Below are 72,089 nucleotides of genomic sequence, written 5' to 3' on the forward strand. Positions count from 1 at the left end.
TAAATTAACTGCATGAATATATGTTTGATCAACTATGCCAAAAATTTATAAATAATTTATAAGATACAATGGTCTAACATCGTGCTCTTCATGCTCATCAAGTGTTTGCTATTATTAACCATTGTAAGCTTGACTAGTCCTCTCATCGACATTCTCAGTTTTAGTGTGATGGGAAAGAGGAAGATGGAATACCACCAAGGCCTTCAATGTCGACTTCACAGTCGAATGTTGGTCTCATAAATATTACCCACCATTAATAAGGCCTTAACATACATATCGAAATCCAAACATCTACTATGTGGGTAACCAAATTCATATCTTTTATTTTTTAAATAAAGTTTATTTGACGTGCTTTTGAATCTAACAAATTGCATAATTGTAGCATCATTTTGAATTAAATATGCCATACCCTCTGTCGAGTAATTCGGAAGACTTGAGGCAAGTTGAAGATTCATTACAAGTATATTTGTTTTAATTTTTTTTAACCAATTTCCAAAAATTAACATGTTAATTTGTTTAAAGTTGTTCCATTTCTTTCTAATAACGTGCCTAGTTGTAGCATCTGCTAATGGTACCTTATATGTCCCACCCTCTATTGAGTAATCCAGAGGACTTGAGGCTAGTTGAAGAGCCATTCTAGGTATATTTACTTTAATTTTTTAACAAATTCTTTAGTATTACTATTTTTTTTTCTAACAATGTGCTTGAATGCAGCATCCTATGATGCCACCTTATATGTCATACTATCCATTGAGTAATCTAGAGGACTTGAGGCATGTTGAAACGACCCTCCAGGTATATTTAGAGTACTTGACGTTCAAAATCTTTTTGAACTATGTCCATTTTTTTCCTTATAAACTACTTGAATGCAGCATCCTATGATGACATCACCTTAACATGCCTTCTTACCCTTCATTGACTAATTCGGGGGACTTGAGGCGAGAAACGACCCTTGCATCAACTATGCCAACTAGTGCGAAATTTGAACAAAATGTTGGAATTCCATCACAAACGACTAATCAAAGTTTTCATGCTACTCGTGGTATTACAATTTTTAAAAAATTACTTTAATGATGCTAATACTGAATTGATGCTAATCCATCCATACCTTTTATTGCCCAGATGACTAACACAAGAGGGGGGGTGAGTTGAGTTATATTTAAAATAACAATTATAAATCAAATATACAATATAAAATATAAATAAAATACGAAACAGTAATAAATATAAAGAGTAAGGGTAAGAGAGAAGCAAACTCAGTATGTTAACGAGGTTCGGCCCCACTGCCTATGTCCTCGCCTCAAGTTACCCTTGAGGATCCCCAAATTCACTATTCAACCTCCTTCAGGTGGACATAGAAAGCTATTACACCTTTGAACAATACCGCTACAAAGGATCCGTGTAGAACACCTTCTACACTTGCAATCACCTTACACGTGGTGATTCAACTATTTCTCGTGTAGAACACTTTCTACATGCACAAGGGTTATACACACCCTTTTTCTGAAACAAGAACTGATAGTGGGTAGCTTATCAGAAAACACTCCTCAATGAGTGAAATAAGAACAATACAGCGCAAACTATATCTCTCAAAATGAACAAGGATTAAGGCTCAATACTTAGAGAAGAGAGAATGAAAGCTTTGAATGAATGTTGTATGCTCTGGATGTTGTGAATGTGAAGCTCTCAAATGATCTATTTATAGGCATATGAGACTTCATATTCAAATTTAAAAAGATTTACACGTCAAAGACAACATCATTCACTTTTTCAAAAAATTCAAATAAAAGGTTCTTCTTTTTCAATTGTCAAAGACAACATCATTCATTTTTCAAAAACTTCAAACCTAATCTTTTACTTTTTGCATATGACAAAAGGAGCACACTTTACTTTTAAAAAAAATTCAAACCTAATCTTTTACTTTTTGCATATGACAAAAGGATCACACTTTACTTTTTAAAAAATTCAAACCTAATCTTTTACTTTTTGCATATGACAAAAGGAGCATACTTTACTTTTCAAATATTTCAAACAAAATCATCTACCCTTTGCATAAGTAAAAAAAAGCATCAATCACTTTTGAAAATATTCAAATAAAACATGCACATGTGAAAGATGACAATCAATCATCTTTAATATTTTCAAAGTTCAACCCTTTAATCAAGGCATGCACATGTAAAAGATGACAATCAATCATCTTTCAAAATTTTCAAAAATATTCATGCACATGTGGAAAATGTATTTTAATGCTTTATGATAAAATATTAATTTTGAGCATTAATCCTAATTTCGAATTTTGAAGAGATTTACAACATTATTCTATAACTTTAATGTGAACTTGTTCCCTTCTTGCTTATGCTTGTTTCCTTGATGTGCTTGACTCCATTGTGTAGACAACTTGAGCTTGAGACTTCTTTATTCTTTGAATTCATTTGTTATCATCAAAATTCATGTGTAGATATATAATTACACAAAGTTTGAAACCTTGGGTTCAACAATCTCCCCCTTTTTGATGATGACAAATACTTGATAGAACCTGAAGCCTGTATTGATACTTAAGCTCCCCCTGAGAATGTGTGTTAGCTTTTCAAGCAAAAATATAAATATAATTCCAAGCATATATAATAAGTTTAGCAATTCAAACAATGTTAATGTTCTAATCTAACACTTCTCCCCCTTTTGGCATCATTAAAAAGGATCCGCAACAAATAAATGGATCTGAAGAAAATGGTGCGTTAGTAGACACTGTAGATAGTTGAAAATAAATAAATAAATAAATTTGATCCGTCCGTAACCCGACAAGTGCGGCTGGAGATTTGAAAAAATCGCCTGATATTGTTGACAAACGAGATTGAAGGCTCCGAGTTTCTAAAAAATGTCATTTTCACCTATTGGAAAAAAATCACATTGCTCTTTGACTTGGATGATAGCTTGTTTTGGTTCTTTATGCTATCTCTATAAAATCAGTCTTAAAGTTTATCCAATCCGCATCAAGTTTTCTTCTCATCTCTATAACTCATCTGCATTGCTTCAACATTCTCGTTTTAAGCCTTCTATTCTCTTCTCAATGACTCATTTTTCTAACATTTCTCTAGATCCATGCATGAGGCATTCTGCATCTCAACCTCCTGTCCTTTCTGCAGCTGCCATTGGTGCCATGTTGCAGCAAGAAAATAATAATCTGACTAATAAGTCAAATTCTGATGCTATCTATGACTTGGTGAGTCTTGGGACTCACTACTCTTCCTCTATTGTGCTTTTTCCCAACGGCTACAAGCCAGAAATCATGAAGTTGAAAAGCTCAAAGAACAAATTGTTGTACTTCAACGAATTGTTCAAGAGTCTCACACAAGGGAAGGAATCATTCGGCAGAAGAATAAACAGTTGAAATCTTTATTAGATTCTTCATTCCGCTTGCCGACTCCCATGAATAAGAATGACATGATATTGTATGAAGAGAATGAGCGTCTCAAACATGAGGCTAAGAATCTCAAGTTTATGTAAAAGTATTTAAAAAATCTATCTCTATTTTTATTGACTCTAGTATATCTTTTAAGAAATATTCAAAGTATGCATCATACATATTTCTCTTCTGATCATACATAATCTATCTTCTGGTAAAGGTTTTGTGAAAATATCTGCTAACTGATCGTGTGTGTTTGTGAACTCTAGTACTATATCGCCTTTTTGCACATGATCTCGAAAAAAATGATATCTTATTTCAATATGCTTAGTTCTAAAAAATGTATTGGGTTCTTTGAAAGATTTATAGCACTTGTATTATCACATTTGATTGGAATGTGATTATACATGAGTTTAAAATTATGAAGTTGTTGCTTCATGTAGAGAACTTGAGCACAACAACTACCCGCAGCAACATATTCTGCCTCAGCAGTAGATAGTGCAACAGAATTTTATTTTTTACTAAACCAGGAAACTAGTGCATGACCTAAGAAATGGCATGCTCCACTAGTGCTTTTTCGATCTATTTTACAGCCAGCATAATCTGCATCTGTGTAGCTGATTAGATCGAAAGATGTGCGCTTAGGGTACCATAACCCTAGGTTAATTGTACCACTAAGATATCTAAGAATGCGCTTAACTGCAATTAAATGTGATTCTTTTAGAAATGATTGAAAGCGTGCACATAAGCACACACTAAACATAATATCTGGTCTACTAGCTGTTAAATATAATAAGCTACCAATCATACCTCGATATATTTTCGAGTCAACTGGCTTACCGTATTCATCTTTATCAAGTTTAGTTGATGGGCTCATTGGTGTTCCAATTTCCTTAACATTTTCCATCCCAAACTTCTTCAGTAATTCCTTAATATATTTTGATTGATTGATGAATGTCCCACTTTTTGCTTGCTTAATTTGCAATCTGAGAAAGAATGTAAGTTCTTCCATCATGCTCATCTCAAATTCTTTCTGCATAGTCTTAGCAAAAACTTGACATATATTTTCATTAGTAGCACCGAATATTATATCATCAACATAAATCTGAATCAAAAGAATATCATCATTTTCATATTTAATGAAAAGAGTTGTGTCGATTTTTCCTCTTGAAAAACCTTTTTCAATCAAGAAACTACTGAGTCTCTCGTACCAAGCTCTAGGAGCTTGTTTAAGTCCATATAGTGCTTTTGTGAGTTTGAAAACATGATTTGGGGAAATATGATTTTCAAAACCTGGAGGTTGCTCAACATATATCTCTTCATTTATAAAACCATTTAAGAAAGCACTTTTAACATCCATTTGAAAATTTTTGAAATCTTTATAACAAGCATATGCAAGTAGCATTCGAATAGTTTCTAATCTTGCGATTGGTGCATATGTCTCATCATAATCAATTCCTTCTTCTTGATTAAAACCTTGGGTTACAAGTTGAGCCTTATTTCTAATAATGACTCCGGACTCATCTTTCTTGTTTCTAAAAACCCATTTTGTTCTAATAACAGTATGATTTTTGGGTCTAGGAACAAGTGTCCAAACATCATTTCTTTCAAATTGATTCAACTCTTCTTGCATAGCTCGAATCCAAGATTCATCAAGAAATGCATCATCAATATTTTTGGGTTCAATTTGAGATAGAAAAGCAGTATGATTGCAAATATTTCTAAGAGATGATCGAGTACTTACACCTCGTGAAAGTTCTCCCAAAATTTGTTCCACTGGATGATCTTTCACAAATTTCTACTATTTGGTTGTATCTTGTATTAAATTTTGATGATCTTTCTTGATAGCTCCATGTTGAACTTCCTTTATTATTTTCTCTTTGTTGAGATTGAGACTTTCTGTATTATTTATACTTCATGTTTCTTCATCAATAGATTTTTTAGAGAGTGGAGAATTAGATTCATCAAATACTACATGCATAGATTCTTGTACAGTCAAAGTCTTTATATTGAATACTCTATAAGCTTTACTATTAATAGAATACCTGAGAAAGATACATTCATCAGATTTTGCATCAAACTTGCCTAAATTATCCCTATCATTCAAAATAAAAAATTTGCATCCAAATATATGAAAGTAATCAATATTGGGCTTTTTCTCATTCCAAAGCTCATAAGGGATTTTATCTAACTTAGACCTTAGCATAACTCTATTTATAACATAATATGTAGTACTTACCGCTTCGGCCCAAAAATAACTAGGCAAGTTGTTCTCATTGAATATTGTTCTTGCCATGTCTTAAAGAGATCTATTTTTCCTCTCTACTACCCCATTTTGTTGAGGAGTTCGAGGAACAGAAAAATTATGTACAAAACCATTTTCATCACAAAATGTTTCAATATTTTTATTAACAAACTCTTTTCCCCTATCACTTCGGATATTTGAAATAGTATAGCCCTTTTCATTTTGAATTCTCTTGCATAACTTGGTAAAGGCATTATGTGCCTCATTTTTATGAGTAAGAAAGATGACCCAAGTATATCTAGAGAAATCATCAACAATAACAAATGCATAATATTTTCCTCCTAAACTTGCAACTCTATTTGGTTCAAAAAGATCCATATGTATCAGTTACAATGGTCTAGTAGTGGAAATATGTTTCTTGGTTTTAAAAGAAGTTTTTGTTTGTTTACCAAATTGGCATGCATAACAAATTTTATCTTTAAGAAAATTTGTTTTTGATAAACCTCTCACAAGATTATTTTTTGAAAGTTTGGAAATAGGTTCCATGTTGGCATGATCTAATCTTCTATGCCATAACCAACTAGTTTCATTTTGAGCTGAAAAGCAAATAGCATCTTGTGAGGTAATTTCTTCAAAATCGATTGTATAAACATTATTGCTTCTAAAAGCAATAAAACAAATATTACAATCATGATCATTCAAAATAATGCACTTATCTATTTTGAAAGTAACTGTAAATCCTTTATCACATAATTGACTTATATTCAAAAGATTATGTTTTAGACTTTCAACAAGTAAAACATCTTCAATTATGAGAGAAGATTCATTACCAATTTTACCTATTCCCACGATCTTCCCTTTCGAGTTGTCTCCAAATGTCACGTGTTATTCTTCTTTAAATCTAAGATCAAAGAACTTAGTCTTATCTCCCGTCATGTGTCTTGAACATCCACTATCTAAAAACCACTTGTTTTTGCTTGTAGATGACTTCATGCATACCTATAAAAATAATTAAAATGATTTTTATTGGTATTCAAATTCTTTGGGTCCTTTATTTATTAGTATTAGAAGAAACAAGATTTTTAGGTACCCATATGGCCCTAAGAGTCATTATATGATTTCTTCTAATAGGACAAGTATGATAATTATGACCATTTCTATTACAAAAATTGCAAATAGCATGTGACATATATGAAAAACTTGAATGATTATAATAATATCTTTTTTTGACAAAATTATTTTTATGAAAAGAATTTTGAATATTAGTCTTTGATGTAGAAGGATTATCAAAGAAATTTTTATAAGGTTTGTATTTTTGTTTTGGCATATATTCCAAATCTGCCTTGTCAAAAACACATCTTTGACTACCAAGAAGTTTTTCAAAATTTATTTTTCCATTCGTAAAGTTTTCAACAATATTTTCTAAATCGATTTTCTTCTTATTCAATTCAAGATTTTCATCTTTCAAAATGATACTTTCTTTTTTTAAAATATCAATTTCGTTTGTTAAGGAAGAATTTTTCTTTTTCAAAGCAATATACTTGATACCCAATTTTTCAAATTCCTCATATACCTCTTTTAAAATATTTTGCAATTCTTCAAATGAAGGATCTTCAATATTATCAAGATTTGTTACCTTAATGTCATCTTTAGCCATAAGACAAAGATTTGCTGATTCTCCATTGCTTGCTTCACTATCTGAACTACTTGAATCATCATCCCATATAGCTTTCATTGCTTTCTTGCCTTTGTTTCAATTTTTCTTTAGCAGAGGACAATCTGGTTTGATATGACCAGGCTTATTGCATTTATAACAAATTAAAGTGTCATTTTTACCTGAATCTTTTTTGGAAAACTTTTTGAAAGATTTCCTCGGAGGAGTTTTATTTTTCTTTAGGAACCTCTGAATTCTTCTTGTTATCATCGCAACTTCTTCATCTTTGTCTTCATTTTCCTTATCTTCATCACTTTCACTTTCATGAGGAACAGCTTTAAGTGCCAAGCTCTTCTTTGGCTTTCCTTCTTCTTCTCCTCTTTTCAATGTGTACTCATGAATGATAAGTGACCCGATGAGTTCATTCAATTCGAGCTTGGAATAAACTTTGCCAAGAGCTGTCAAGCTGTTTATGATGTTAGTAAAACGAGTGTGCATACTAGAAATAGATTCATCATCATTCATCTTAAACATTTCATATTCATGAATAAGAATATAAATTTTTGATTCCTTGACTTGCGAAGTTCCTTTATAAGTAACTTTCAAATTATCCCAAATTTCTTTTACTGTAGTACAAGTCATTATTCTATTAAACTCATTTCTATTGAGAGTATTAAATAATAAATTCATAGCAGTTACATTTAAAGTATAAAGTCTATCGTCTTCACGATCAAACTCTTCTTCTTCCTTTTTGACTTTTACTCCATCAACTACTTTTGTTAGAATATAATGTCCATTTACAATACATTTCCAGATTTCTCGACCTTGAGCCTGAATGAATATTCTCATTCTAACTTTCTAGAATGAGTAATTATCTCCACAAAAGAGTGGAGGCCGACTGCTAGATTGACCTTCACCAAATAAAACTACAATGTTAGCCATAAGATCTTAACTCAAAAGATAGTTAATCTTATAATAGAGCTCTTAGCTCTGATACCAATTGTTACCAAGATGACTAACACAAAAGGGGGGTTAATTGAGTTATATTTAAAATAACAATTATAAATCAAATATACCATAAAAAATATAAACAAAATACGAAACAGTAATAAATATAAAGAGTAAGGGTAAGAGAGAAGCAAACTCAGTATGTTAACGAGGTTCGGCCCCACTGCCTACGCCCTTGCCTTAAGCTACCCTTGAGGATCCCCAAATTCACTATTCAACCTCCTTCAAGTGGAGATAGAAAGCTATTACACCTTTGAACAATACCGCTACAAAGGATCCGTGTAGAACACCTTCTACACTAGCAATCACTTTACACATGGTGATTCAACTATTTCCCGTGTAGAACACTTTCTACATGCACAAGGGTTATACACACCCTTTTTCTAATACAAGAACTGATAGTGGGTAGCTTATCAGAAAACACTCCTCACTAAGAGAAATAAGAACAATACAGCGCAAACTATATCTCTCAAAATGAACAAGGATTAAGGCTCAATACTTAGAGAAGAGAGAATAAAAGCTTTGAATGAATGTTGTATGCTCTGGATGTTGTGAATGTGAAGCTCTCAAATGATCTATTTATAAGCATATGAGACTTCATATTCAAATTTAAAAAGATTTACATGTCAAAGACAACATCATTCACTTTTTCAAAAAATTCAAATAAAAGGTTCTTCTTTTTCAATTGTCAAAGACAACATCATTCATTTTTCAAAAATTTCAAACCTAATCTTCTACTTTTTGCATATGACAAAAGGAGCACACTTTACTTTTAAAAAAAATTCAAACCTAATCTTTTACTTTTTGCATATGATAAAAGGAGCACACTTTACTTTTTAAAAAATTCAAACCTAATCTTTTACTTTTTGCATATGACAAAAGGAGCATACTTTACTTTTCAAATATTTCAAACAAAATCATCTACCTTTTGCATAAGTCAAAAAAAGTATCAATCACTTTTGAAAATATTCAAATAAAACATGCACATGTGAAAGATGACAATCAATCATCTTTAATATTTTCAAAGTTCAACCCTTTAATCAAGGCATGCACATGTAAAAGATGACAATCAATCATCTGTCAAAATTTTCAAATTTAATTTTCAAAAATATTCATGCACATGTGGAAAATGTATTTAATGTTTTATGATAAAATATTAATTTTGAGCATTAATCCTAATTTCAAATTTTGAAGAGATTTAGAACATTACTCTATAACTTTAATGTGAATTTGTTCCCTTCTTGCTTATTCTTGTTTCCTTGATGTGCTTGACTCCATTGTGTAGACAACTTGAGATTGAAACTTCTTTATTCTTTGAATTCATTTGTTATCATCAAAATTCATGTGTAAATATATAATTACACGAAGTTTGAAACCTTGGGTTCAACACCTTTGCTTTTTTAGAAATTGTATCCAATGTAAATGAAGGGATGAGGCAGAGGGTACCACTGTTGTCCTAGATGATGATGTATGAGTTCAAGCACCAAGATCCAAAATGGAATTTGTGAGTGAGAAAGAGCTTACTGCCTATTATAAGTGATATGCAGAGCAAGAGTGTTTTGGTGTAAGGACACAGATAGTGAAGAAAGATGATGATGGGCGGGTTGTGTATGTGACAATTAGTTGTGCTAGTGGTAGCAAGTACCAACCTAGCCATAGTAATATCTTGAGGCCATGATTAATAACTAAAACGGATTGTAAGGCGAAGATAAATGCAATCTTGAACAAGAATGGCATATGGCTTTTGACCACTGTTGAAAATGCGCACAATCATGGTATTTTGAGCCCCAAGAAGTCCAGGCTTTTGAGATCTCAGAAGTGTAAGCCAAGAACTACCATTGACATAAATGAATGGCTTCTACAATAGGTCGAAGAGACCAGTTTAGGAATTGTTTGACTGGCAAATTTGAGGCAACATTGTTTTAGGGTGTAGGGTAGAAGATACCCAAGTAAAGAAACAGAGATTAAGCTGACCATATATTTAGTTATTGCATAACTGGAATTTGGTATATGGTTATGTTGCCTAGATGACTAACACAAGAGGGGGGGTGAATTGGGTTATATTTAAAAAATTAACAATTATAAATCAAATACACAATGTAAAATATAAATAAAATACAAAGCAGCAATAAATATAAAGATTAAGGGTAAGAGAGAAGTAAACTCAGTATGTTAACAAGGTTCAGCTCCATTGCCTATTCACTTTTAACTTCTTTCAGGTGGAGATAGAAATCTATTACACCTTTGAACAAGACTGCTACAAAGGATCTGTGTAGAACACCCTCTACATTTGCAATCACCTTATATGTGGTGATTCAACTATTCTCTATGTGGAACACTTTCTACACGCACAAGGGTTATACACATCCTTTTCCTGATACAAGAGCTGATAGTGGGTAGATTATCAGAAAACACTCATTATTGAGTGAAATAAGAACAATACAGTACAAACTATATCTCTCTCAAAATGAACAAAGTTTAGGGCTCAATGCTTAGAGAAGAGAGAATGAAATATTTGAATGAATTTTGTATGCTCTTAGTATTGTAAATTTGAAACTCTCAAATGATTTATTTATAGGCATATGAGACTTCATATTTAAATTTAAAAAGATTCACTTGTCAAAGATAACATTATTCACTTTTTAAAAATTTCAAATCTAATCTTTTTACTTTTGGCATATGATAAAAGGAGTACACTTTACTTTTCAAACAAAATCATCTACTTTTTGCATAAGTCAAAAAAGTATCAATCACTTTTGAAAATATTCAAATAAAGCATGCACATGTGAAAGATGACAATCAATCATCTTTAATATTTTCAAAATTCAAACCTTTAATCATGTCATGCACCTGTGAAATATGACAATCAATCATCTTTCAAAATTTTCAAATTTAATTTTTAAAATATTCATGCACATGTGGAAAATGTATTTTAATACTTTATGATAAAATATTAATTTTGAGCCTTAATCCCAATTTCAAATTTTTAAGTGATTTACAACATTACTTTATGAGTTTTAATGTGAACTTGTTCCCTTCTTACTCATACTTGGTTCCTTAATGTGCTTGACTCTATTGTGTAAACAACTTGAGATTCAGACTCCTTTATTTTTTGAATTCATTTGTTATCATCAAAATAAATGTATAGATATAATTACATGAAATTTGAAACCTTGGGTTTAACAATCTCCCATTTTTTGTTGATGACAAATACTTGGTAGATCCTAAAACCTTTATTAATACTTAAGCTCCCATTGAGAATGTGCATTAGTTTTTTTAAGGAAAAATATAAATATAATTCCAAGCATATATAACAAGTTTAGCAACTCAAACAATGTTAATGTTCTAGTCTAAAACTTCTCCCCCTTTTGCATCATTAAAAAGGATTCGCAGTAAGTAAATAGACTGAAAAAAACAGTGTGTTAGTAGAAACTGTAGATAGTTAAAAAATTGGAGTCACTTGTGACCTGACATGTGTGGCTGGAGATTTGAACAATCGCCTAATGTTGTTGATAAACAAGATTGAGGGTTATGAGTTTCTAAAAAAAAATGATCATTTTCACCCATCTGATACCCTATAAAATTAGTCATAAAGTTCATCCAATTTGCATCAAATCTTATTCTCATTTCTATAACTCATATGCATTCATTCAATATTCTCACTTTAAGTTTTCAATTCTTTTCTCAATGGCTCATTCTTCTAACATTTTTTTAGATCTATCCATGTGGTATTCTACACCTCAACCTCCTGTACTTTTTGCAGCTGCCATTGGTGCCATGTTGCAGCAACAAAATAATAATTTAACTTATAAGTCAGATTCCAATACTATCTACGACTTGGTGAGTCTCGGGACTCGTTACTCCTCCTCTATAATTGGTTTTTCTCAGCGGCTACAAGTAAAAAACCATGAGGTTGAAAATCTTAAAAAAATAAATGATTGTACTTCAACGAATTATTCAAGAGTCTCACACAAGGGAAGGAATCCTTCGGCAAAAGGATAAACAATTGAAATCTCTATTAGATTCTTCATTTTGCTTGCCAGTTCTCATGGATATTGATGCATGATATTGTATGAATAGAATGAGCGTCTCAAACATGAGACTAAGATTCTCAAGTTTATGTAAAAGTATTTAAAAAATCTCTCTCTATTTTTATGGACTTTGGTCTATCTTTTAAAATATATTCATAGTATGCATCATACATATTTCTCTTTCAATCATACATAATCTATCTTCTAGTAAAGGTTTTGTGAAAATATCTGCTAACTGATTGAGTATGTTTGTGAACTCTAATACTATATCACCTTTCTGCACATGATCTCGAAAAAAATGATATCTTATTTCAATATACTTAGTTCTTGAATGTTGTATTGGATTCTTTGAAAGATTTATAACACTTGTATTATCACATTTGATTGGAATGTGATTATACATGAGTTTAAAATTTTCAAGTTATTGCTTCATGTAAAGAACTTGAGCACAACAACTTTCCGCAGCAACATATTTTGTCTCAGCAGTAGATAATGTAATAAAATTTTACCTTTTACTAAACTAGGAAATTAGTGCATGACCTAAGAAATGACATACTCCACTAGTGTTTTTTCGATCAATTTTGCAACCAGCATAATTTGTATCTGTATAGCTGATTAGATCGAAAGATGTGTGCTTAGGGTACCATAACCCTAGGTCAATTGTACCACTAAGATATCTAAGAATGAGCTTAACTGCAATTAAATGAGATTCTTTTGGAGATAATTGAAAGCTTGTACATAAGCACACACTAAAAATAATATCTAGTCTACTGACTGTCAAATATAATAAGCTACCAATCATACCTCGATATACCTTCGAGTCAACTGGCTTACTTGTTTCATCTTTATCAAGTTTAGTGGATGAGCTCATTGGTGTTTCAATTTCCTTAGCACATTCCATCCCAAACTTATTGAGTAATTTCTTAATATATTTTGATTGATTGATGAATGTTCCACTTTTTGATTGCTTAATTTGCAATCCGAGAAAGAATATAAGTTCTCCCATCATGCTCTTTTCAAATTTTTCCTACATAGTCTTAGTAAAAACTTGGCACATATTTTCATTAGTAGTATCGAATATTATATTATCAACATAAATCTAAATCAAAAGAATATCATCATTTTTGTGTTTAATAAAAAGAGTTATGTCGATTTTTTCTCTTGAAAAATCTTTTTCAATCAAGAAACCACTGAGTCTCTCGTACCAAACTCTAGAAGATTGTTTGAGTCCATATAATGCTTTTGTGAGTTTGAAAATATGATTTGGAGAAATATGATTTTCAAAACCTGGAGGTTGCTCAACATATACCTCTTCATTTATAAAACCATTTAAGAAAGCACTTTTAACGTCCATTTGAAAAAGTTTGAAATCTTTATGACAGGCATATGCAAGTAGCATTTGAATAACTTCTAATCTTGTGACCGGTGCATATGTCTTATCATAATCGATTCCTTCTTCTTGATTGAAACCTTGGGTTACAAGTTGAGCCTTATTTCTAGTAATGACTCCAGACTCATCTTTTTTGTTTCTAAAAACCCATTTTGTTCCAATAATAGTATGATTTTTGGGTTTAGGAACAAGTGTTCAAACAACATTTCTTTCAAATTGATTCAACTCTTCTTGCATAGTTAGAATCCAAGATTCATCAAAAAGTACTTTATTAATATTTTTAGGTTCAATATGAGATAAAAAAGTAGTATGATTACAAATATTTCTAAGAGATGACCGAGTACTTACACTTGGTGAAGGTTCTCCCAAAATTTATTCCACTGGATGATCTTTTACAAATTTCCATTGTTTGGTTACATATTATATTAAATTTTGATGATCTTTCTGATGTCTTTATGTTGTACTTCCTCTATTGTGTTCTTTTTATTGAGATTGAGACTTTCCGTATTATTTATACATCATGTTTCTTCATCAACCGATTTCTTGGAGAATAGGGAATTAGATTCATCAAATATTACATGCATAGATTCTTGTACAGTTAAAATCTTTTTATTGAATACTCTATAAGTTTTACTATTAGTAGAATAACCGAAAAAGATACATTCATCAAATTTTGTACCAAACTTGTTTAAATTATTTCTGTCATTCAAAATAAAACATTTGCATCCAAATACATGAAAGTAACCAATGTTGGATTTTTTCTCATTCCAAAGCTCATAGGGGGTTTTATCTAATTTAGACCTTAGCATAACTATATTTATAACATAACACGAAATACTTACCATTTCGGCCCAAAAGTAACTAGGCAAGTTATTCTCATTGAGCATTGTTCTTGCCATCTCTTGAAAAGATCTATTTTTCCTCTTTACTAACCCATTTTGTTGAGGAGTTCGAGGAACAGAAAAATTATGTACAAAACCATTTTCAACACAAAAAATTTCAATATTTTTATTAACAAACTCTTTTCCCCTATCACTTCGGATACTTGAAATAGTATAACCCTTTTTATTTTGAATTTTCTTGCATAATTTGGTAAAGGCATTATGTGCATCATCTTTATGAGCAAGAAAGATGACTCAAACATATCTAGAGAAATTATCAACAATAACAAATGCCTAATATTTTCCTCCTAGACTTGCAACTCTATTTGGTCCAAAAAGATCTATATGTATCAGTTGCAGTGGTCTAGTAGTGAAAATATATTTTTTGATTTTAAAAGAAGTTTTTTTCTGTTTACCAAATTGACATGCATCACAAATTTTATTTTTAAGAAAATTTGCCTTTGGTATACCTCTCAAAAGATTATTTTTTGAAAATTTGAAAATAAGTTCCATGTTGGCATGACCTAGTCTTCTATGCTATAGCCAACTAATTTCATTTTGAGTTGAAAAACAAATAGCATCTTGTGACGTAATTTTTTCAAAATCGATTGTATAAACATTGTTGCTTCTAAAAGCAATAAAACAAGCATTGCAATCATGATCATTCAGAATACTGCAATTATCCATTTTGAAAGTAACTGTAAATCTTTTATCACATAATTGACTTATGCTCAAAAGATTATATTTTAGACTTTTAACAAGTAGAACATCTTCAATTATGAGAGAAGAATTATTACTAATTTTACTTATTCTCACAATCTTCCCTTTCAAGTTGTCTCCAAATGTCACGTGTCCTTCTTTTTTAGATCTAAGATTAAATAACTTAGTCTTGTCTCATGTCATGTGCCTTGAATATCCACTATCTAAAAACCATTTGTTTTTGCTTGTGGAGGACTTCATGCATACCTATAAAAACCATTAAATTTTTTTTTTTTGGTACCCAAGTTCTTTTGGTCCTTCATTTATTAGTATTAGAAGAAACAAGATTTTTAAGTACCCATATGACCCTAGTAGTCATTGTATACCTTATTCTAATAGGACAAGCATGCTAATTATGACCATTTTTATTACAAAAATTGCAAATAGCATGTGGTATATATTATGAACTTGAGTAATAATAATAGGATATTTCTTTGACAAAATTATTTTTATGAAAAGAATTTTGAATACTAGACTTTGATGTAGAAGAATTATCAAAGAAGTTTTTATAAGAGGTACTCTTGGTAAGCACTATGTTGCCACTTGGGAGAAGCGGTGGTTGTAGTGAGGCTTGTGGGACTACTCATGGTGGTGGTGCATGGATTCGTTGGGTGGTTTACAGAAAGAGAGTGACGAAGAGAGGGAGTGAGATTCAGGGAGAAGGAGAGAGTGAGATATGAGGGGTGAGGGTGAGGCTGTAATGGACGAGGGGCTAGTTGGCAGCGAAGGTGTGAGAGTGGATGTTCGAGGTTGTGTTGTCAGTGGTGGTAGTGACTGGTGTGCAGTGGGGCGAGGGAGAGAGAGAGAGAGGAGAGGAAAAGATTTGGGGGGGGGGGGGGGGGAATTAGGGTTTTAGAGTGTTAATCCTAACCCTACATCTTGGGATTCCTAACCTAGGTGGATATTAAACATGAACAAATAAACTAATTAAATAATAGGGAATGAAATAGAAATGGAATAGAACTAAACTTTAAAATCAGACTTTATTTTATTGATCTAAAATAATATTTTTCACCATAAAATGAAATAATTGAGTTTACTAAATATTTTTAGGAGAAATAAAATCATCTACTAAGCAGAGTTTTTAACATAAAATAAAATAATGAATATTAAATAGTACTCTAGGAACTAAAATTGTTTAAATGAAATGATTTTCTAAAATTGTATTATTTTTGGGGCTCCAAAAATATAAAGAGGCTTACTTTAAAAATTAGGATTGGTTTAATAATACTAAAAATACCCCATTTAAGTAATTTTGGACTTTTAAAATATTTTGTAAATTTTAAAACACTCAACTCACTTTAAAAATCATCCACTAAATTTAAAACACAAATTCAAGATTTAAAACGTAAAGTCAAGACTCGTGACCAATCAAGAGGAAAAGGAGCGGTTGGTCACATGATCAAAGACCAAAATATATAGTATTCGGTTTTAGAGTAAATGTGGAAAACCAATTGTGTTGGATGATATTTTGTGACTTTTGTGGTCTTTGAATTATTTTTTCAAGCATGGTAATCCTTAGGATTTATTTATAAACATGTTAAGAGTATGCTTATGAACTTTTGGAGTTATTGGAGTTGATTTGAAGAGTGTTAGACCAAGAGCATCAAGGAGTTGTTCTAATTGGTCAAAAACTTAATGTTTTGGCATGTTTATTGATATAAAGAGTTTATTGTTTTTATGGAATGTATATTTTGATATCTTAACATGATTTTATAACCTAAGATATGATTATTTATTTATTTTTTATTTTTTGAAAATTGGTAAAATCGATTTAAGCATGAAAGTGTATTTGAAGGTCAAGTATGCATCAAAGCATTGATTTTTGCCCTAGAGTGGTTCGACCATAGTGAAGTTCCTCTAGTCGTAAAATTTTTAAAATTCTTTCTGATTAGATATTTGTTTTTAGGACAAAATTTACATCAGAAGTGTAGATTTTAGTGATTTTTGGATTTAGAATGCAAAATCCTTAAGTTAGAGATAAAATGATTTTACCACATGAACATGGGTAAATTGGAAATTTTACATTGAGTCAGTACTTTTATATTTGTAAGTTTGTTAATGAGAAGTTTCTAACTCTTAGAAATATCTTCTTTTAGTTTACGTTATTTTGTGCTGGTTTACGTCACGCTTCAATCAATGTAAGTTAACCTCTAACTTACTATTAGGGTATTTGTGTATGTATGGTGATAAGAAACCATCATTTATGTTGGTTAGGTTTTATATATATACATGTTAAGTTATGTTATGTCATGTTTTATTTACAAGTAAAAAATTATCTTTTACATATTATGTTACATCATGCCATGCTTTATTTTCGAGTATGAAATTATCTGTTACATGTTATTTCATGCATGTCATGTTTTTCCATGTTTTTAGTCATACTTACATGTCATCTATCATTTTGTTTCACTCCATGTTATGTCATGGGTACGAAGTTTGTTACGAAAAATAGTATTTTCAAATCAGTTGAGTTTTTTTATTTATTTTTTATTTTTTATTTTTTATGTTTATCATGATCCAAATTGCTAGGATTGGGCAATATCCTAGTGAAAATCCGTTGTTCACATTGGAGTATTTAAACTAATCTAAAATTGGCTTCGAATAATGCCTGAGTAACTAGTCGCTAGAGCAAAATCAAGCACCAATGTTGATGGTGCCAACCATAGTTAAATTTTATGTTATGCACACTCAAGCAGGTGCAGATACCTATTACAAGATGTGTACATTACGTACTCACAACAGGTGTAGACACTTGTGGTGTGATGCATATGTTGACGTACTCATAGCTGGTGCACATATTTGTGATGTGATACGGTATCAACAGGGGTACATAGCTTAAGGGGACCTTTGTAGCATCCACAGTTTATGTTTAATTAATTAGTTTAATTGTTAAATAAGATTCCAAGTTCATGTTCAATTCATATTCAGTTTTGTACTATGATTAAGGAGTATACAATCTGCCTAGTATTACACTCAAGGCATACGTATTGTCGAGTACTATAGTGAATGAGTAGAATTTGCAGTAATACAAAAAGGATACTCTTCGTGAAGGTGTAGGACCTACCTAAGTACTCTCATTTCTTAATTAGAATGCATAATTTCAGTTACATGAGCTAACATTTTCAGTTCATGTTAAGTTCAAGTTCAAATTCAGTTCAAGTCATGTTTATTTCAAGTCTCAGTTTCATGTTCAATTTTCATGTCACATTATTTCACATATAGTCCATATTTATGTCATGCCAGTTTAGTTAACGTCAATTCTAGTTTATATCAGTTCATGTCATGTCACATTTACTCGTGTTCACGTTTGTTTTTATTGTCATACATGCATTTTTATGATTTCAGTCTAAGTTAATTTTTAATTTTTTGAAATTTGTAATCAAATCTCACTTGATAGTCCCAACTACCATTCTCTCAGAATGGTAGATCATATGCTAGGATCAAGAGATGTAATAGAGGGTCGACTGGAGGAGGTCATTGCTTCAATGCTCCATTTTATCGATAGGCTTTTGGCTTCCTTGGCTGAGTTACTCGAGCTGTTCGTTGGGCTAGCCTAATAGTTATATTAGTCTTTTCATGTGCTTAAGGAGTGTTGTTTCCAATACTCTAGATGTTACAAAACCTTTGGACATGCACTATAACTTTTGGACATTAGTTATTATTATATGTTATGAAGTCTACTTATGCTAAATGCGATATGTTATATCTGGTGCATAGTGTTGCTCGAGAAAAAAATTATCGGATACGAATATTATATATTGTTAGATGCATGCTAGGTGCATTGCATTTTTATCTATCATGAACTGAGGCAAATAACTTTGTGTTGCATGTCCTAATGCTTTAGAGTTTGCCAATTTCCAAGCAAAATTTGAGAGTGTTATAGAGAGTCCCTGTGATGATTGAAGTAGAACAAAATTATGTTGGCTTCACTTGATAGACGGGAAGAAGAGTACCTTAGGTGTATCATGTTGTGTGCCTTTGAGTTAGCTGGTTGGGTAGACGTTTTCCTGGTGCAACATGTATATCTTTGTGTGAGTATCGACTTGTGTGGGATAGCCAAGTCAGCTTGCAAGCTGGTTGAGTAGGAGTGACTCCCTGATTTCAAATGGTGAAGTTTCTTCCCTTGTCGCCATTTTAGGTGATGAATGTCTATGTGACGAAAAATTATGTGATGAATGCGATTTTTTTTTTTTACTTTCCTAAGAGGAGGGTGATTCCTTGCCTCAGCAACATATAATATATATATATATATATATAAGAGTACTAAGTTTTGCACAATGGGTAATTCCTTAGAGGATGATTCATTGTCATGCTTATATATTTGTGTTTTATTGAGAGGATGGTTCCTTGCCTTGTTTATAAATATACGTGTTCTTGCTTGTCTCTCCCTCTTAAATCAGTGATGTCCTCGTCGGGTTAGTCCATCATAGATGGCATGGCTCAAGTCTCACATTTCTAGTTGGGATAGGCTTTGATACCATTTGTCCAATCGAAAATCCAAACCATATGACCTATACTCCAAAAGGACTAATCAAGTATACAATTGGAGCCCCATTGGAACCTTATAAAGAGCAAGAGCTTCTCATTCTCAAATAGTGTGGGATCCCATACACCACCTACCCTTATCCTTATCATATAGGGTATCACAATGTTCTTGCTTGAGATGGTGATTCCTTGCCATGCACTAATATATATATATATATATATATGTTCCTTTATTTTGTTACATGAAATTGAACATTGCAAGAGCATTGTCTCTCATTAGTGTTTTTTTTATAGCTACCTAACCTACCTATGGTTTCAATATTGGAACTAGGGACTTTGATGCAGAAATAGATCTAGGAGTGATACCCAAGGAGGAAGCGCCAACCCCGTGTAGGAACCTACTTCGGTTGTAGAATTTGTTTACCTTTTTTTTTGGCAGTTGTATATATTTTTGAGTGAGGTGACTATATGTGTGGTCGATTTGCCTCATTTTGGGTGTATTTACCTAATATTTGGAGATGTGTATTTATTTGCGTAAATGAAGTAACTCATGAATATTGTTTGAAAATTATAATGGATAAGACTTCTGGTACTAGAATGTTTAGCCTTCAGATTTAACCTGTATTTCTTTTCTGCTATGATTCAATATCTAAGTCCTTGCATGTGCACTTCCATGTGAATGTTGCACACTTGACCCGATTCAAACCTCGAGTGTTGCCAATTGGCTGGCTCCCTTGGCATCAGCAATCCTCACCAGTGTTTTTTTTTTTTTTTTACAAGGAGTGGGGCATCACAACTTCACCATTTGACTTGGGGACTCACTCCCACCTGACCAACAGGCAAGCTGACTTGCCTATTTCAAATCATCCAATACACACCAATATATACTAGATTAGCTTGGGAACATTTTCTATCCAGTCAACCGACTCGAAGACACCACACATATCTTCAAGTAAGGCTAATATAAAAGCATTCCATCCCAATCATCACGAGGACCCTTACTTGTATGAAACTTGTGGCAATGTGTTGTAGAAATGACATGGGGACTTCTCGACCTGTCTATGATGATTGACACATGATAAGGCCCACGCACCTGAAAATCCACAACATCATCAATCTAAACTATTCAAACTCATCATTTCAAAATCACAGTGTAAACATAGTCCATAAACATATTGAAGAAAATGTATATTATTTTCATGAGGAGAAAGTGAAAAGTTACAGAATATGCAACGCTAAATCTTACAACATACCCATAACATTTACCCCACATTCACAGCACTATCTTAAAAGCTAACCTACCTTAATAATATTTATAATACTACGATAATGCTGAAGCTTCTTCCTCCATTGTTTTCTTTGAATCCACTTGCTTTCACCAAAGACTCTGGCTCCAAAGAAAACTCCAACTCTTACGATTTGAAAAGTGAGATTTTGTCATCTGTCCAATCCCTTTAATAGAGCAGGACTATCAGGTGTCCTTATGACGTACTATTGACTCCAAGCATACTTGAATAGAAGCCCTTCAGTCTCAGTCATCCATCTGAAGGATGACAGAGACATATTGATGGGATAAGGCACTTATGTGCCTATGGCTTGCCTTATGCCCAATCTGCAGCCCCTCCTAGAATAAGGGTCTCCCATGTGTCAATGGACCATACCCTTGGGTTCAAATGATATTGCCTGCAAAGTTGTAATCCTTTTTTTGCAAACTCACTCTACATGTGACCTTTAAGGTGGAGTATCGGCCTTTGCGTATGACACTACTAACTTTTGACATTTGTATTTTCCCAAAAAGTCCTTACGTCCATATGGGTCTTGTTCTTGATCGTTGCTTGCCTTAGGCTCGTAACTTACCGTCTGCACAAGCCTTTCTCTCTGTATGGTTGGCGCCTCTTCTTGCTTGACCTATTTTAGGAGACAAATCCATTGTTTTACCTTGTGTTGAGGTGTGTCAGCTTGGCCTTTCACATGGTGATGCTCGCCCTATTGGACTAGTTACTCTTTGTAGGCTACTGCTACCTCGTCTTCTATATTTCCAAGCTAAGGATCTCTTATTTGCCTTCCACTTGTCCTTGGAAAGTTGTATGTCCCGTTGCAATGGCTCTATCCTCACATCATCCCTTCCTTATTAGGAACTTTGCCCTCAAAATTTGGTGAGGACTATCCCTCAATATGACCGTTCAAGCAATGTTCACGAGCTGGGGTGTCCTTCAATGTTCTTTGTCAACAACACTTGAGGTGAAGACCTACCCCTATCTTTATCCACAAACGAACCTTCATCGGCTACTTTTGGTGCACTCATTGGCACTCCTCTCTCTTATCCTAGCTTCTCCACTATATTAGGTATCACAGGAAATTGGTGAATCCCCACCATTTTCCTTTTCTTATTCATCACATTGCTAGACCGCTCGTTTCTTCCCCCACAATGTGCTACAATTGTGCCATCGTGGTCTAACATTTTCGTTATTAATCCCAAGCCTGATTGAGCTGAATTATTGCATTTTTAATGCTTTTGGAACCAATATATATTAATTCTTTCATTACTTTATCATTGGTTTTATATGGAAAAATGAATAAATCAAAGTTGTGATTTTAATTGATTAAAAGCATGAATTTCTGCTTTAATTTTATCAACTGTTGATTAATATGGTTTATGGTACATATCGCTCGAGCAGCGACTTCTGGCCGCTCGAGCGAAGTCAGGCAGATTCAAACGCTCGACTTCCGCTTGACAGTGGGCTCGAGCGAGATGCGGGAAAAGAGATCGCTCGAGTGGAGGCATTTGGCCGCTCGAGCGAATTCAGGCAGAGTCGAACGCTCAATGTTCGCTCGACAGGCCGCTCAAGTGAACTTAGGCAGAGTCGAACGCTCGATGTTCGCTCGACACTCCACTCGAGCGAATATCGCATTTTTACAGATCAGGGTTTATTCCGCCGTCAGAGTATATATATGTTTTTTTTACATCTTAGGACGACTTTTGGGCTGGAAAACTCAGTTTTGAGTAGAGAAACACTTAGAATTCATTTTTTTCTTTGATTTTCGTTCAGATTCGGAGAGGAGGATTCATTCAATCGATCATTCACGCAGCTACACAATTTTCACTGGATCATTCACTCACACTGCAGCAGATTGAAGAACTCCTTGAGGGGTCCAATTGCCACTGCAGCTCAGCCTTCTCCACCGCTTCGAATCTTCATCTCCATTCAACTGGCTTGATCTTTTCAATTCCCTACTTGCTATTTCATTTCACTTTTGAGTTTCTGAATTATTTTAGAGAATTTTGATTTAGACGTTTGAGTAATTTATTTGTTATTCATGTTATTTATTTTTATCGTTTCGTTAAGTTTTCATTTTAGTAGTGATTACAATTACGGTGGTTTAATTTGAGAATTTGTGATTTGAATATAATGATGAACCCTAGAACATTGAATTTGGGGCTTTTCAATTTTTAGTGCATGTTTTATCAATTACTTCCTAATTTAGTTTAATTCTTAATGTAGTTTTATTAATTTCTAAATTTAATCTATTAGTCCTATACATTCCAATCCGACAATCAAAATCTAAAAACATGAATCTAGTCCATGACTAGTACCCTTTTCCATCCATTGCACATACCATCATTTTATTTTCTCTTTGTTTCACCTTTTTCAACGAGTTTGATTTTTAAGTAACTTTTCCTGAGGAGACGATCTAGGAATTTATTCCTAATTATTACACGACATCCTCCTGCACTTGGAATAGCTTTAGTGCTACTAATTTTTGAGTGAGTCAAAGCCCTCTGAGAGCTTTCTTTGTCTCAACAACATTCCTCCTATGCTTGCTAGAGTTTGCTTCTTGCCTCGACACTTTGTGTTGTTCTCCTTTGAATCAATGAATTATTTCTAATGGTATGGTTGTCTTTCATGCTATCCTATTCTCTTGCACCATGATTATAGCTCGATAGCTCTAGATATTGTAGTCTACAAGGTCGCTCCTACCTTCGCATTGTCCAAGCTACCCTCGCTACATGCGTCACAACTTACTTATTGCATCTTGAATAAATATAGGAACCACTCCAGCATAACTTGTTTACCTTTCCATGTAAGCTCCTCATTTCTTGCATCGCACCTTTGCTAGTAGTTAGGTTTTGGACCATAGTCTATGTTGCTTCCCATCTATGACTCGTATAGGTCTTTCCTTATAAATGAGGTTTGGTTGCAATGAAACCAAACTTGGGTTAATCACTCAAGGTTGTTGGTTCCCAAAACACTTCCTCAAAAAGGAAACCTTGAAACACCTTATGGATTCTAGAGAGCACATAGTATCTGGAGAGGCCCAAGTGGACCTGGGCCATTAGCCAGGCTCGTGGCCCATCTCACTATACAAGCTCATATCAATTTTGGGGGCCCGACCCGTCTTCAGTACTAATCGGATAACCTTCTCAAAGTAATATTGGATAAAAACAGTTGTTGTTTGAATTAAATATAAGATGAGCCCCTCATCTTAAGGTTTTAAATTTCAAATAGCAGATGAGTTCGATATCACATAATAAATAGAAAATTTCATGAATCTATATAAAGGAAGAACCTAGGTATGTAATAGGTATCTGATTCATTGGTATTCAAGAGAGTTTATTCGATCACTAACTTAGGCATCAGATGCGTTCCCTAGAATCTCCTAAGCCGTTTTACTCTTTGATTGTAGGTGGTTGTGAGTTGGTGGTGGTGAAACACCTCTGAAACAGTTGGCGCCATCTGTGGGATATTCCTTTGTCATACAACCAGCGGGCTTTTTGCATGCTCACCACAACTCAATCACAGGCAACTAAAGATCAAGAAGTGTCGTCAATAAATATGGAGGGAAGAATGGCAGAAATGGATGAAGTAGTCAGAAAACTCACCGCAGAGTTGGGGGCATTGCAGAAGGAAAATGAAGTCCTGAAGGTGAAAAAAGGTCCATTAAGAAAGGACCAAGGGGAAAGAGTGGAGATAAAGGTGCATGGTACTGGTTTAGGGAAGACCCCCATAAAACGAAGAGACAAAGAAAATGATCGTGATTTGCGGAGCTTAATGGACAAGTACGAAGAAATGGCCAAGAATATAGTGACGTCTTCCATGGTCAACCAGCTAATATCTAGCACCAATCTATCGTTTTGGGTGGAGATTATGGCGATACCTTTGCCGTTGAGTTTAAAGTCCCCTCTATAGATCTATATGATGGTCTAAAAGATTCTGTTAAGCACTTGGAGGCTTTCAAAGCTCACATGATGCTTCATGGATTTCCCAAAGAGATTGCATGTAGGGTTTTTCCTCTAACCTTGAGAATTATATTGCGAGGAAGGTTTGGGACATTACAACCAGGATTCATAGATAGTTTCGATGAGTTGAGTCGACAATTTTTTATGCGAAGTCTGGCTTCATATTTTTTAACAGTAAAATGGTGAGAAGACGAAAGCTTGAAAGTGTATCTCACACGTTTTAATAAGGAGAGGATGACGGCAGATGACCAAGATGAGAAGATTATGCTATTCGTGTTACTTGGGTGTATATGGCCGAGAAGTCCTTTTATGGATGAACATGCAAGGAAATGTTACGAGAATTCATGGATAGGGCCGACGACTTTGTCAACGCATAAGATACACTTATTGCCCTAACTGCTCGATTAGAAAGGAAGGAAGAACATGTGTGAAATGGAAGTAAAAATAAAAAAAAAAAGATTGGGATGGAGGAAAAAATTCAGGAAGGGATCACCATGAAGCAAGGAAAGACAGGAACGTAAGGAGACACAATGGTGGTTACATACACTACTCTAGTGTGCATAATCGGGACAAAGCAAAAGAGGAAATGCAAGATGATGACAATAAATGACAAACTTGGAAATATTGTACCTACCATAAAATGAATGGGCATAGAACTTGGACTGCAACAAGGACAAAGATCGGTGACCAAGGACAAAGATGGACCAAGGAGACCCTTCCTTAGGGGAGATACATACAATTTCCAATGGATATGTTGGGGGTGATCCAACCTCCTTGAAAAGAAAGGCGTATGCAAGATAGGCAAGATATGAAGAAGTGAACAATGTGGAGAGACCTGTCAAATAGCCTTGGGTACAAGTATCTCCCACAATATCTTTTAGCGATGAGGATTGTTGAGGGGTTGCATACCCTCACGACGATGCATTGGTGTATCAATGTTGGTAGTGAATTACATCATGAGGAAGATATTGATTGATAACAAAAGTTCAGCGAACATCCTATTTTGGGATGCTTTCAACAAGATGGGAATTAATGCAAATCAGCTGCAGCCTACACCGACTACATTAAAGGGGTTCATTGGGGATGCGATTTAGCCTATGGGCTCCATCTTATTGTTGGTATCTGTGGGCATGGATCCCCATGTCGCCACTAGTATGGCAGAATTATTAGTTGTAAGAACTCGGTCAGCATACAATGCAATTATTAGTCGACCCACTTTGAATTCATTAAAGGAGGTCACTTCGACACATCATTTATAGATGAAATTCTCAATGAAGATAGGAGTACGTGAGGTGCGTGGTGAATAGGTCTTGGCCCAAGAATGAAATGTACAAGAACTCAAACAGAGAGAAAGAGAAGTAAATATAGTTGAGTCAGGAGAAGTGGCAGATGTGACCTTTCCACCACCACAAGTATTGATGATGGAAGCGCCTTGAAATGGGGAGAAGCAGATGAACCTCTGGAGCTTGTTCACTTTTGATTCGGCTCACCTAGAGAGTTATGTGAAAATAAGGACAAGGCTGACGAGAGAAGAAAGGCAACAATTGACCAACCTCCTCCTAGAGCATAGAGACATATTTGCATGGAGTCATAAGGATATGCCCAGAATAGGCGAGGAAATCATTGAGGATAGGTTGAGTGTTGACCCGAAAGTGCATCCAATTAGACAAAAGAAGAGGAACTTCAGAACTGAGAAGTGTGAAGCAATTACGGAGGAAGTAGATAGGTTGTTGGTGGCTGGGTTCATCAAAGAAGCACAATATCCGAAGTGGTTGTCAAATGTAGTATTAGTGAAGAAATCCAATGGAAAATGGTGAATGTGTGTAGATTTCATGGATCTCAACAAAGCCTACCCAAAGGACAATTTTCCACTCCCATAGATAGATTTGATAGTCGATGTGACAATAGGGCATAAAGTGCTAAGCTTTATGGACGCCTATTCAAGATACAACCAAATCACAATGAATGAAGTTAACTAGGAAAAGATTGCTTTCATAACAGACCGAGGGTTGTATTGCCACAAAGGGATGCCTTTTGGCTTAAAGAATGCTAGGGCGACATACTAGAGGTTAGTAAACAAGATGTTCAAAAATCAAATCGTGGGGAACATGGAAGTATACATCAATGATTTGTTGGTAAAAAGTACGAAGTTTATCTAGCATGTGGAAGATCTCAAGGAAGCCTTCCAAGTTCTGCAACGATATCAGATGAAACTCAACTCGACGAAGTGTGCTTTTAGAGTATAGTCAGGAAAGTTCCTTGGGTTGTTGGAGAGAGGTATTGAAGCCAATCTCGAGAAGCTGCAGGCAATTATCAAGAGGAAATTGTGCACAAATTTAAATGAGGTGTAAAAGTTACAGGGAAAAATAGCAGCCCTCAACAGGTTTGTGTCTTGGTTAACAAACAAGTGCCTCCCTTTCTTTCAAGTGCTTAAGAAAGCTTAGGACTGGGATATCAAGTGTGAAGAGGCATTTACATAGTTGAAGGAATACCTGACTCACCCACCATTACTCAACCAAACCAAACAATGAGAACCTCTGCCATCGAATCTGGCCGTGAGCCTAGACATTGTATCAGCGACATTAGTAAGGGAAGGAGGGAAGGAACAAAAGCTAGTATAATATGTAAGTAGGGCCCTGAGAGGAGCTGAGGCTAGATATCTGAAGATTGAGTTAACCTCCTTCACCATAGTAATAGCAACGAGGTGATTACAGCATTACTTTCAATTCCATCTGATAAGGGTGGTTAGCCTGTCCCCTCTACTGAAGAAACTGGAAAAGCTCGACACCTCATGATAACTAGTCAAGTGGTCTATTGAGCTAAGTGAGTATGACATCGGTTATGCACCTAAAAGTGCTGTGAAAAGGCAAGTACTGGCCGAATTCATAGCAAAATTTTCCAATTTTCTAGAAGAGGTCCCTAAGCCACCCGAGAAGAAACCATGGCAAGTATATGTGGAGAAGGTGTTCGCGTGTATATGGTGTCAAATGATGGGAAAGAATTGTACCATGCTGTACGATTAAGTTTTAAGGTGACTAACAATGTAGCCAAATATGAAGTGGTTCTTGCGGGTTAGCAATACCAAAGGCTTCTGGAGGCAAAGAGATAAAGATGAAAGCTGATTCACAGGTAGTAGTCGGGCAGATCATAGGGGAGTATTTGGTGAAAGGAGTTAAACTGATAAAATACCTTCATCAGGTTCAAGAAAGTCGCAAGTGCCTTAAATATTTTTTTTTTCAAATTGAGTGAATTTCTCGAAGAGATAATTTCAAGGCTGATCAGTTAGTCTTTTGAGACCCATACTGTAATCGTAAATGTTTATTTTGTTAAGTGTGCATAGATTATGTTTTAACTATTTGGGATATTATAAGTTTGGTGCATAGTATTGCTAAAAGAAAAAAAAAACTATCTACCGTGAATATTGCATAATGCTAGATGCATGTTAGCATCTTATATGTCATGAACGGGAGCAAGTAACCTTGTGTTGCATGTCCTGACGCTTCAGATGTTTGTCCGATACCAAGCAAAATTTGGGGGCTTCACATGCGTCTTCCGTCAAACCAACAGTAGCTTGCATCCAAAATGAAAACTCCTTCCAAGACCTCTTGCATTGCCAACTTCAATTCTTGTTCAGCGACTCTGTGTCGTGCATCTTCCGTAAAACCAAAAGGCCTTGGCTTGCGCTTAGCACCCATAAACTACTAAGTGTTGTGTCTTGCATGAAAGCTGCATGTGGTTCCCTTGTTAGCTTATGCCAAATCCTCTCTAGCCTTGTTGCATGTCCCATGTCCAAAATGCATGCATGGACTTCTCTTTTATGGACTCAAGTATGTCCAGGCTGTCTCTTAGCGAATTTCAGACTTAAACTTCTTGGGATTTCCTTTTATATTTTTTTTTCTTGATCCAAATTACTCTCAAACCACATGAAAGTCCTCATTTGAATTTGACTGGATTTTGATTTGCTCTTTTATAGCCTCTAAAATTAAACATAAAAATATGCTTAGGATTATCCCAAAATAAATAGAAACTCAATTCAAGTATTCACATTAATTTCTATGATTTCTATTCATATTTTAGCATTTTAATCCAATAATGGGGTATTTAGAGTGTACTTTTGCACACTCATCAAAGCCTTGGCCAGGACATCCAAGTCCTCCAAACATGGATTTTCATCATCACAACTCTTATTCACATGCCTTTACACATTCATAGATAAAACAAGCATACATAGCACATATACATATCAAAACTGAAATCCTAATCATGGCATATTGGGAATACACTTTAACAAACCATCATCCAAACATGACATTCTATATTCATATCATAACCTAATATAGATCCAACAATATAACAAGATTCAATCAATGAAATATCAAACAAAAGTTCACAAGATATATACAAGTATTATACAAAGTAAGTTGAAAGTTTAGTTACAAAAGTCCAATGATAATAGTAGCAAAATCTGAAAATACTACTACGTAGCCTATTAGAAATCAATACACAAAAAACCTAGATTCCAAAAATGTGAGTGAACGTGAGTGTAGGGGTATTTTGAAATCCTTTTCTCAAAAAAAAAACTCTAGGGCCATAACTCCTTGAAAGTCCATAACCCTAGTTTTTCTTCCATGTAAAAACTAAAACATATAACCCTCTGAATCTTGTGTTTCTATGTCCAAATACCAAGAACACTTCGGGTTCCTTCTTCCTTGAAGAGAAAACCCTAGTTTATAGAGTGAAAGTATGTGATTGTGAGAAAAACCCAAAAACCGAAATGAAGATAATGGGTTCCTCCACTTTGTCGGTGCATGAACAACATGAAAGGGCTAAAGATCCTTACCTTCAAGTGATGAGCTCCTACTTAAAATATGGTGAGTGATTTCTTGGTGGTATGCAAAAATGATGGTGTTTGGCTAGTGAGAAAATATGAGAAAATGTAAGAACTTAGAGAGAAAATAGTGGTTGCCAAAAATCCTTAGAAAGATGGTTGAAACTTTGAACAAAAGACCTCTCCTCTTTTTGGCAATACCCTTTTATAGAGTCTCCACCCTTTCTTGAAATACCAAAGGCTTGTGCATGGATGCCACTTGGCATCTTAGACAAAGGGTGATTTCCTCTTCCCTAGGATGACTTTGGAAAACCAAAGGCCTTCTTCAAAAGTGGCATCCTCCAACCAAAACCCTCTCTTGCCTCACTTTCCCATTATGCCCTTCCTAACTTGTCTAGGTTCAATGTACTTAACCCAATCTTCTTTGGAACTCTTCCTCGTGCCATGTGGCAAGTGAGTGTGTGTGTTCCTTGTGTCAACCAAAACCCTAGATTTTCCCTAGGTAATCTTTGGTCTTCCCAAGGTAATCCCTTGGCCTTCCCAATACTTAGCCGTCACCCTCTTCACTCCTCTCTTGCTCTTCCAACTTTCTAGAACATGTCTTTTTGTCTTCCCAAGTAATATCTTCTTAGAACTCCAAAGGTCTCCCTCTCTCCATGCTTGACAAGTGTCAATTTCAGAAAAGGATCCTTGCATGTGGCATGTAAGCCCTAATCCTAATGACCTCATCTTCCACTTAGTCCTTCTAGAACTTCCAACATGTCAGACTTGCCAATTCCCTAGGTTACTTTCTAGAAAAGACTAAATGGCTCTTCTTATGCCGTGTGGGGCCTATACCTATCTTCAAAAATCACATTGGGCTTCCAAGCCCTATTGCTAACCTTGTTGGCTTAAATCCACATAGGCTGTATTGGGCTTCCTCTTCTCCTATCTCTTATGGCTATCTAAATTTAGAACTCTTTAGAGTCCAAAAATACATTATACCTTAAGGTTCTCCATCTTTCCATAACTAAAATAAATCAGTCAAATAAAAATAGGAATGGGAACTTGGCAAAGTCCAGGTTCTCACAAACAAACCTAACATGTGTTGCCAATTGGTGATACTAATCTATTGATGTCGTGTTTCACAGCCTGGGTAGTTCCAAGGGGCCCAACGTTGCAGCCTACATTTAAGAAGGAGAATAGGCTTCGGTGTGATCTGGGGTCCCTCCTGGGTGGAGTTTCTCTATTTATACTTGGCTTGGACTTGGCAGCTGAGGAAGATTGTGGTGTGTCAGATTGTGCATGGGTTAGACTTGCTACCACTCCTATGTCATGTCTGGGTGTCAAGCTGAGGTAGTGCCAACCTACAACACCTTAGATCACGAGCCATTGCATGTCTAGGCTCTTTAACATGCATTAAACACAGCCTGTCTTCTGGCTTAATGCACCCATGATCAGGCACACCCAATTGCCTGCTATTTGTGATGATTGTCTATTAAGTACTTTCTCGTAGGGACTGGATGTCCACCAAGGTCCCAAGCATCTGTGGCCCATGGTGGGTTCTTCAATTGGGCCCAACCTAGCACAAGGGCCCCTCTAGAGGAGAAGGCGGATCATGGGCTTGGTACATGTCCTTCGTTCAGATTCTTGGCCTACATAGATCCATGCCCAATGGGCATGGGGCTTTCTTGCTTCCAATGGCCAGATCCTATTGGGCTGGGCCCCTTTCCCATCATAGTACCTCACGAATTCTCATTACACCAAATCCTACCTCTCTAACAAGTGCGCCATGGCCAACTGACACTTGGGAGGAGAGGGCTTTTGGGATTTAGATGATTGGGGTCGGTCCTGATCCTTCACTTCTTCCCAGTCATGGATTGGTCCATGTCCTCCACATACTCCCCACTTTCTACGTTCCTACTTCTGCATTGTCACTTGTTGATTGAGTTCCTGAGGATACCTGTCTCCCATAATGAATGTGTCTCCCTAGCTCTCGTGGTTGTCCGACTTCCCAATGGTTGATTGAGCAAGTCAGTTGCCTCTCTTCCCATGCACTAGGGAGCTCATTGCTCTGTGCCTCCTACTCACCTTATATCACTGCTATCGCCCATGCCAGTTGCATCAATTGTGATCCGCGAGCCGTTTTGCTAGTGTCAACATCATTTCATTTCCTATGCTCCATCTTATCTGCCTTCACTATAAAAGGCTTCCTCCATCTTCCTTTTCCTCAATTTCGCCTGCCTCATATTTTTTTTTTTTTACTCCCCAAACTTCTTCCATTGTCATCTTCCTCCCTTCCTTCCTCGCGCTTTCCCTTTGCCATCTTTTTCTACCTTCCCATTGATTTCGTGGCCCTTAAAAAAGCTCCTTCTGAGTCCCTCTCTTTGTACTTTGCAAGGAAGTGCTGAAATTTGTGGGTCATTGATAACGACCATTGAATTCTCTAAAAAAGCTCCTTCTAAGGCAATTGCATGTTCCCTTAAAAAAGCTCCTTCTGAGTTCCCCGCTCCACTATCCTATAAATTCCCCAATCAAGGGAACATGCAATTGCCTCCAATGGAATGGTGTCCTGGGTGGCCCTTCACCCCCCGATGTTTACAAACGATCTACGCCTCCCATTTTTCCATCCTATTCATGAGGTTCTCAACTACCTGGGGTTGGCCCCATCTCAGCTCCACCCTAATGCCTGGCAACTTCTGTTATCCAGCTGCGTCTTCTTTTGGAAGGCCCTCATTGGAACAACCAAGGAGTATCCCGACCTGACTGGTTAGGAATTTCGCTGGTGTATCGCATCAATCGTTTATTAGTAAGCATATACAATTTCTAGGCTCAGACTACCGGTCGGAAGATGGCTACACTGGAGCAGTGCTATTCAAGAGTTAAGGACTACTCCCGAAAATTATTTTTCGTGACAGGCTTGGGTTAGGCAGTCCCCCAAGAATATCCCATCCAGGTAGTATAGGGGTTTCTCCCATCCTCATAAAGCCTAGACCTTAAGCAAAACATGAGAGAAGAGGCTTGGCTAGAAGTCGTGATGGCTTGGGCGAATGCTCATTCTGACGCACACATCAACCTGGCCCTCTCCAATGAAAATATTCGGGATTACCTATTTGCTCCCAACCTCTCATACATGATTGACTAGGACTTCTTGGGGGAGATCTCCTCACCCTGTGGTCTCAAGCGCTCATCAAGCTTCACCGACTATAATAGGAAGCCACTGAAGGTTCGTCAGGGCTCACTCTAAAAAACTTTGTGCAATGAGGTTGAGGGAGATAATAGCAAGAGAGAGGCTCCCCAAGGCAAAGCCAGCGACAATGGCCCCTCTTTTTTCCAGGGCAGGACCAAGGCATTTAGGGGCCGTGTTGAGGGACTCAGGGGGAAGAAGCTCGTGGACCAGGGCTGTAAGAATTTAGGGCTTCGACCCCTTCACCTTGGGGGATCACAACGTCGTTCTCGAGTGGGTCTTACTCCACAGTCGGGACTTCCTCTTTGGCAAGCCCCAGCACCATCTTTGTTGAGCTTTCATTCACCTTTCTGGAGGAAAAAGAGGGAGTAAATTTCCAGGCAGCTTTCTTTAGCTCCTTCGCACACTCTGCTCCTTGCAGGGCCGAGGAAGTCGAGCCTTTTGTGTCTTTTGAAGGCACTCTAAGGGAGGAGGCCTTCCACTGGATTTCAAAGACCACCTCAAAGACCAGGCATCTAGAAGGAGAGCAGGACGTCTCGACTGAGGCTTCCCTGACCATATACGAGGCCAGAAGCCAAATAGGAGAAAGAGAGGGAGAGGAAGGAGCAGAAGAGCAAGGGGGAACCTCACTTAATGCCTCCCTAACCATCACCAAGGTTAAAGCTCATGAGGAAGGGCAAGGGCTCCTCTTTGACCATTCCCCTCCCATTACTAAGGTCAAGCACTAGGGGAAAGTCACCAGGTCTGCCTCTCCCAACACTAGGGTTGATCCCCCTACTTCTTCCTTTGCTGAGCTGAGCAGCACAGTCTATAGAGATGGTCCCCAATAGTCTCATTTTGTCATGAAGCTGAGTGATAATGATGACTCTCGAGCCTCCAAGATGGGATCTTTCTATGCCTCCCATGGGTGGCCACCCCCACAGGTTTCATCGCTAGGCAGCCCCGGTCAGACTAGTGAGGTGCCTCTTAGGAAATGAAGGTGCATTCTTGAGGAGGGGGAGGCTGGAGTATGGGGATCAAACTTCTCCATATGGTTGGGAGCCATTGCATCTTCCTTTCTACCGAGGCTAGGGGAAGCCAAACCCCCAATAGGCCTAGGCCGTAGCCACTGAACGGGTGGCTTTGAGGCTATAACCCATTTTGCCCAGGTAGGATGTGAAGAAGCATAACCGGTGCATGGCAGCGAACATCGAGAGGCGCAAGCAGAAGAATAAGGTATTGAGGAACGTGTTACTAGAGGCTGAGGAAGACATGGACTAGTGGTCATCATAGTGCAAATGCCTCGAGGAAGCCCGTGTTGTTGCCGAGCAAGACCTAGCCACCCAAGAAGTAGAGCTAAAGTTGACCTAGAAGAAGCTATAGGAACTCTAATGGGATCGGATCTCAACCGCCAGGCAGCGATCGAGGTTGTTGTCCAAGCACTTCAAGGTTACCCAAGAGGCCTAAAATAACAGGGAACAGCTGCAGTAGGCCAAGACATGGGTCGGAAATCTTTCTTGCTTCAGGGTTAGGGGGTCGTGATCTTTAAACAAGGAATCATGAGCTGGTACTTGCCTTGGTCCCACAGTGAGTTTGGTCTACTTTGTCCAATGTGGGGTCGACAAGTGTAGGGACTTGGTTGTACCCTATAGTATATTTAGGGACTCGACTTCATTTTGAGACTAGGGACTCAGCTTTGTTGGGCAAAGGGTCGACGAGTCTAGGGACCTGGCCTTACCCCACAATGAATCTAGGGACAGGTCTTCATGGCTAGTCTAGGGACTTAGCTTTGTTGAGCGGGGGGTCGATGAGTTTAGGGACTTAAATTTGTTGAGTGTGGAGTTGGAAAGTTTAGGGACTTGGCCTTACCCCACAGTGAGTTTAGGGACTCCTCTTTGTTGCGAGTCTAGGGACTCCACTTTGTTGAGTGGGGGTCAGCGAGTCTAGGGACTTGGCCTTACCCCACAATGAGTCTAGGGACTCGGCCTTGTTGAGCTGGCAGTTGGCAAGTTTAGGCACTTAGCCTTACCCTAAAACGAGTCTAGGAACTCAACTTTGTAAAGCGGGGGTCAACAAGTCTAGCGACTTGACCTTACCCCACAGCAAGTCTAGGGACATGTCTTCATTATGAGTCTAAGGACTTGACTTTGTTGAGCCAGAGGTTGGTGAGTCTTGGGACTTGGCCTTACCCCGCAGCGAGTCTAGGGTTTCAGCTTTGTTGAATGGGGGGTCAGTGAGTCTAGGACTTGGCCTTAGGGGTGAGCAAAATTCCGAACTGTTCGATTCCGGTTCGATTCCGATTCCGACGGAATCGGAGGGTTCGGAAGTCGGAGTCGGAATCGGAGCAGTTCCGACTCCGTAACGGAAGTCGGAATCGGAATCGGTAAACCACAGGTTCCGAATTTTGAATTCCGATTCTGACTTTTTTTAAAAAAAAAAAAAAAAAAAAAAAAAAAAAAAAAAAAAAACCTGATGCAAAACGACGCCGTTTTTCATCAGGTTTTTGGCTACCTCCTAATTGGAACGGCGTCGTTCCATTTAAATAAGAACGACGCCGTTTGAATCATGGCTAAATGGCCTCCCCGAGTGCCATAAGCCATTCTTGCCTTCTTCGGAGTTCAGATTCTTCCTCTGTTCCTGAGTTCCTCACTCGAAGTCTGACCAGTCGACCACACGGCTCACGCCTCACTGTCCTCAGCTGCTCAGAGCCTCAGACTCATCTCACCGACGACGCCACAACTCAGAGGTTGCCGTTGCCGACTCGCTGCAGTGCCAAGTTTATTGTTGCAAGTTGCTGCTAACAGCCTAACATTACCCAATCGGTAAATTGAAATTTTACCGACTGTGTATTTACTCAAAATTTTTCTTCTGTATTTATTTATTAATTGGAAATTGGCCGTGAAATTGTGAATGCACTGTTTTGGACGTTGGCACTTGGCCGTGAATGTATTGAGGATGGTCTTTTTCACGCGTTGTGTGTTAGTTAGATGGACGTTGAAGGCTGCGGCCTACGTGTTTGTGGAAATGTCACAAAGAGTTGACATGATCATATAATCGGGGTTTCCATTTAAGCTCTTCTCAAGTTTTCAACATTAATTAAAGCAATATGTTTTGTTAATTGGCAACATATACAGATCATTTTTAAATTGTTCGGACATTTCTTTGTTGGTCTTATTTGACTGCAGCGTTGTTAATTAGCATAGGATTGGAGTAGAAGCCATACTGATCTTATTAATATTTACTTGGTGCATCGAAAGAGGTTTCGGAAACGTAGATAATCCAAGCATACTTACAAGAACTACTGCTTGAGCTGATAATTACTAGGATTTATGCACTGTGAAATTATCCAGCTTTCTGGACAAAGGTAATTATGGCTTTGGTGCTGGTTGGGAAGGAGATTCGCATGTTACTGGAAGCTTATCATGGCCTTTCTAGATTATTCACATGTCTTTTGAGAATTTGATAGTATTTGTATCTCCAAAGCAAGTTCACCATGATAATGTCTCATTCTTGTCTTGTCTAGCTTGCCAAAGATTACCCACTTTTGTAGAACCACCTGGATTCTCAGCCTCCTAGAATGCCCCATTATCTTCTTTTCTAGTCATAATATGTAGGGTGGCATGCCATAGTAGCATCATGATGCTGACCACCATAAATGACTTCCATCCGTTGTTTAGTCTTGAAATTGGACTTTGCTTGGTTGTTAAGGTTACATACTAGCATGTTTTCACTGTTTTATCTTCTCTTGCTTTCTCCCCTGCTTTTCTTTTTTATTTTAGGGACAAGTAAATCCAGTTTGGCTACTAAATAGCATGGTAGAAAAATGTCGCAAACAATCCTCTGTTTCTTTTCGGTCTTACTAAAGATTGTTTTTGCATGTGATTGGAGATTTTATCAGATTTATAAATCAAATTACAGGTAGTAATTACTCATTAGTCCTCTTCTCTTCACTCTTATGATATATGGTCAAGAGCTAAGAATTTTTTATCTGGATTCTAGAGTGTGAGTGAGATAAATACAAAAATTGAATTTTACAATATTTATTAAATATAATATTTAATATTACTCGAAAGATCTATGTGAACAATAATCAATGTTGAAGAACTTGGAGATTTCTTGAATTTTCTGCTCAAATTGTAGGCAATTTCGTAGGAGGCCCCCCATAATTAATATTTATTTTAAATTAATCATCATGTTTTCACAAACTCGATTATGTTTAACTACTCACTTGCATTGAATGTTTATGCCCATATCAATATCAAATACAAAAGATATATTGGAAGCTGTGATAGAGAAAAAAAGAAATTACTTCAGGTCACTTCAATATATATATATATATATATATACAGGAATTTTAGAAGAAGCAAGAACTCATAACTTTATTGTTTTGAAATAAATGCTACTGTTGGGTTTTATTGATGATGTTTCATAATATTTTGATAATGGAATCTTCTTATACTTGGCTTGTAGAATTGTTTATGTTAGTAGCATCCCTTAGCTTAGAGGAAATGGGTGTTATAATTTCTTTTTAAGTAGAGGGGTGTGTTATAACTTAACATATAGAAAGAAGAGAAAAGATCAATAATACAGTTAGAATCTAATACCATCATATTAAAAAAAAAAAAGTGTTTATAGATGACATAAAAATGAAAGAAATTAAGAAACTCATCAAAACTTGTATATAACTCTTTCATGAGCATCAATTTCAAGGAAGCTAACCTTTGCAAAAGTAGCAGCTAGATCATTTATACTTCCTAAGAGAGAAGTTGATGTTCACAGAGGTGAACAGGTCTTTTGTTTATTTAGTGGATTCATTTATACTTCCTGTGTACATGGATTACATCTCTTCTCATCATTAATTATAATAATCAAAGAAAATAACATACGTAATTACTTCTAACATGAGACTGGCCAAATGAATTCATTATGCATGTCTATAGCTTATTGTTTTATTGTTTATTGTTTTTTTAATAAATACTTTAATTTTTGCAACTAAATGTGTCAGATTTCAAACTATGGAGGAAGAACCATATGGGATCCCAGAACAAGATCAGGATGCCACAATTTCGTCCCCACCACCGAGATCCAGACCCACTTCCATAGCACAAACTTCATGTGCAAGTAGTCAATTCCCACTCCCGGTAAACATAGAAGATGAGGATACATTTAATGATGAGGAGGAGATGGGTATTGGGGATGAGCCAGATGTACCACCACCTTCATCCGCGAGGGCCAGACCACCACGTCCACGATCAAATAAAAAAGGTCGTGGACGTGGGAACATTTCACAAAGGTTGACGGTGATCCCTTGGAACCGCACGCAGCTTGCAACCATTGTGGCACAGAGGTTGAATGTCATTCAAAGAAACAAGGCACTGCTGGTTTAATATCACATCTAAATAGTTGCCAGAGGTATAAGATAGCGAAAGGATTGGCGGCCCGAGATCAGACAGCGCTAAGTTATGAAACTTCTACTGCAACTGATGGTACTCAATCCAAGAAAATGGTCATCCCTCAATATAGTGAGAAGATGTTGAGAGATGCGCTTGCCGAGATGATCATAAAAGATGAGATGTCGTTTACTACAGTTGAGAAAAGTAGGTTCCGATCGTTTATCAAGCTTATTGAGCCACGATTCCCAATGCCGTCACGGTATACAGTGATGCGAGATTGTATGAAAAGGCATTTGAAAGAGAAGGCTGAGATGAGACAAATGTTTGTGACGACCAGCCAGAGAGTCTCATTTATGACTGACACATGGACGTCTATACAAAATGTTTCATACATGTGTATTACAGCACACTACATAGATAGTTCATGGACTTTAAAAAAACGGATTATTGGATTCAAAGAAATAAATGATCATAAGGGTGCATCAATTGGGGCAGCGATGGATGATTGCTTGAAAGATTGGGGAATACAGAAGGTTTTATGCATTACAGTTGACAATGCCAGTGCTAATGATACTGCAATTGAATGGTTCAAGCGGAATACGAGAGTGAGGGCTGATGTCATCCGGGACCATGAGTGATTGAGCTGAAATATTGCATGTTTTAGCTATTTAAAACTAATGTATTTTAAATTCTTCGTGACACTATTATTGGTTTTAGATGAAAAAATGATTAATAAGCATAAATATGAGTTGTGATTTTTAATTGATTGATATCATGTTTATGCTTAATTTTATAATTATGATTTAATGAGACAATATTTCCTCACATATATATAGTCTGTTTTTGATAATTTATTTTCTTTGAGTGTTATTTCTTTCTTCTTATTTTCAGTTTAAATAAAATTCAAAAGAGATCCGGTTGGAACTTATGATAAAAAATGCATACTAAATGAGAGGAAGCTTGGCAGCTGAAAAAGAAGACACAAAATGAAGAATCAATGGTTATTTTCTTCCTTTGATTATTCAAGATGCATGTGATTCATGGTTGAACAAAACTCATGGAGGCTTGAAATTTTGGTGGTGCAACATTAAAGTCATACAAAGAGTTGACATGTGCTTAAAAAAAGGAAGGAAGTGAGGTGCCTTAGTGTTGTGCTGGAAAGTAAAGAGAGGGGTCGGTGGGTGTTTGTATTTTGTTGAAATATGAAGTCGGTTCATGAGGTGATATCATAGTCGGTTTGTGCATGGTTTGAAAGAAAAAAAAAAGTCGGTGGGATTAGAAGCTGAAAGTATAAGTGTTCTGATTTCATTGGATTTATTCTTTTGGATGTGAGAGAAGCAGCCGATCGGTGCATGAGTTTGGAGCTGGTGAGACGTGTAGAATGAGGGACCAGTTGGTGCAAGATTGTGTATATTCGGTGCATGATTTGCTGGAGTTATGCTGGAATGAGGGACCAACTGGTGGTGCAAAAGTTGAAAGAAAAAAAAAAAAAAAAAGAGCTGAACGGTGGAATAAAATGATAGGAGAGTGGATGAGTGTGTATGAATTTTCAACAAAGTTAGTGGAAGAGAAAGGGGATTAAAGGTGGAAATTCATTGAATAAAGAAAAGGGAGTATAAAGCAAAGGATGAAGGAGAGGGGAACGTGGAACCGAATTGAGGAAATTGATTCAATTAAATGATTCCTCAAGAGGCAGCTAGTGGAGTAGTTGGCTGGGATTAATTATTCATGATTAGAGAAGGACCAACCGGTGGGTGCAAGATTAAACAACCAATTAAATGATTCTTCAAGAGGCAAGTGGAGTTGTTCGGCTATTGATTTTTTCTATAAAAAGAGGTAAGTTCAGAAGAGTGAGGATAGAGAGATGGAGAGAAGTAAAGGGTAGCAATCGGTGGGTGTAGAGTGAAAGGGATAGGTGGGGAGTTGAGAGAATTGGAGAGAGGAGTCGGTGCAGAATTTTCAACCAAGTGAGACGGTGTGTGCTGGACGAAAAGAGATAGAGAGGAAGTTGAGGACGTGTGAAGAGAGGGAGAGAGAGACGTGTAGGTCGGTTGAAAGAGAGGGAGAAGAGACACGGATTGAGAGAGTTAAGGGGAGACGGCTGGAATTATTTCTTTCTTGAAGATGTGTAGGCCGGCTGGAGTAATCTAATTGGATGGGATTTATTTTGGTGGAGAAAGGAACATGATGAGATTGATGCTTGAGTTTAACGTGGAGTTGAAGTGGTTGGAGTTTTATTTTTTGCTTCTTCATGTTTTTCGTTTGGCATCTGGTGGGGCTGCAGCTTCTTCTTGATCAATATCTTTTAATTTCAATTTCTGTGTTATCGTGAGCTTTATTCCTCTGTATGAATTGGATTTCAGATTTTGTTGTTTCTAAATTATTGCTTAGTATTTCTTGTGTCAGTTATTTAATGGAGAATGCTTATGTGATTTCTATAGTATTTGTAATAAATATGTTTGGCTAAATTTTCATACTAAGGTTAGAGGTGAAGTTTAATGATTTAAATATTGTTTCCGAATCCACGTAAAATCTATTTTGCGAGCTTGATTGATTGAAAGATTTTATTTGGATATTTTGATTATCTATATACTCGTCTTGATTCATTGTGATTTTCGAATACAGTGAATGCTTGAGGAATCCCTGTGGTATTCAAATAGATTTGTAAATGTTTTAATCATCAATCGTTCACGCTCAATCATAAGCGTCTGTTTTTCTCGATCTTAAATGCTAAATCTACCAATTAAACGGAATCATTATTCTAGTTTAATTGAAGTAAATTGATTGAAAACAATATCATAAATTATTAGACGGATCCTCGAAACCTTAGTCTTTTTCCATTCATTTTATCATTTTAGTTTGATTCATTTTATCAATCTTCATTTGATTGCACGTTTCTTTTAGTAATTTCGTTTCATTGTCTGAATTTATTTTCTTTATCACAAAAGTCAATCCCTGTGGATTCGATCCTGTAAGATACTACAACACCTGTATACTTGCAGGTAAAACTGCACTAGATTCTTGATTCATTAATTTGAGTCAAAGTTTAGTCACAACAATGAGTTTATCCATATTCGTTGTTGTGCTCACATAATCAACCTGATTGTGACTGAGGGGTTAAAAGAGGTTGACTATTCCATTACAAAAGTCCGCAACATTGTGCGGTATGTGAGGGCTTCCTCGCAAAGGCTAAAAAAATTCAGGGCAATAGAGGAACAACTTGGGATAAAACATTCTCGGACGCTGTGCTTGGACGTTCCCACTCGATGGAACTCTACATACATGATGTTGGATGTGGCACAGAGGTACCAAAAAGTGTTTGAGCGGATGGAGGTGGAAGATGGGGGTCTGCGGTATGCTTTGCTGGAGCCTGCAGGAAATGGGCTCGGTCCGCTGGACACACATGATTGGACGAGTGTAGGATTCTTTGTCACATTTTTGCATATTTTTTATGATATTACAATGAAAATATCTGGATCCGCATACACGACTGCAAACTTGTGGTTCAGTCAGATCTCAACACTACACCACCACTTGGAAGATGGTTGCGATGACCCTAGCGGACTGTTATCTGGTATGGCTCAGAGGATGTTGTCCAAATATAATAAATATTGGGGGCAAATTGAGAAGATAAATAGATTACTCTTTGTAGCTGTGATCCTTGACCCCCGAATCAAGTTGGCCGTGATAGAATATTGGGCAAATTCCGTCCTCGGGGCAATGAAGGCTGCATCGTTTATTACAGCGCTGAAAACTGATCTCGATGACTTGTACAACCACTACAAAAATAGTGGACAACCTTCATCTTCAGCGGGTACCTCACACGTGACTCCGACACCTCCCTCTGATGACTTTAGCTGGACTGACACATTGCCTCGACGCCGTAGGAATTACGACATCATGAACGAGTATCATCAGCTCGTTGCATCGAAGAATATTATGGGGTGTACTTCAGAGGTTGAACGGTATTTTATGGAAGAGGTCGAGGCACCTAGTCCTGCATTTGAGATATGCATTTGGTGGAAGGCTAATTCCATCAAGTATCCAATCCTTTCCCGTATTGCCCGAGATGTGCTAGCCATTCCTATTACAACGATTGCATCTGAGTTGGTGTTTAGCACTGGAGGTCGAGTCTTGGATGCTTTCCAGAGTTCTTTGTCACCGTCAACCGTGGAGGCCCTCGTTTGCACACAGATGTAATTGTGAACCCCAGTATAGTTGCCGATGAATGATGGCGTATGGATAAAGATAAGTTGATATCAGAATTAAGGACGTCTTTATTGGTATTAATGGTAATTAAATTTTACTTTTATTGTGTTCAATTTTCTGTATCAATATTTAGTTATATTTATTGATTGAATACTTTTTTATCTTAATTTTAGGTACTTCAAAGTTCAAATGATCAAGTACGATGCTGTAAAGTGCAAATGATGTTTTTTATTTTGGTTGAATCAAAATGTTTATTCTTATGGACTGTTTAATCAAACTTTGAAATAGGTTGTTATTCCTATTATTAATTGTTTAGGACTTTCTGAATTATGTATAATAATTAATTATGCAGTCTAATGTGCTCAAACATATTTGACCTCTTGCATTGAAAATATTGTCCATAATACTCGTTATACCAGGAAAATTAATTAATTATACGCTTTAACGTGTTCAAGCTTTTATAATTTATATATTTCAAGAAAATTGAAAATAACAATAAAATCTATACAAAAATACCTCAATGGAACTATATAAAGTGAGAGTTTTTATGAAATAAGGATAAAATAAATTTAAAAAAAAATAAAAATAAAACGTATCAAGTTGGCCGAGTCGGAATTAAAGTCGGAAGTCGGAATTCCGGCCCCGATCGGAAATTCAACTACCGACAGAAATCAGAATTCCAAATTTCGAACAGAATTCGGAAGTCGGAATTCCGTTCGGAATTCAGAATTCAGAATTTCGATCGGAATCGGACTCCGAATCCTCTCGAAATCAGAATCGGACCTCGTTTTCGGAAGTCAAAATTCCGATTCCGACTCCGTTGGAATCAGAGCACAGCCCTGCTTGGCCTTACGCCACAGTGAGTTTAGGTTCTTGGCTTTGTTGAGTGGGGGGTCAGCAAGTCTAGAGACTTGGCCTTACCCCTCAACGAGTCTAGGGACTCATCTTCATGGCTAGTTTACGGACTCAACTTTGTCATAAGTCTAGGGCCTAGACTTTATTGAGTAGGGCATCAGCAAGTCTAGGGACTTGCCCTTACACCCCAGCTAGTCTAGGGACTCTGCTTTGTTGAGTAGGGAATCGTCAAGTCTAGGGACTTGGCCTCACCCCAAAAATAGTCTAGGGACTCATCTTCGTGGTGAATATAAGGACTCAGCTTTGTTGTGCGGGGGGTCAATGAGTTTAGGGATTCTGCCTTACCTTGCAGTGAGTCTAGGGACTCGACTTTGTCACAAGCCTAGGGACTCAACTTTTTTGAGCGGGGAGTCGACAAGTCTAGGAACTCGACTTCGGTGCAAGTTTAGGGGCTTTTTTGGTTTCCAATGTGGATCACAAAGAACTCTAGGCAAACATTCTTGCATAATCATTTATTAGTTTACAATCTACAAACGACATATCGCTCCCTACCCTTACACGAAGTATTTCTCTGGGCACTTGGTGTGCTGTGGGTGGGGGAGTTCGAGTTCCTAGCTATCTTTAGGGGCTATCGACGAGGGGTATCTTGCTATTGACGGGTTGTATCTGCTTCGTCCCCTTCAGCAAAGACAAGTGGTGAAGGCAATCTGAACGTTCTTTTGGCTTCTTCCACTACCATGACTACCTTGATCGCTACTTCAGCTCCTGAGCATAGCACTCCTCAGCTAAGACCTGTTCACTACAGACCTTTCCCACTCCCAAGTCTATAGGAAACTTCATTTTATGGTGGTAGGTAGAAGTCATTGCTCTCAAGTTGTTCAGGGTGGGACACCCCAATATGGCACTGTACAAGAAGCGGGCCTTGACCACCAAGATATTGGCCATAATTGCAAGAGTTCTAGGGGCCTTCCCAGACAAGATAGACATGGTAATGTTCCCCATTGGTTGTGCAATGTCGCCCATGAAGCCTTTGAGTGGCACTAGGGCCGAACGTAGCTAGTCTAGACTAATTCCCATTCTGAAGAATTCTTGCACGAACAGTATGTCTGCCGAGCTACCATTGTCGACAAGGATTCTTCGAGTCCTAAAGTTCGCAACCTGCATTGTTACTACCAACACGTCATCGTACGGGTGAAGGTTACATTTTTCTTCCTTTTCACCAAAGGTTATTGTCACTCCCCCAGCACTCTAATGGCCCCCGACCAAGGCTTTCCCGGTGGTGAACACTTCTTCAAAATGTACCCTCCAGCCATGTACTCTCTGAGCCGATGAAGTGGTCCCCTCTTGATGTGAACCCACGAAATGAAATCTTTTGAACCCACAATCAATTTGAAAACTCATCCAAAAAAACCAAAATCAATTCAATGGATGAAAGAGTCTAGACTCATTGAGGAACTCGTTTTGAAGAACCTAGATTATATTAAAATCTAGACTTGTTGAAGAACCTGTCTCAAAAACCCATATTACAAAGGAGGAATGTCATAAAACTTGTGATTTACCTTTGATAAGTTCAAACGTTCAATAAAGAACAAGAGAAGATAAACTCAACTCACAATGAATAAAATTCATCGAGTTTCATAAACTTTGATAAACTCATAAAATGAGGCTACAATAAATATTTAAACCAAACCCTCACAAAACCCTAGCTGAAAATTAAGTCCCCATCTTCCAAAAATACCCATTAGTGAATAGGGTCGTGCTATAGTAACTCGGCTATAGTAACCCCTCTTGAAACCCTAGTTTAATAAAATAAAATATTTGTGGGCCAAGCATCCTCAAGCCCAATTATTCTAGACTAATTTTTATAACTAATAAAATAATTCATTTTAATTAAATAAAATAGTCCAAGGCCTTTAATCACATATAGGCCATAATTTATGTTGTGCTCTTCCATTACTTGTATCACGTGGTATCACGTGGATAAGAACTGGATCTCCTTCTCTCAAGCCCATCTTGAATATTGGGCTCTTGCTAGACTTGTCTCAAATGGATTGCACCAATCCTTACATTGCTTCCTTGCTCTTCTTAACTCTCGATCTTGTAATTATCCCATTTGAAACTTGTAAGGGATCTTTAAGACTCGATCCACCTTGGAGCCCATCAGTCACCATCTTCTCAAAAGGATTTGAGCTCGAATCTCCACCTGCATCAAAGGGAAAAGATCAGTAACATTGAAAATAGCATAAACATGATACTTACCCTGAAGATTCACAAAATATGAAGTATCATTAATTTTCTCAATAATTTGGAAAGGTCTATCCAAGCTACTCTTGTCATCAACAAGCAAAAGTATCAAAGATAAATGAATAAGTGGATTAAAACCATAAATAATTTCAATAGGAGAATAAGAAATAGTAGTATGCATGAACCTATTATACACAAACTCTAATAATAGCAAATGATACACCTGCAAACATGCATGCAACAAGTCAATGAATGGCAAATGATACTCCCACAAATGTTCATGCAACACATAAAAAATCTTCTTTACACCAAAATGACCACCCCAATTATATGCAAGCTCAATGAATGGCAAGCAATACTCCCACAAATGTTCATGAAACACATCTAAAATTCTCTTTACACCAAAATGACCCAACAAACCACATCCATGCACAAGCAACTCAAGCATAAGACTAGTAGGCTCACAAAGTTTATTCTCTCTAAACAAATATCAATCTAGTCTATAGTATTTATCAAACGATATTGTCTCACATACTCCATACACACTAGCAAAGTCATCATCATTAGTATAAAATTTCTTATCATATTCAAATCTCTATAACTTTGCTTCAACCACAAAATTTTTCTTACCTTGTGTGTATTTGATTACATGAGGAAAAGTTTCAATACATTCCTCCCACTTGGTATGCAGTCTAGTCAACTTAACTTGTCCCTTCAAGAGTGTCAAGAACTCATGTTCTTCAAAGAAAGGTCGGGTAGGGATTGTCGTACCCAGCAAAAAATTATATTCCTGCAACAAAGAGATAACAATACTAGGTAAAGATTCGTTAAATTCATTAGTATTAAAATTCTCCTTAGCATAAAAACTTACTTCTCTCTTTACTTTTCTCTCACTTTCTTCACTCTCGCTTTTCTTTTCACTCTCTTTTTTTCTTGAGGTTTTAACCTCACCCTTATTTCTTTTCACTCTCATTTTTGGTCTCGCTATTTCTTTCTTTCTCAATCTTACTCCCACTCTTTCTTTTTCGCTCAACCTCACTTTTACTCTCTCTTTTGTTATCAATCTCAGTTTCTCTCTTTCTTTTTTGATCAACCTCACTTTTACTCTTTCTTTTTTGATCAAACTTACTTTTCAATTTCAGTTGGTCCTCATGGACTTGTTTTGTGGTTAAAGAAGCAAGTTTGATTGTTATGCCATCCTTTACAAAGTTGTATATGTTCTTAACGCCATCATCGATCACCCTCCTATCATATTGCCACAACCTTCCCAATAAAATATGGCCAGCATACATAGGCACTACATCACAAAGCATCTCATCCTTGTACTTCCCAATAGAAAAATAAACTAACACTTGTTTATTTACCCTAATCTCCCAACAATCATTCAACCATTGCAAATTGTATAGTCTAGGGTTTTTCAAGGTAGGTAAATTCAATTTCTCAACTAAAGTAGTGCTAGCTACATTAGTACAACTCCCTCCATCAATGATCATACTACATACCTTGTTGTTGTTGATGTGGCATCTAGTATGAAAAATGTTCTCTCTGCTGCTGCTCTATATCACACATCTTAATTTGTGTATTGAGAGCACCCCTGGCAATAAGAGACTAACCATACTCTTCATACTCATACCCATTCTCAATACTAGGCTCACATCTCCTCGTATCTTTCCCATTTTGTAGATTTCTAATCAGTGCAACTCGTTGATCCATCCTATCCCTCACTTCCCCCAACGCCAAATTCAACCTTTCAAACTTTTGTTGCATGGACTGTAACACAAATAATGAGTTATCTACCATCCCCTTTAGTGATGATTCATTTTTATGAGACATCGTATGCGTTGTACAAAAAGAATGTTAGTGGTAAAAACCTCACGCACTCTTTTACATGTTTACACTCGAATAATGGCACTCCACTCATGTGTCACTCTTAATTGGATTTTTCACGATAATGATCTCACATTCTCTTGCCTCTTACCTCAAGAGTTTTTCTACTCAAGTTCTTTAAGAACTAATTGAACTCAATCAAGATAATACAACCTTATTTTATTCCAACTAGTAATTAGGTCCAAGAAACAAGAACAGAGAAAAACAAAAGGAATAAAATGACATGAGACTCAAGGAATTGATACAAGGGAAAGACCAATTACAAAATAAAATACCAACTATAATGATATATTCAGCCCACTTTGATGATAAAGCACAATCAATTTTTTTTTTTTGAATTTTTCTTTTCCTTTCTTTTCTTTTCTCTTCTTTTTTTTTTTTCTCACTAATTCAATCTCAAACAATTCATTCAATTGTGAAAATCAAACAATCGAATTCAAATACATAAATTGTGAAAATCAATAGATTCAATTGTGAAACTCAACAAATCTAAAATGGCACTCCAATAAAACAAGAACCCTAAGATAGAGCAATTTCGGCAGCTTTAATCAAAGAACAAGGCAACCCTAATCAAAGAATAATGCAACTCTAATAAAAGAAATTTGGAAACCCTAGCAAAGGAATTCGGCAGCCTTTTATTTTTTTAAATTTTTTGCAACCCTAGAACAATGAAGCCCTACAATTAAATTTAAAGATGCAAGAATTAAAAGATAGAATTAGACCTGATTGAAAATTTGGTTTTGATATCAAATGAAGTGAACCTGTGGAATGGAATCTCTTAAACCCACAATCAATTTGAAAACTCACCCAAGAAAGTGAAAATCAAGTCAATGGATGGAAGAATCTAGACCCATTGAGGAACTTGTTTCAAGAACCTAGATTATTTAAAGTCTAGACCCGTTGAAGAACCTATTTCAACAACCAAGATTACAAAGGAGGAACGCCACAAAAGTTGTGATTTACCCTTGATAAATTCAAACGTTCAATGAAAAATAAGAGGAGATAAACTCAACTCACAATGAATAAAATTCATCAACTTTCATAAACTTTGATAAACTCAGAAAATGAGGCTACAAGAAGTATTTAAACCAAACCCTCAATAATCCTACCTGAAAATTAAGTCCCCATCCTCCAAAAATACCCCTTAGTGAACAGTGCCACGCTACAGTTCTGTAAATAGTGCCGCACTACAGTAACTCGGCGATAGTAACCCTCTTGAAACCCTAGTCCAATAAAATAAAATATTTGTAGGCAAGCATTTTCAAGCCCAATTTTTCTAGACTAATTCCCATAAATAATAAAATAAGCCATTTTAATGAAATAAACAAGTCCAAGGCCTTCAATCACATAAACATAATAATAGGTTATAATTTATGTTGCACTTTTCCATTGCTTGTATCACTTGGACGAGAATTGGATCTCCTTCTCTCAAGCCCATCTTGAATATTGGGCTCTTGCTAGACTCATATGAAGTGGATTACACCAATCTTTGCATTGCTACCTTGCTCTTCTTAGCTCTCGATCTTGTGATTGCCCCATTTGGAAGTTACAAGGGATCTTTAAGACTCGGTCCACCTTGGAGCCCATTACCACTCCTGCATATCTCCCGACAATCATGTGGATCTCCTGATTAGGCTTTTCCATCCTTGAAGGACTCCTCTAGCGTGCACTCCCTGCTAGGGGCCTAGTCACCCCCCTTTACGCTAGTCCTCTCAGTCCTCTAACCAACGCCTCTGGCCCTGTTAGTCTTCCTCCCTTCTTCTTTTAGGTCATAGCAATTTTTGGTGCTATAGCAGTTGGTCATGTGGTACTAGTAGTACTAGCGGCCCTTTCTGCCTTGACCCGTCTCCCTTCTTGGGCTCTGTTCATGATCTCCTTTCATTGCCAAGCTCGTGTGGTTGTGGAGCCCACCGCATGGCTAGGTAAAGGCTTCTCCCTTTTTCTTTACGTCTAGTGCTCCCCCTTTTCCCACTTCAAGATCGTGGCCTCCTCTTTTTCCAGCCGCCTTCCCATCCACTTGCTCCAACTTGGCCGTCGTGGGGCCGTCAGGGCCTCAAGGGTGTCTTTAGCAGTAATAAATACATCTGCCCAATCCATAAACTCCCTGAGTGTGGTGGAAGTTCTCTACTTTATTTCCACCATGAACAGGTTCCGGGGCTAGATCCCTCCCAGAAGGGCTGCCAAGGTGATCTTCTCATCTTGGTGATGTGGGAATTTAGTTCATACATTTTTTGAGTCCTAATTGTTTTGATTCAATGTTTTGTATATTTCTTATCTCATTTGCCTAGAATTTTAGGTCTATTCTACATTTATTTAATTCTTAAAAATTCTTGATACTTTGTAGGTGTTTAATTATTGAATTAGGTTGAAATTCTTGGAGCTGATTCGAGTTCAAGGTCAGCCTTCCCCTTGGTTCAACTGGATTTGGCACAACATTATCCCTAAGAAGATTTCAGTTTGTATGTGGAGAGCTCATTTCAATTGTTTGTTAGTGGATGTTAAAGTGCAAACTCAGGGCGTTACATTAACTTCTAGGTGTGATTGCTATGTTGCTTCACATGAGGAAACATTGGATCATATCTTTGCTTCAGGTGAGATTGCTACTAAGGAGTGGAGGTTTGCTTCAGTGGCGCTTGGTGTTTCATGTATGCATGCTCTAACGTGGTGGAACCATGTCTCTCTTTGCTTAGCTTGTGCGAAGAAGTCTTCCAAAAGAGGAATTCTGATTGGTATCCTTCCTAGTATTCATACTTGGAGGCTATGGCAAAGGAGATGTAAGGCAAGGATGGAAGGTGTTTTTGAGTCTGCAGAGAGTGTTTTGTTCATTTTTGGTTAGGAAGGTTGGTGAACGGGATGCCTGATAAAAAGGCATTGACGTCCTTTGATGCCAAGGTTCTTCATGAGTTGGACATCAATTTTTCATCTGGTTGAGTTGATAGAGTTATTCAAGTAGCTTGGTCTAAGCCTAGAATTGGATGGTGGAAACTTAATGTTGATGGAAGTTGTAAGGGAAACTTGGGTACTTGTGGGGGTGGTGGTGTCATTCGGAACCATGGTGGGGATGTTAAGGATGTTTTTTTGGATCATTTTTTGGGAAGGCACTAATAATAAGGCCGAGCTAAGGACGCTACTTCAAGGGGTCCATTTGTGTAAGGAGTTGGGCTGCCATTCAGTGATAATAGAATGCGACTTGAAAGAGGTGGTCGACTAGTTGCTTGGCAAGAGATGCAATATTTGGTATCTATGGGATTTATGGGAGGAGCTTATTGTAGTTTTGGAGGGATGTGTTGTGAAGTAGTGCATCAATTTCAAGAAGGAAATAGAGCAACAGACTTGCTTACACGTTGGGGTGAATTTGGTTTGGTTTGCAAGTGGGGCTCCGATGAGAGACTACCATGTTCTTTGTAAGGAATATTGAGTATGGATAAGTTGGGTCTACCCAGCTTTCGAAAATCATTGTGACTATGTATAGGTTTCAATGTGTTTTAGCCTTGCACCTCTGTTTTCCATTTTATGGTCTTTAGGCGTTGTTGTTGTTTTCGTATGGGGATGTTCTATTTGTTGGTTTTTTGTTTCATGGGTATTCCTCCACCTTAGTGAGGATTGATTAATAAAGAATTAGAGGTGCTGTCCTTTTTTTTTATTAAAAAAGAAAAAGAGCAGAAATCGGGCTAGTCATAGAGAGCAAATATATCCTAGTTGATCTGGACTACTCAAATCAGAATAATGTTCAGTTTTTTCAGTTCTAACTAGAGATAAATACCTCAGTTTCAGGTTTTGTTTAGCTTGTTGGAAAGCTAAGACATAGACCTAATACTTTTATGAAGAGCCCAAAACCTAGTTCTACCGTTTTGAAGTTCAAAACTTTGTAGAAATTGAGAAGTTAGAATCTGTTCGAAAGTTTACTGTAGCCCATAGCCTGTTTCAGTTTTCAACCTATATCTGAAGTTCTAGAAGTCATAATAAATCATGCCTAGGTGTGTTGGAAATCTGGGAACAAGTTCTAAAACTTTTATGAAGGGCATAACTCCAAACTGTGACGTTTTGATGCTCTAAATCTAGATTGAAGTTGGTTAGTTAAGAATTCTGAATTTTCAGCATTAGATATGGGGGAAATTTATTTTGAATTTTGAAAAGAGGAATTGAGGTCTTAGCCATTGGTATACATCTAAAATAAAAAATCAAAATTTTTTTGAAAGGATATACAAGAGTGTGGATCCCAGCCAAGATTTGCACGATCAAATTCTTAAGATCAGAAAAAGCTTAAATGGAAGGCGAAGCCATGTAGCAGCTGTTTTTCCCTTAACAAACGAAAAGAAAATTTCTAGAAGTTAGGCCTAGTTAGCTACTTTGCAGTAGGGCTCAGAAATAATTGCTCCTAATATCCCTGCACCTAGGTAGCCAGAATTAAAAAGCATGCCTTTAGAAGCAATTATCAGTTGAATTCACAAATATGAAGAGGAGAATGAAACCTATTGCCAAAGTCTCAATGAGAGAGATCTTCAACAATCTTGAATGCTTCATCAATCTATTCCAAGTAAAAAAGCTTTATTTCTCTTCTCTTTAATTCTCTTTTGATGTATTTCAATAAGAATATGGTTGATTTTAGATTTGTTATGAACAAATTTTATTATTCTAGTGCTAGGATGTAGTCATTGAATCTTTTATATGATTTGAATATGGTATGGTTGTATTGAATATCTTTGTTAATTGCAATTGGATGATTTCAGTTTTCATTCTTTCAATTCATTGGCCATGAATTGCATGTTTAAAATGTTGAATGAATTAATGAAAGCTGAAGTTTTATATTCGTTTGTGAATTCATCAAACCTTGGTAGTGTAGTTTAGAATAAATACACACATTTGTGACCTACATTCAAGAATTTCATATAGCATAATGAGGTTAGCATAATTTATGTGATCGCGACAATAGATATAGGATTAATATAGATATAAGTGTTATACTTTGAAAGAGGATATCACATAAAAAAGGAAGTTCGGTCATTGTAATTAGCAAAACATTAATGCAAGCAACCAGGTTTAAACTCATTGATGAAATTCAAGCTTTAGAAACCTTTCATATTTCATTTTTTTTTAGATAAAGAATTTACAGTTAGTCACAACAATTTGGGATAATCTAAATAATATAGGAAATTTTAACAATTGGTACTTGAATCTCCTCCTTGTGGAAACAATACTCGTTGTGCCCTGTTCTATTTGTCACGACCCATGTACTTGTGGTAGAGTCTAGGGACCATCACCTGGTCGTCTGTGATCATGCATTCCTGATTGAAGTAGGCGAGGTACGACTTCAAGTTCTTGCCATCCCATTGCTTTACGGTTAGGAGATATGCAATTAGTCGTCTCCTCGTCCAACTTGCCATGAACTACATCATGAAAAGGTGAGCTAGCTTATCAAAGCTCCCTATGGTCTCAAGCTAAGCTCACTTCCGAGTCAAATGGAAGGCTCCCTTCCTAGTCAAAGGGAAGGCTCAGCAAGCAATCTCTCATGGGAAGCCGTGCAAGGTCATGTGGGCCTTGAACATTTCTAGGTGCTCTAGCAAATCCTTGGACCCTTTGTACACTTCCATCTATGGAACTTTGAACTTGGGGAGAAGTGGCACTGCCATGGCTCCCACACTATATGATAGATCAGTACTGATGAGCAGTTGGTCCACGATGGATGGTGTGAGGCACATCCTGCATCTCCCAACATTGGCCGCAGCACCTGTTGGGACACGCCATGAGTCAACATGCTCGTTATTGCTAGGTTTGCCTCCTTCAACCAGGTTTGCGTTGGTCCTCCTCAATGCAACATTCTCCTATCGAAGCATTCCCAATTCCTTCATGAGCTTCTTTATCATCTCCTCCATCTCTATGAGTCTCACCTCCATTGTTTCATTCTGGTCCTCCCCTCTCCTCGTGGTTTGGGATCGTGTTGCTGCCACCATGCAAAGTACAAGCTTCTATGAAAAAGATCCCACAGATGGCGCCACTATTGTTGTCGTGTTTCATGACTTGGGTGATTCCACGAAGGCCCAACACAACAGCTTGCCACTAAGAAGGAGAATGGACTCCAATGTGATTTGGGGTCCCTTCGATACCAAAGTCAATGAGAATGTCTGAGTGAAAAAGAAGAGTTTAGAGAGCTTTCGACTGGGTGGAATTGCTCTGTTTATACCTGGCTTGGACTTGACAGCTGAGGGAGATCGTACATAGGTCAGACCTACCACCACCCCCTTGTATGTCAAGGTGTCAGGCTGTGGTCATACCAACCTACGACACCTCAGATCGTGAGCCATTGTGTGTCCAAGCTCTCTGACACGCATTAAATTCAGCATGTCTTCTGGCTAGTGCACCCACGATAGGGCACGCCCAGCTGCTTGCACTCTGCGATAATTCTCTGTTAAGTACTCTCTCATAGGGCTCAGATGTCCATTGAGGTCCCAAGCGTCCGTGGACCGTGGTGGGTTCTTTAATCTGGCCAGGCCTTGCGCAAGGGCCCCTATAAAGGAGAAGGCAAATCGTGGGCTCGGTACATGACCTTTGTTCAGATTCCTAGCCTACTTAGATTCATGCCCAATGGGCCTAGGGTTTTCTTGCTTTGAATGGTCTAATCCTATTGGGTCGAGCCCCTACCCCCTCACACAATCAATTCAATTTTGATGGTAGCTACTTGAGATACTAGATGACACCAAAATCCCAACATTAACATAACTTGAAATTTGAGTATTTTCATTACTAAGAGGTTCATAATCTTATTATTTGAAATTCTATCACCTCCTGGGTGATCTCAAGAATTAGACAACTTATGAGATATGCTGCTGCAAATATGTCATTTCTCATTAACAATTAGCATCATTTAATATTAGGAGAATGATAAGATAAAATGAGAAAATAGTTTCAAACGAAAATTATCATTTTCTCATTTTTCTTTACTACTATCATAAACCTAGAAGCCAATCAGCATTTTGTATAGATTTCTAAACTAACAAATAGATGCTCATTTAGGACTTTGGGAGCCTTTTTGGCTATAGTAGTTTAGTGTTGATAAATACTCTTACTACTTCTTAATTGCAGAATTTATAGGCATGCTACATTTAGGGTTTCATCAATCCAAGAAAAATTCACAAATCCATGAGAGTTAGAGATACACTGTGTGTGTGTGTGAGAGAGTGAGAGAGAGAGAGAGAGAGAAGTACTTACCTATGGCACAACTAGACGTGGTGTAGCAAGCTTCATTAGTAACAGTGATAGTACTGGAGAGGAGACAAATAGAGGGTTATATAGAGACAAAGAGACAAAAAGGGAAAGAGCCATAGAGAGAGAGAGAGAGAGAGAGAGAGAGAGAGATGAGTAGAAGCACATACCAGTGGCATAGTGCCCAACAACAACCTAGTGGCAATGGGTGAGTTGACAGGGAGAGGAGAGGCAAATGGACTGAAATACTTACCGATGGTGAGCGACGATAGAAATCGGGGTAGACAACATGGTCATGGTAGACAACCTAGTAAACGTAGCCATTATGACGAAGTGGCCCAACAAGAGAGAGAGAGAGAGAGAGAGAGAAGAAGAAGAAGAAGAAGAAGAAGAAGAAGAAGGGAAATTAGGAATTTGTCTTAAAAAAAATTAGTTTTGAGTCTTGGGTTTGTGAGGGTTGGGCTAGGCTTGCTTAGATTTGGGCCTTGCATTGGAAATACTTATATTTCATTGCAATTAACAACTTGTTATTTGCAAGGATTTAATTTTTGTTGGAAAAACTTGTTATTCACAACAAGTTTTAATCTGTTGAGAATGTGTATTCTTATTTGTAATGGTCTTTTTCTTTGGAAATATATGAAATATGGTTAATACTAATAAAATTTGCTATTGCAAATACTCATTATTAGTTGTGTAAAAGTTTTGTTGCAAATTCTGATTATTAATAGCAAAATTTCATCATTGCAAAAGTATACACTTATTCATTGATGATTTGCAATAACAAGATTCATTGGAAATATTCATATTTCATTGCAAGTACACACTTATTTGCAAGGATTTAATTCCCTTTGAAAAAACTTGTTATTCGCAACAAGTTTTGGTTCGTTGGGAAATTATTCTTATTTGCAATGTCCATCTTCATTGGAATTATAAAAAAAATATCATTGGGAAATCTATGTATTCTTACTTTCAACCAAATTACGGTCATTGAGGATGTATTCTTATTTGCAACGGCCATCTTTATTGGAACTGTTAAAAATATAATTGGAAAACCTTTTTTACTATTGTTTAGTCCACTATTTATGGAATGCCAACTAGGACTTGTCATTGCAAATGCAACTATTTCATACGAGATATTGTTAGCATTTAGTCAAATGATATATCATTAGCAACAAGAATAATGTTCGTTGAAAATTTTTCAATCTTCATTGCAAAAGCTATACTCTGTTGTAGTGCCAAATGCCAATGTGTTCTTGTTGATGAATTCATGAGATATTGTTGCCATATGATATGAGCTATTATTGTTATTTTCGTTGGCAAAATAAATTTGTTCAAACAATCAAGTCCTTTTTTGGTTTGAAGGGAACTTGTCATCATTGATTTATGAAAGAAACTTACATCTATGATCAAATACATTCAGGGATGTCCCCATATCAAACATGATATCATAAATTAAAATAACGCATTTGGAGCTCCACCAGTACATTATATCCTTTGACAGACATGCCATGTTCTATGAATGTATTGTCATTTCTTTTAGCTTATATTATTGTCATTTCATGGGTGTTGTGATTGGTGCTTATATTATACATAGCTTATGGTTTATGTGGTTTTTTAATCTTATCTTAATGCTCCCCAAATCAAAATTAGTGTCGTTGTCTCTATTTTGTCGTTGCTAATCACATGTGGAATATCATTTTTTGTCTTCTTTTTCAACCTAACAAGTTACTCATAAATACCTATTTCTTGTGAGTTCTCATTTTAGGCTTTAGGCAAGATTAATAGGGACGCGTGGCAAGGCAATATTTCTTTGCTAGGGTTGGCTTGATGCGATTGTTGGTATGGTTGTCGTCAGGGGTTATCCTGGCCCCTTGGCATCGACAATAAGAGATCGGTTGTTCAAGGAATTGTAGTCTCAATCCCCTCAAACTATTCCTAAGGTGGTTGTCCCATTTAGGCAGCCAAAAATTTTAGATGGAGAGGTTTTTGTTCAGTTTTCTAAGTAAGAAGTGGAGTGGTCTGCGGAGCCATTTTGATTTGCAATGGTGTTGAAACTCTTGTAGCAAAGGCCTTCTCTGGATTGGATCAGAAGCTTTATCCATGGGGGATGGGGTTTAGGTTCTCAGCATGTGGTTTTGGAGATGTTAAGGCCTCTGAATGTTTTCGTTTGTTGCTCGAATGAGGAGGATTTCATTAATGCTATAACTAGAGAGAGTTGTGATGTGGATGGAGTGATTTACATAATTTTTCCATGGTCTATTGAATTTACTTAAACATCTGAACTAATCATGGCCCCAGTTTGGATCACTCTTCCTGGTCTTCCACCAAACTATTATCACGAAGCATTTCTGAAAAGTATTACAACCCTTATTGAAACTAATTTGAAAAGGAACAATATCACGAGATGTGCGACACGAATAGACAGTGCTTGAGTATGTGTTTTGATGAATATTTCTATTGATTCAATTCAATATTTTCGGATTGGTACACCAAAAAATCCTAAGAGTATTTGTCAGGAGGTTGTTTATGAAACTTTGCCAGCCTTCTATAGTCATTGCAAAGTACAAGGAAACAATGAAGATAGATGTAAATAATATGTGGAAAAGGTTAGAAAACAGAAGAAGAAAGGAAATCAGGGACGTTTCTGGGTTAAAAACAATTCAGAGGCTCAAGCGACTATATAAATCCTTCAAGACTAAGGGAGGAATTTCAGAGGAAATGCCTGTTAAAAAAATTTTAAAACCTATTAGGCCTGTTCTGATGGTTGAGAATGCGTTTGTTCCACCTGAGGTTCAGGAAACTCAGCTTTTGCTTTCTATGAAGGATTTTGTGCAAAGGGAACCTAGTGATGTAAACAGCAGCACTGCTCCCCACCTGCACATGGATTGACCCCTGAGTAGTCAGGGGGAAGCCTTTGTTTCCCTTTCTCCCCTACCCTTTCTTTCTTACTCTTCTTTGTTCCTTCCTTTGCCCTTTTCCTATTTCTGTTTTAATTACTTGATCCTCTCGCATTCTTGCTTCCATGCCTCCCAATAAATTAGCTAGATCTTCCCATGCAGGAGGTTCCCTCCCTGATGCCACCCCACAAAAGGTCTTTCACTGCTAGAGGTTTTCGAAGGCAGCAGACATTCTTCCTCTACCACTTGGGAATATCATGACTCTGCAAAGGACTGCTATGGGCCCCTGACTTGGTGGAGTTGATCCTACCTAGACCCTCTGATACTATTATGAATCAACAAGGGGTTGTTGAATGAGTCGAGAGGTCCATAGGCATTGGCCTAGGTTCTCCCCAACGCCAAGAGGATTATGTTGTCCTACTATGTTGTTTGGCAACGAATCTTGGAGGCCAAGGGGGAGGAGAATCCAAACCTCACTTCTTGTGAGTTCTTTTATACACATAGCGCCTGGCGCCATGAAAGGAATCAGTGCAGCTTCATCTCACTATCAAGTTTCAGAGTCCCCTGGTTGGAGCCATGTTTCTCCCAAGTAAAGAGTTGGGACAGGAAATTCTTTCTCTTTTCTGGAATTGGTTAGGAGTTTTTGCTGGTGAATTTAATGGCCGAGAATTTGTCCTGAAGGTTTTTGGAGTACGTTCGCCTCTTCTTGGTGGCGCCTACCTATTGAAAGCAAGCTCGCATGGACACTATCTATGCAAGGATTGGGAAAACCATGGGGTTTTGGATTCCAAAAAGATTCTTATTGAGGAAAACATTAATCGATTCTTGGTGTCATAGAGTCACATACACGTGACAAGCAAGACGACGCTTAACTTAGGGAGCTTGAGAACTATCTGGGGAAAGAAAAGGCCAGCGCCTGCCACACGTAGGCCCAAAGGGAAGAAGCAGCTGGCATAGGAAGCTATTCTCCAAGGTTCTTGAGTGGCTTGGGGGGTAGGATGTCCTTATGGTGGTCCCTCTGGCTTAAGAGAGGATCTTGCATAACCACAGTCGACTCCAGCCTTCCATGATGGATCATGTTTCTTTATCCCCAATGTACTTGTGCATTTAGTAGATATTGTTTACCCTGTTGGGGAAGAGATGGACCTGGGGCTTGATATAGCCCTATTTGATAGTGCTCTAGTCCCAGCCCCAGACCCCTCAACCTAAGCCTCATTCGAAGGATTTGAAGTTTTTCCATCCTTTATGAACAAATCTGTTGAGGTCCTAGAGGTCTTTAGGGAGGGATTTATAAAGTTGGGCCCTTATGTCAAGTCAAAAGCTGGGCAGTCATCACTGGTTCTAGACGTTGCTCGGCTGAGTTCCACGAGGGAGGGGTGTCTCCCATTGTTGTGGCCCCAAACCATGGTCTCCCCGTGGTGGGGGATCTTGCTAATCCTGCACTCAACACCATTCATTAAACAGAGTTTCCTTTTACTGGTACAGTTCCAAGTAGCAGTGTCCCTACAGATGGGGCTCTGGATACTTTGGCTTCAACCGACGCTCCTCTTACAAGCTTTGATCCCAGCACAATGACTTCACCTATTACCCCAAGTGGGGTGTTGCTATTTGCCCCTGCAAATGTGCTTATGTTGTGGGTTCCTTCGTCTGCCCCAGCATTGGCCAAGCATGGGACTAGTTCATCTCTTGTTGGGAGCCCGTCCATTATAAAATAGCCGAAACCCATAAACACCAGCATGCAAGAGAATGAATTTCATGCCTTCAAAACTTTAAACACAACATGCTAACCCTTTATCTATGGTCATGGCCAAAACCTCTTAGTCTTTAAATACATGTTTCCTCCATTTTCATGAACTTATAATCTTCTCATGTGTTTACCAAAATTTTGTCCACAAATCCCCATGTATAGCTGAGACATACAAGTGAGCATGCATGGGAAAAACAAGCACTTCATTAAGTTTAATCCTTTAAAAGATTAGGTAATGCAACCGTCTTCATAAAATTTTTATAAATCATGCAAAAATTGAAACCCTAGTTATAGCCTTCCACTTCATATTCAAAAAATAACAACAAGGAAGTATCATGTATGGCCAAAACATGTGACTGAATATATTCATGGAAAAACAATCATTTTCTTGTATGGCATCTTATAAAAGATTAGGCAATGCGATAACCTTAATGAGCATAGAACAATTCATGCAAATCCGAAACCCCAGCTATAGCCTTCTATTTCATTTTCATAACATAAAATAATAACAATAACCATTACAATCATGAGTTGAACATTCACACAAGGATCCAATCATAACAAATGAAAGAACATCATTACATCAAACATAATCGTGCAACCAAACAACAAGTAAGTTCACATTGCATATACATAAAATATCAAGTACAAGTTAGAGATTTACTTACAAAAATCCACAATCGATAAACAAGCAAACTGAAAATATAAAATAAATTCATTAGGTTTAGTTTGTGAAAAACCCTAAACCATGTGTGTACGTGTAAGCTCATGGCATCTAGTCTAAGGAAAAAGATCCAAACATTTCAAACCTCTACTCCTCAAGTTTGAAACTTGCATCAACTCATACCCTAGTTTAAAGAAACCCTAAAACCGTGTGTATATATGTGTAAGCTCATGTAGGAAAATCTCAAAACATGAACTAACTCACTCTAGCTCAAGTGTGTGTGCATGTGAGCATAAGTTCATGATGAGCTTGCTAAAAACTGAAACTCTTCCTCTCATGGCCATGTGTGATAAAAATGGAAAGGTGGGTTTTGCGCTTCATACCTTGAATGATTCTCCCCTTAGAAGTATCTCCTGGCTTAGCTTGCCCTTAGAATGATATTTGAATAAAAAGAAAGTAATGTGAGTGGTGTTTGGATGGTGGGAAAGTGGAAAGAATGGTGGTGACCAAATGCTTCACAAGAGAATCCTCCAAGTGACTAAAAAGATGTGATTTTCGGCACCCTCCCCTTTTTATAGGTATAAGAAGCTTCTTCCACAAGCCAAACACATTTGCATGGATGCCAAGTGGCATGTCACCCTAAGTTTCTTCCTCTTCCTCCATCATTTGATTGTGTTGGAAATACAAGAGAACCTTTGGACAATTGGCGCCTCTCCTCAAAAACTGAAACCTCCATTCCCTTTCTACCCTTCACCTCATGTCTTAGTTCAATGAACCCATGGCAAATCGGTCCTTTCTCTAGCTAAGATCTTCCTCAATTTCCTACATCAATGGATGTGTGCCAAGTGGCATGTGAGGAGTGTGTATGTGTGTGTGTGCTGCCGAAACATTCTTCTCTTCCCAAGGAGATTTTCTTCCAACAATGTCTTGGACATTGTGTGATTGGTCGCAAAGATGGCAAAATGAACCAAAATCCTTGCCCTAGCCATCCACCTCGAGGGATTCTTTCCAAGATTCCTTCTAGAAACCCTAGTAGGCATGTAGACTATTCTTCCCAACAAGATCTTGCCTTTTCCCAAGACAAACTCTTCACCTACCCATTTGCATGTGTGACACATGGCAAGAATCAAATCATGTCCCTCTATGGTTGCCATGCATGCCCTTTGGGCTTCCCTCAAGTTCCATCTTTTCATGCCTTTTTATCTTCCCTCTTTGTATACATGACACATGGCAAAACCAAATCATTTCCCTTATGCTTGCAATGCATGCCCTAATTTGATGGGCTCAAAACCCTAATTTTACTATAAGGTCAAAATCCTCATGGGCTTGGGCCTTCCTCATGACTTCAAATGCCTTCTAAACCAACCAAATTGCCTCAATGGGTTATTCCTCCTCTCTTGGCCTAAATAACAATACTTAAAAAAATAAATAAGCTTATCAAAATCTTGGTCATCACAACAGTTATCTCAAATTGCAAGCCTAATTCTATTCTTCTAGGGAAGGGGTTTTTGGGGTTTCCCCACAAACTGCAACTATGTTGGTGGTGTAGGACAAGGTGTTCAGGGCCAAATTCCAGCTTAGGTTTCATACCCTAAGGATTCTTCCTCTAGCTAGGCCAAAGACAAATCTGAGCACCCTAGCTCTGAAGTCTCTTCACCAGAATGAATTGACAGTTACCTATATCAAGTCTCTTAGAGCATACTTGATCCCGAATGCCTTCATGAACCAACCACCGCATCCTACTTCTAGCGCTCTACCTTATTAAGCAATTTGTTCAGTTTGTTTACGTTGTTTGTAAATAGTGTACTTTGTGCATTTCTCTTAGTTGTTTGTAAATAGTGCACTGCTTTAATGAGTTCAATGTTTTTCTTTACCTTCGTGTGCTTCTTTCTTTCTTGTTTCCTTGAAGTTAGTCTTTGTGTAGCACTTACTCACCCTAGACTTCCCCATGCCTACATGGGCGTGGGGCAGCTAACTTCCTCCGGTGCATTCTCAACCCGGGGCATGGCTTAGAGGCCACATCGAGCAAGTGTTAGCAACGAGCACTTGGCTAACTTCACCAGAAGAATTCTTGATCGGTGGCTTCCCCAGAGTGTTCTCGACCAAGGGCCTGGCCCGGAGGCCGATTTGGATGAGTGTCAGAAACGCGCACTCGACTGACTTCACCTAGGCATTCTTGATTGGTGGCTTCCTTGAAAGAGTTCTCCACCAAGGGCATGGCCTAGAGGCAGCACTAAAAGTTGTATGTAGAGTTTGTGAGTTTTTTAGCAAACATCTTTCCTATGAATTCTTTTCAGAAACTTTTACACGAAGTATTTTTTAGGTGTTCGGCATTCCATGGCCTTGAGAGCTTCTTTCTGTGCATGTCCTCCAACTGATAAGAACATGTTCTCTCACAAGCGATCACCCCTTATGGTCCTTCCCAATTTGGCCCAAGCTTGTTCTCTTTCGACATCTTGGATGTCATCCTCGCCTCCCTTATATGAGCTCGCCTACATTGCATGACTCGTGTCGAACCTTTTCGTTGAAGTACTACTCCATCCTCTCCCTATAATCCACCACTCTTGTGCTTGGTCCTCTCTTCTTTCCTCCCTTATATCATGGCTTCCTTCTAGACCTATGTCGTATCATAGCTTCGCACTCGTACGTCATTACGAACAAGGTTTCTCCAGTTGGAGCCTATGCTGTAGTCCAATTGAGAAGTATCTTACCTTGATTCCTAGCTTGGTACACCAATCCTTGTAACTATTGCAATCAAGTTGTCGTCCATTATTCAAGATTATGGCTCGCACTATTCCAAAGCAACATATGACCAACTTCAACAGGAACTTGATTATGATCTCAACCGTGATCATTGATAGGGCTTTGGCTTCTACCCACTTTGTGAAATAATTGATGGCGACTACTACAAACCTAACCCCACCCTTGCTCGTTGCCAGCAAGCCTACTATATTGACCTATCCCCAAGAAAATGGGCCACGGCGTGGTCATTGTCATCAGATGGTGGTGAGGTATGTAGTCATACTGTTGGCATCATTCACACTTTTGAATGAACTCAATTGCATATTTTAATGCTTGTGTCTAATTGTACCCCAGTCTCAGGGACTTATGCGATAGCGCTCTTCTACCCAAGTATCCCCACAGACCCCCTCGTGTATTTATACTATGATATATTGAGCTTCTTATACAGAAACGCACCTCAGGAGTGACATAGGAAAGCCCTTTTTGTATAACACCCTTTCAACTATTGTGAACCTGGATGCCTTCTTATTCACAATCTTGGCTTTCACTTTCTTGTTAGGTAGTCTGCATGTGTTTAATTATCTTGCTACATCGTGGGCCCAGTCTAGGACCTCGGGTCCAACCACTGCTACCACGATTGCATTTTTTCCAATCAAGGGCATTTCCATAGTTTGGCTCATGATTTGCCAAGCTGGGGTCATATTTTCCATCCTTGAGATGATCTATGCCAACTTGTTCGTTCACCAGTTGCAAACTCGAAAATTTATTGGATATTAAAGTAATGGAACTCATCATGCCATTCCCAAGCTCACTATAGGTATGCCTTCACTTTTTTTTTCCCCTTCGATTGTCAATACCTAGTTACCTAATTCACTTCTACTTAGGAGTCTGCATGTACCTCTACTTCCCTTTCTCCCATCCATTCAGCTACAGCTAGTTTGGTTAGCAATGTTTCATATTCTTTCTAATCGTTGGTAACCTTGAACATCAGTTTTATTGGTAACGATATAGACCCATACTCCCCCACCATTCATGTGTACCTGCCAGTTGGTGCCCTTTGGGGTCTCCTATACCCTTTCGTGAAAGTTGACGAATTCTGTCACAAAGTCTGCTATGACTTGTCCCTTTGTCGCACTTCTGGGAATGTAGTCAATATCGAACTCGATGAGCCCAATCGACCAATTGAGCAAGCATCTAGAAGTGTCAGGCTTTTGCAAGGCTTTCCTTAGGAGGCCTCAGTCAAGACTTTTATTGAGTGCAATTGGAAGTAAGGCCTCAACCGACGACCTACCACCACGAGTGCTAGTGCGAGTAGTTTGGTAAGTGGGTAGCGCATCTCACCCCCTTTCAAGGCTCCTCTCATACATGAGCTGTGGAGGTGGCATTTGGTGTGATTGAAAGTTATAGGTATAAGGCCTCTCCTAGCTTAGTTTGGCTTAAGAAGGGGGTTGGTCAAGTATGCTTTTAGTTGCCAAAGTGCTTCGTCACATTCTCTATTCCATGTTTCATCCAATTTGTTCCTTGAACATTCGATTTACTAACACATTTGGTATGTCGCTCTTGCATTCTTTAGCTCAAACAACATCATCTAATAGCATTACAGGCCTCGGTTAGTTATGTCGAAAGGCTTCTCCTGGTCCTTCAAACTTATTTGAATCTGGTTGGACCCTCAGTAGTTATCCATGAAGTTAAGCATGCAGTGGTCAGTAGTTGAGTCAACTATCTAGTCAATTTGTGGTAGGGAAAAATTGTCCTTTGGACCCACTTTATTTTAGGTTAGTGAAATCTCTGCAAATTCACAATTTTCCATTTGCCTTATTCATAAGCACCACATTCAAGACCCAGTCATGGTAGTGGACCTCGCGTACGAAGCCTACCTCCAGGAGGTGCTCCACCTTTTTGGCTGTGCCTTTGCCATATCTTCTGGGACTCAAAGTCAACATTAAGGTGATGCTCTATAATCTCCAAGTCAATTACAGGCATATCCTTATGGCTCCATGCGAACACATTCTTATGCTTGAGTAAGAACATTAGTTGCTCTCAAAGGCCCAGTGCCAGCCTGGTATCAATTCTAGCTGTTGCATTGGGCCTATCTAGGTAGAGTATCACTAGTTCTAAGGACTTGAAGGGCTCTAATTGCTGCAAGTCGTATACGTCGAGTGTCTTCACACCCTACTGAAGGGCCTTGCCTACTTGTCACCATGGGCCATCACTACCTGGTGCTTCATGCCATCTGTTGGTTGGACTCTCCTTGCTCCACTCCTTTAGCATAGAAATTCACGCCTCCATTTTTGAGTGCTTGCACATGGTACACTCATGCTTGGGCCTGTTCTCCTTACATTTTCAGGTGGTATGTGGAGGTGAACGTCTTCACCTTATTTAGCATTGGCTTGCCCAGGATAGCATTGTAATAGGCGCAGGCTTTAACTACCATGAAATCCATCATAATTGTTACAGCGTAAGCCTGTAGTGATCAGCAACATGATGGTTCCTTCTGGTTGCACTGATTCTCCCAAGAATCCCTTGAGAAGTGACGAGGGCAAGCATAGCTAGTGTTGCCCCAAGCTCATTTTTTGGAATGCGTATTTCGGTCGAGCTTTCATTGTCAACCAAGATTCGGTGGGTGGAAAACTTTGCAACCAACAGGGTGACCACTAAGGCATCGTCATAGGGATAGGACACCCCTTGTGGTTTTCCTCAATGAAGGTTGTAGGGATACCACCTCGACCTTTTGTCGAGTTATCGACCGGTTGATTGCAAACACTTATTCACATCGCGCGCCTCCTTGTATGAGCCTTTTTGGCCAACTTTGTCACGTCATCTCCGATGAACCCCTCAACTATGGTTGTGATCTCTCCAAGTAGGAGGAACCGACGCACTGAGCCGATTTCAAGGTAAGGGAGCCTCCCTCCAGGATTTCCTCCTATCTAGGCTTTCACTTTTGCAATTCCTTGATTACCCTTCGGGTAGCTCTATGGTTGGTCTCCAAGTTTGGTACTTGTCCCTGTCTATGGTGGATTATGTTCTTTCATTCCACCGTGGTGGCCCGATTAGGCATTGGTCATGATGAAAATATTAGGTTGTGCGTGTAACAACCCGCTTCTTCTTTCTCTTATAATTATGAGCCTCGTTTTGCATGTCAAACCTCGATGGCGTATTTTTAAAGATACCAAGTGGATTTTTAAGCAAGTCCAGTATTTTAAAACTTACGAAATTTGAAATTTCTGGAAAATATTTATATGTAGTATTTTCAGTGTTATCGGACTAAGCTTATTTTTAAATAACACAATTATCGAACTAAACTGAGCCACCGAACACCTCCACGGGCACCACCACCTTACCAACTCCACCTCCATGGCCTCCCTTCCCCACAGCCCTCTCTCCTTACTCGGATCACCCCACACGAAACCCACGGGTTTCTCTCCCCAATCTCCTTCTCCTTCACGCCCTGCCATGCACTGTCGCAACCCAACCCACCTCTAGTCGACGGTAGCCCCCTCACAGCTTCACCGAGCTCCTCACCTCCCCCCACAAGACTCTCTCTCTCTCCCAACCTAAAATGGGTTTCAAGCACAGGCTTCTCCCAGTGCGCCGCCGTACGCGGCTACCCAGGCCACCACACCTCCACCCACGGCCTCCCCTAACCACCATGGCTCCTCCTTGCTAACCAAGCCTCCCTCTCCATTTTCATGCCATGAGACCCACGGCGCAAAACCCCTCCGTGAACCACCGTGCCTCTTCCGTGTGCCACCTCGACATCACCATGAGGCCACCACTCTAGGACCACGACCAAACCTTTCCCCACTCAAATCCACACCCGTAGCCACCTCTAGTAGCCCAAACAGACACCGTATGTGGTTTTACCTCCAAGTGTGACTCTTCCAATGCCTTTGACCTTGACGGGCAATGAGCAATGCACGGGTTATCCCATTGATGGTATAACCCTCTATCCATCGTTATTTATATTAAATGTTAGTTGATAGGTTATGGATTCTGCTGTGAAGTATGGGTGTGAGGTGTGTGTCGTAGTTGTGGTGTGGCGTAGTGTGAAGAGAATACATGTGACATGTGCTCCATGTCATGTAGCGACACACTGTGTGGTGTGCATCATGGTAATACGTGATGTAGCGAAGGGAGTACACATGGCACATACTCCATGTGGTATAGTGATGGCATGTCGTGAAGAAAATAATGGTTGCGCGGTAGAGGAGCATTGAGCATGTTTTGTAGTGTCGGGAACTGTGGAATAGTTTCCTAAAATAGCTGTAATGTGGCCCGTAGTCCGAGGAGACAAGTTTCACCTTATAGTTGACTTATGGCTAAAAGTATGTGTGAAGTAGCAGAATAGTGAAAGAGTAGCACAGCGGAAGCATGACGGGGGAATGTCACGAAGTGACATGGTTAAACAAGCAGTCGTTCTTGTGATGGGTGAGGAGTTAGTGTAAGAATGACGTAGCGGGGTGTGAGGTGACATGACAAGGTCACGATATAGCTTGAGAGTAGTCTCAAGCTACGTGACACGATGGAGATGTAGTTGTGAACAAAGCTCTATCGTGTCAAGTATTGGGATGAACTTGTAAAGGGCCGAGAAGTAAGAAGGTCCTGCTGACCTGGTTTGAATAGAATTTGGTATCGGAATGTAAAGCTTGTTTATACAAGTGGTCATTATTGGACTATAAGTTGATCTTAGGTGAAAAATGATAAGGTACATGTGCATCAGTGAGACACGTGTACAGGACGGATTTACCATATATAATAGATAATCTGTCCTAAGTATAGTTGCAATATGTTTAAATCTCAAAGTTAGCTTAAAATCATGTGGCATGTATAATTGGGAATGAGGATTGAGTATGGGTTAGGAAACATGAAGGTAGTATTGGGTATGTTGTCTAGGATCGGGATGCATGACTTAGTTAGTATGAGTCATGCATCAGAATGTAGTTAATAGGAGAGTAAGAATAACGTTTTAATGTCTTAACCCTAAGGTAAAACATGGAGGTAGTGACGGTAAATAGACCTCGAAAGTTTTAGCATAGTAAATAGCACTGTTAGAACCCAGAGATGGACAGAGTGTGTTACAAGTGAAGTGTAATTCTATTTCTAGTATAGTTGCTCATGTACTAGATAGAGAATGACGTTAAGGTTGTGTGTATGCATGTAGGTTGTCATCTGACGTGCACATAAATGGACTGCATGGAATGAGTATGGCATGGAGTCCAGGTAAGTATTACGTTCATACTCTTCTAGAGTTTCCTAAATAAAAAAAAATGAAAATGAAATGTTTTTCCTTTACGATGCTTTACGAAACGACAAAAAACATGTTTTACAAAAGAACATTAAATATAAGTATGTAACGGCCCTCCTTGGTAGACCCTTTTTACGCACTCAAAGTATGTAAGTGTATGCATGTGAATGGTGCTATACATAGTAAGTACTAGATGTATTTTTACGAAATAAAATGCAAAACCGATGCCTCATGGTTTAAACGATACTTTAAAGGACGCGAAAAAAGTGTTTTAAAATGCCCCTATGAACTAATGTTTTAAAGGATGCATAAGCTAATGTTTTAAATGATGCCACGAAAGATGATGTTTAAACCCATGCTTTTAAATGACTTTTACGAATGAACGAACTGAAGGACTGTAAAGAACTGAATGGATTGAATGTTTAATTTATGAAAGCACGTAACGACCATGACTAAATAAACGAATAAGGGTACCGAAGGACTAGACTGGGCAGATTGCAATGCCAGGGAAGTAGTACTGGTAGTGCACCCAAAGCTGTAGCCTAATAAAATGGATTCCTATTATTTTTTCCCAGGAGCACAACCAACATTATTTTTTCTCCTTGATCGTCGACTATTAGGCATTTCTTGTTGAACCATGCTAGGTACGCCTTTAAGCTCACGTCTCCTTGTTGCCTCATCGTGAGCAGGAATGTTGCTAGCCACTAATGCTATCGACTAGCCATGAATTGGGTCGAGAAATGTCTACCCAATTTTTCAAAGCCGATGATGGATGATGGCTTCAAGTTCACAACAAGCCTCTCGCCATTCCTCTAAGTGTCAATGGGAAGGCGTGACACGTGATCTACCCCAAGCCCATGAAAGGTTGTGTGGGCCTTAAAATTTTACAAGTATTCAATGGAGTCTTTCAATCCATCGTATGATTCAATGTGCAGGACTTTGAACTTGGGAGGGAGTGGCACTGCCATGGTTTCGGTGCTATACAGCAGGTTGGTGCTTTGGAGTAGATTGTCTACAAATGATGACATTCCTATAGCGCATTAAATTGCCTCGATCACACAAACAATGCCTTCTAAGGTCACTTTCGACACTTCTCTCCACTTGCACACATACTTACCCTTAAGTGGTCAGGGGGAAGCTTCCAATGCCGAAGTTAGTTCCATTTGGGGGGATATAGAAAAAGGAGAGGAGATAGTTAGATTGATGATCCTGCTTCTCGGCTTTCCTTCCGCTGGCTATATATATGGTTCTAAGTGTAGTGACTGCCTTTCCTTTCCCTGGGTGATTTGACGTTTGTCCATGCTCTGACTGGGACACCCCACGTTCCTTGTGAAGTCCTCTTCTAGATCCTATGGAGTTCGGGGTCTAACACAAGCATGTCCCTTAAGGGGACACTTATCGCATTTAATGTGGTAACTCTCTCTGGCGCTGCGCCCCAAAGAGATGGGTGATCCTAACTTGCCCTGCGTAAACTAAGTCCATATTTGTTCCTGCTGGCGTAACTCTCCTTGTCCCCACCCTGTGGGCTGGTCTTGGTTTAGTTTGTTGGGCAATTTCCGTTTGGGCCATCAACCCTCTAGGCATTGCCCAGTTTTTCCCTAACAAACCGAACAAGGTAGATCACATTTCCCAATCAAATTGCAAACCGCAAACAACACGTACTCAGACAAAGTGATGTTAATTGACCCAAGAAGGCTATTGGTCCTTTTTCACCCAAGAAGCATATGCTGGGTTGGGGATTTCTCCGCCTTAATCATCAGTGATAGGATGAGGGCATGGTTCAAAACCATCGAATTGAAGATGCCCAACATCTCACAGCTGCTCAATACAAGAACCATCTGATACAACCATTGAAGATAATCACTACCATCTAACTTCACACTAAAAAATGTTTTAAAGTAGGGAAGTTAGCAGGTGTTGTGTGAGATGCCATTAGAGCAAAGAAGACTACAAAAGCGTTGGCCTATCAATGCTCCAATACCATGAGCTAAACTATGAATGTAATCGTTGATCAATATCCTCAATACCATATGTTGTATTTCAATATATAAATTGTACAGAATTTCACTAATAAATATAGATAGTCTAATGATTTGCCATACATTCATATAATACATGGAAAATGACGGAAGGAAAGAACATGGTGTGATTCTTGAGATCTTGATAGTTCACTTCTGTAATGATCATGATCTGCAACTAATTGTGATTCTGTATGCATTGTTGTTTACATATCGACATGCCCTTGATTGGCTGGATCTGTAGATACTATAACAAGAAGGAGCAACGGCACTTATCATTGTTCTTTCTATATTTAGTTGTTCCTGTTCTTTTCCTCACAAAATTCGATGGCTTTGAGTTGTGTATACAGTATAATTTGATTTGTTTATAGGCGTTATAAATTGGTAATAACTAGATAAATACCACATTTTACAAAGCATAAATGTGAGAATGCATTCCATTCCCTTGGCAAGATGAATACAAAGATACAGAAGCATATCATTCACCCAAAAATTCAAGGCTACATTAATCAGTACAAAAGAAGAGGATGATCAAGAATGCGTCCAAATTTGTAAATCTAACTCTTACATTGTTTTCTATTTTCCTTTGCATACACAAACAGCTCATAAATAGTGAGATACAGAAGTAATTCATTATAAGGGAGGCGGAGGCCCAGGCTCAAACAGTGGAGGGAAGCAGCTTCTAAATAAGCCACAGCAACAAAGAAACCATAAACTGCAGAATAAAACCCCAAAATAATAAGAAAAAAAGGAATTTTAGCTTCACCGATTTTTCTACAGATGAGAAAGAAGCAAAGGAAAAACAAAAATCTCACCAGCAGTCCAAGAATTCATTGGCAGGTGGAGCTGGGGCAAGTAGTGGTGTGCTTGATGGTGGAGGCGGAGGTGGATCCATTGCAGAAAATACAACTAAATTGCAGCAGATTCGACTCTGTTTCCAGTACAGGTAGATGATATGTATGAATGTTATGTGTAAATATACGGCACTGTCCTTTCCCCTCAGGTCAACCCTCCACCTACCGTTCAAACGAGAGTTTCAAACTCGTAGCTTTTAACTTTTAACACGGATTCCCAACTACCACATGAACAAACGTTTAGGTATGAACCAGAGATGAATATTGACAACTAATCTTAGCTGCTTAGACATGACAAGCTAGTTAGCTGAACATAAGGAATTCAAACATGATATCAAAATTGCATGGGTGAATCTTGTTGCTCCGCTTGATTTGTTGTTGAGTCTCATTTAAAATTCCCCAACTAGTGGTAAGCGGTCAGAGTTGGAATCTGGGATGGGCCTAAGAGAGTTTGCACAACAGATCTCAAATTCCAAGTTTCTTTATATTCAATTTGACAGGGGGAAGCAGCTCATGCAAGCACGCTCGAATGAGGTCAACTACACGTAATTGAGCATCGAGCTGTCTTTCTTTTCACTTTAACTCTACCCTTTTCCAGCTCTTTCTGTTCCGAGGGTGCCGCCACCCCGATCCATCTATCCTGCACCATTGGCCAACCCTTTCGTCTACTTCAAAAGATAAAACTAAGTGTGCAAGTTTGCATATTTGCATAATACATCGAAAACTCTTTTATAACTATTTTATAACTCATTTTGTAATCATTCAATATATTTGTACCACTTTATTAAATAACTTCAATTTACATGACTATCTTCCATTTACAATAGAGTTACAAAATAATTGTAAAAGAGTCCCAAGTCTAGCATTTTCAGTATAAAAAACAAAACATTTATTGCTTTTTGTTAACATTTTGACTAGGTGAATCTTTACCCTCGAAGTTTGGTTTTTGATAAATTTTAGAAACTCAAGTTTGTCCTCAGTTTCTATGTACCAATCACTTCTAGTTTTTACTATGCGCCATCTTTGGTATATGAAATATAATCAACAGTTGGAGGACTGCTTG

At 37.9% G+C, this 72,089-nt stretch overlaps 1 protein-coding gene across 4 annotated transcripts in view; it reads right to left on the reverse strand.

Annotated features, from left to right (window-relative positions):
- Positions 1-70,626: 70,626 nt before the first annotated feature.
- LOC122292610 (receptor-like serine/threonine-protein kinase NCRK) overlaps positions 70,627-72,089 on the reverse strand; it is a 10,351-nt gene continuing 8,888 nt past the window's right edge. For 3 of the 4 annotated variants that reach the window (XR_006236967.1, XR_006236964.1, XR_006236965.1), the window contains 2 exons: positions 70,988-71,666; positions 70,627-70,887 (listed from right to left, as the gene is read on the reverse strand). The gene's annotated coding sequence lies outside the window, so the exon portion shown is untranslated. Of the gene's footprint in view, positions 70,888-70,987; positions 71,667-72,086 lie in introns of those variants that run through there. The other variant, XR_006236966.1, reaches the window with a different exon arrangement.

This window comes from Carya illinoinensis, chromosome 13 (assembly GCF_018687715.1).
Source record: "Carya illinoinensis cultivar Pawnee chromosome 13, C.illinoinensisPawnee_v1, whole genome shotgun sequence".
Lineage (NCBI taxonomy): Eukaryota > Viridiplantae > Streptophyta > Magnoliopsida > Fagales > Juglandaceae > Carya > Carya illinoinensis.